Source organism: Canis aureus, chromosome 1 (genome assembly GCF_053574225.1).
Source record: "Canis aureus isolate CA01 chromosome 1, VMU_Caureus_v.1.0, whole genome shotgun sequence".
Taxonomy (NCBI): domain Eukaryota; kingdom Metazoa; phylum Chordata; class Mammalia; order Carnivora; family Canidae; genus Canis; species Canis aureus.
In genome coordinates, this window is record NC_135611.1 from 26316129 (window position 1) to 26387595 (window position 71467).

Genomic DNA, 71467 nt, shown 5'->3' on the forward strand with positions numbered 1-71467 from the left:
TGCTAATTTGCATCCCCACTCAAGTGCACAAGCAGAGACCATGACCTTCCTGAGACATAAGTCAAATTCTGGCATCCCCTGCTGAGAAGCTGGCTCCTCTCTACCTCCCAAACCTCCTGTTTACTAGATTTCAGCCACATGAGCATCGGTGTCATCTTTGACCATGTCAATCCCTTCTGCATACGCAAAGGAAGGCTTTCCCTCAGGATGACTGCCTCACTCTATCCTTTTAGGACTCAGTTCAAAAGTCTCACCTCCATAGAGAGGTCTTATCTATGTTAGGACCCCACACCTAATTACTGCAGCCACTTACTCTTGAGTATCACTGTGTTTTTCCCTTCACAGCAACTCTGTAAGATAATGGGAGATTCTGGTGTTCATTTATAGTTTGTCCATTCCACCAGAATATAAGTAGACATAAGGCAGACATTGTGTTATTTTTATCACAGCTAAGTTCCCAGTACCTCGCAGAGCATCAGAGAAGTCATTCAATAAAAGTTTTTGAATTAATACATAGATAAAACCATTTCTTTATTTTTTTAAAAAAAGTGTAAATGTGGCTACCACAGCATGAAAACACCCCAGAAGGTATGAGAATGACATGATAAGGATTCACTCATTTCAAGCAATGACATGAATTTCACACGAAGTCAGATGAACACCTTCCCTCAAATATAATGAGCATTCCTGTGGGCTCACTTGCTCTGGGAATAGTATACATCTATGAGGAGTATGTTTTTTATAAAAACAACAACAACAACAACAAAAAGATAGTAGAACTGAAATAGGGACATTCAAGGAAATGAATAATGTTATACTAATCATTGTTTATAAATCCAAGTCCTAATCCAAAGTATGTTACAAAAGGGAAGTCAAAACTAATGTTATTTTTATACCTCTCACACAAACAAAACTTCTAGAAGAGCTGAGAGCCTAGGAATTTTAAAGCTTTTGCACAAGAGGCAGGAATTTTATCTTTTGAACGAGAACAAAAATCTTAGGACACACAGAAAGCATGTCTTTTAAAAACTAATTTTCACAGTAATTATTCTATCCATTTTTAGTAATCTTTATATTACTTTTAAGCATATCAAATTAATTCATTTATTTCCCTGTTAATAAAGAAAAGGTACATTCACAGAATTAGTGCACTTAAAATAAAAAGTAAACAGAGAAAACAGGAGACCTACAGTCCATAACCTCTTTAAGGCCAAGTTTGATCACCTAAAAAAACAAACTTTTGCTGATTTTACAACTGTTCTCATTCTTCATGTTGCAAATATGGCTGGTTTAGCAGGCCAGCTTTTTAGGGCAGCCTAACACAGGATCATCCAAAAATATGCTGAGACTTTCAGGATGCTGTTATAGAGTCCATGGAATTTTGTGTGTAATGTTAAGAAAACCCTTTCAACTTTGACGTTCACCCCAGGAGCATCCGTCTCCCAATGGGTATCGACCCAGGATTCTTAAGGCTGGATTTCATCAGGTAAGAGGGCAGTCCGTTCCTCCTCTGTGCCCAGGATATTTTCAAGCTTAGATCTACATTGAAGGAAAAAAGCACAGAACCTCAATATTCCTCATCTTAAAAAAACAAAACAAAAACCCAGTACTACACTCTACCTTCCCCCTCAAATGTATCTACAAAGTAATGAGGCTTAGAATGCCCAGAAATCTCCTGACTGGAAGAATGGGTAGGAAATGGTTATTTCTTTTCCACTCCCATAGGCTGATTTTTAAAGGGTAAAAGGAATTGACCATACCTTCTTCTCTGTGAGTGCTCCCACAGATAAAACAAGCCCATTGTCACTCCCTTTAACACAAGTGAAGAAGACTAGTTAATGTCAATTCTCCAAGTCACATTTCTCCACAAATGTAAGGAAGATAAAAATAAAAGACTGACTACTCACGCTTGTCATAGCCCAAAGACCCTGTACAGCAGCTGCCCATTCAAAACCAATTTTCTCATACAGAAATCCACCCAGGGTTGGTCCTAAGAAAGCACTAACAATGAAAAGGAGGAAGAATATTAAATAGCATTAAAAAAATAATAATAACTACTTCCTAAAGTCTGCAACGATCCCTGAATCATGATCTTCATTAAACTGGAAGTGGACGTACTAAGGACAAAAGCCAATTCCTGGACAGAGCACTGGGTGGAGAAAAAAACTGTATCTGAAAATAAAGATGTCCAAAGTTTTTAAACAATTCTAAGGATGCCTGGGTGACTTCGTGGTTGAGCATCTGCCTTCGGCTCAGGGCAAGATCCCGGGTCCAGGGATCAAGTCCTGTATCGGGATCCCCACAGGGAGCCTGCTTCTCCCTCTTCCTGTGTCTCTGCCTCTCTGTGTGTCTCTCATGAATAAATAAAATAAAATCTCATAAAAAATAAACAATTCTAAAATTATAATAACTGTTTCTGAAAATTTTCACAAAAATTTTTAAAAGTGACACGCCCTCAAAAGAATCTTTATACTATTCTCTCTCTGCTTCTCCACATTCGTATTTAAAATAACTTAATTCAGTACATATATATTGAGATATACTATACAGTGCCAGCACACAGCTATCCCTCAGGTACAGCAAAGAGTAAAAAAAAGTAAATGAATGAAGAAGTGAATACATTTTTAAAACTTGAGACATGATCCTATTAAAAAGATTTAGAAAGAGAACTTTAAAAAGACAAAACAGGGACGCCTGGATGGCTCAGTGGTTGAGCGTCTGCCTTTGGCTCAGGTAGTAATCCTGGGGTCCTGGGATTGAGCCTCATATTGGGCTCCCTGAGGGGGGCCTGCTTCTTCCTCTGCCTGTGTCTCTGCCTCTCTCTCTGTGTCTCTCATGAATAAACAAATAAAATCTGTTAAAAAAATTTAAAAAGAAAGAGAAACATAGAAGACCATGTTGATGATGTTTTAAGACCACTGGTATAACCATCGACCTGGGAGCTGGAGGGTATGGGTTAGGACTCCAACTCTGCCCTAAATGAATTAGGTGCCTTTGGGCAACCCATTGGACTTCTCAGTATCAATTTCCTCATGGAAATGAAGATAGTATTTTCCATCTCGCAGGTATGAATCAAATGTCTACTCACCCAACTGACCACATTGCGCTGAAGAGACCTGACACAAGTCCCAAGGTACTTAATCCTTCTTCAAAACCATTTTCACTGCAGAGACACAAGAGTAGATCTGTTATGAAAGGGGAAACCTACATGAAAGCAAAGAGTATGTGACAGAGAAGTTAAAATAGATTGGAAACGATCTGAACAAAACCAACAGCCAGGACACTCCATTTCTAATATGAAAAGCTAATCTAACTCGAAGGAATTTTCATAGTTGTGTTTCCTTCATGGTTTTCTAAAAAAGATTTATTGCATATATAAAGCATGATATTAAGAGTCATGACCCATTTGCATGAAGTCTCATAAAAATATATAATTAATGAATAAATTCTTAAAATGAGATGAACATGCAAAGAGAATAAGGAGAAACTTCTGGAAAACACAGAGGCAGCTCCTTATGGCTCGGAGAATTGTTGCCTTGAGCCAGCAGAGCTAGCGCCATTCTTCCCGCTCCAGTTCACTTGGTGTTCTTCATTGTCATGCCTACTAAACAAAAGACTGGTGGCCACCTGACAAATGCCTGGTATGATACTGTGATTTATAATGAAAAATATATATTTGGTCTTCCTCCTATTTCTAGCCAGGAGCCCCCAACACCCTTGGAATTTCCTAAGTGATGAAAGCAATTTCAAGTGCCTGTGGTTATGTTTGTGAAGTGAGTTATAGGGGCTCCTTGCCAGAAGAGTCAACCATGTGATTAGAAGGTGAGAACCCATTCCTCCCTCTGAGGAGGAAACAGGGGCTGGAGGTTGAATCCATGGCCAATGGTCATTGACTGAATCAATCGTGAGTATGTAATGAAGTGTCTATAAAAACCCAAAAGGATGGAATAAGAAAGCTTCCAGGGTGGTGAATCAGAACCCTTTCACATACATGCCAGTATGCAGGAGCCCCAAACCCCACAAGGACAGAAGTTCCTTTGATCAGGACTTCACCCTTTGTCTCTTTTCATCTGGCTGTTGATTCATATGCTTTTATCTCTTTTGTAGTAAACCAGTAAATCTAATGAGTACACTGGTTTTGTGAGCTCAGTGAATCACACTAGCAAATTAATTGAATCTGAGGAGGTTGTCATGGGAACCTCTGATTTCCAGGCCACTCAGTCAGAAGCACATGTAATAACCTGGACTTGCAATTAACACCTGAGGCATAGGGCAGTCTAGGGGACAGAGCCCTTCACATGAGGGATCTGCTATTCTCTCCAGGTAGATAGTATCAGAACTGAGTTACATTGTAGGACATCTATTGGTTCTGGAGAGTTGCTTGGTGGTGTTGGAACCACCCTCATCCCCCAACACACTGGAAATGGTACAAGAATCATTTCGCCTGGTCATTGTATGCCCTCGTATGGACCTTCTCCATGAGAAGGAAACATTGCTCAGGCCTTTCCATTGTGCTTTGGCTTTTCAAAAGTAGACGTGTTCCTAGGCATAAGCCAAGCCAAGCCTCTATCCACAACTCATTTTACCCATCACTGGATTATTATTACCATATACTGTCATTGATATAGTACTACTGTATATACTATTTATATCACAATATTGTGTGATATAAAATCATGAAGATTTGGTCTTGTGAAAAAAAAATCCAGCATTCTACAAAACTGAGAAATTCAAGAAAGTGTGTGATGCCCCCTGCTATTCACAACACAGTTCCTCAAGCACAGAAGTAACTTACTATGCACAACTGAGGATCTCCGGGATAGTTGGAATTATACTCATCCCAGCAGAGATGCCGTTTAGGACTAATATTAGCACCAGCAGCCAGAGCTGACTGCAAAAGAGTTTTGGAGAAAGGAACAAAACAAAACAACATTAGCATGCTGACAAGATACAAGCTTCATATTAAGGCAGGCAGGCTGAATCCCAGGGCAGCTTGTTTCATAGAGCACATGACTGGTCTGCCTCATTTCCATCTGACCCCACTTCATTCAGTGACAGTGCCCTCGAGCTCCTTACAGTTTGGTGGTGGTATGGGGGGAGGAGTGGGAATCAATTCACCACAATATCTCAGTTCCTTTGGTCACACATATCACATGCCTAGAGTCAACATAAGAGGTTACCACCATACAACATCTTCCCAAAACTGGCTAAATATTAATGTTGCTCCTTCAATCACTTGGCTTTGAAATTCAATTGACTAAAAAAAAAAAAAAAAAAAAAAAAAAATGGCATAAAGGGAAGTGGCAGGAAACAAATTTTGCTCCATTTCCTGCACTGTGCCACATACTTAACATCCATTTCCCCACTGAACAGCAATATTCTGCCAACTAAAAACTATGATCACCTCCTTTTTTGTAGGGAAGACAATGCAGGCTGCTGGAAAGTAAATGATTTGCCCAAGTTCCCATATCTAGTAAGTGGCAAAGGCAGGATGCAAACCCAAATCTGAAGGATCCTGAAATCCTTGCTGTTTCCGTGTTACACTCCATCCCAGAACTACCTGAAAAGCTTTAAGCACCTTTTATTTTAGCAAATAAATTACATTTAACAAGCTCTAACAAGCAGTGACTACATGCTAAGAATGATATAGACAGAAAAGAGGGTCGCCCAGGTGGCTCAGCAGTTTAGCACCTGCTTTTGGCTCAGGGCATGATCCTGGAGTCCCGGAATAAAGCCTGCTTCTCCCTCTGCCTGTGTCTCTGCCTCTCTCTCTCTTTCTCTCTATGTGTGTCTCTCATGAATAAATAAAGTCTTAAAAAAAAAAAAAAGATTTGATCCCAGTCTCAAGGATAAAGAAGGAATAGAAAAAACAAAAACATATCATAAGAACTGTCAGCTAAAAGTAGCAACAAATGCTATTTTTAAAATAAAGTACAAACAATCGTGCAATTGAAACACAGAGGGAGAAGCATCATTCTTTTCATTTGATACAGATTTTAGACATTTCTATTTGCTTGTACCACTACCTCCTAGTAAGGTAAAATACTGCCAGTCTAACAGACAACTGTAGTCCTAAATCAAGGTAATTTACTGAAGTAATAAGGTTCAAAATACAGAGCCATGGCAGCATCACACCAAAAATTTCTTTAATACCTCTTAATGCTATTCAGCCAAAAATACAGAAGGAAAAACATTACCTTTTAATGTGCAAGACTGGTATAGGTCCTAAGAGCATGTAGCATCCTGCTGTGATTATGTTTCCCCAAACCAGAAACCATTTCCTTAGATGCTGGTAAAGAAAAGGACAGTCAAAAACAAACAAACAAACAAACAAACAAACAAACAAAAAAACCTCTTGGAGTAAAGCACCTCCATAAACAAAGCACATGCAAAAAAATCACTGAAGAACACAAGCCATGACATGAAAAAATCCAAATACACTGAAAAAAAACAAAACTTTACATTTAAGAGACAATAGGTACATGACAAATAAAAAAGCAAGGACAATATACCCCAAGATAGGGAGTTTCTAAGAACAAGGATTCCTTGGGAAGGGAATGTACTGTAGATTTTGCATATGATGAACAATTCCAAAAATAACAATTTAAAAAGCAGTCACAAGGAACCACCTGGTAGATGCAATACCTGAAACATTCACATTATTTAAAAAGTACCCAATAAAATTATTCCTTTTAAACTACTTAAATGCAGGCTGAAAATTCTAGGGGCAAGATATCTGTTCAGTGACAGAAGATTGTCTTAAATGGGAGTTTTTCTGTTCAAAAAGTCTAATCCAATAGTTTGTCAGCAACTTCAGCACAGACCCCTTTTTTCCCAGAAGAAGCAATTAAAAGTGAATTTTCTCAGAGCGATGGTAGGTTGGAAGACACTGGAACCTCTTTATTGACTCCAAAAATTGAATATACAATTTAAATGTTGTTGCCCTTTAAAAAAAAAAAAAAAGAGAACATAGAGGCGATGGTTGTGTTAATTAACTAGATGGAGAGCACCTTTTCACAATGTATTTAGATCTCAAATCACCATGGTGTAAGTTTTGAATACCTTATAATTTTATTTCTCAGTTATACGGTAATAAGCTGAAATTTTTTTAATTGAATATCAATTCTAATCAATGGACCTCTAGAGTTCCAGAGGTACAGTTCCAGAAAGCCATTGGTCCAAATATACAGGAGTGATTCTTAAGTGTAGATTCAGTGTACATACTGGCATTTTATCACTTAGTAGACCAAACAATGGCGAAGAAATGGCGTAGGATGATGCCAAACCCAGGAATACCAGTCCCACATAACCAGCTGGTAAGTTAAACTGTAAAAGAAATTTTGTGTTAGAGTTATGTGATTAAGTAATTTTTAAAATAAACATAAACCTTTTCTGGCCACTTCTTCAGTTCTTATTATCTACCATGAGCCCACACTTCCTAATTTTGATCTTACTTTTATAAATGGATTTCTTTTCCTATAAGGGGAAATAAAAACCTTACCAGAGGTCAAAAGTCCAAGATGTCTTGCTTTGTAACATTTTATTTTGAACGTACAACTTTGCTTCTATGAATCATAGCACTTTTTACGTGTATACCAGTGCTTCATCAACTTTAGGGCACATTAGAATTACCCGGAGAACCTGTTAAAAGAGGTTCTTATTTGAAGCAAAGTGCTAACATGCCTTGGTTCAAGGGATGGAAAAAAAAAAAAAAGAGAGGTTCTTAGACTTCAGGCCTAGAATTTCTGAGTCAAAAGGTATGGGATGGGGCCAGATAATTTGCATTTTTTATGTAGGCTCCATGCCCAGCATAGAGCCTAACATGGGGCTTAAGTCATGATCATGAGATCAAGACCTGAGCTGAGATCAAGAGTGGGACACACCTGACTGGCTGAGCCTCCCAGGTGCCCAAGGAATTTGCATTTCTAACAAGCAACCAGCTGATGCTGACTGTCCACAGACAGAAGTGCACTGGTATAGTATCCATTTCAAAGGAATGCTAATATCTAATTAAAGATGATATATACACGACAAAGGCTTTTCAAACAGTAAGCTACCACACAACTCTGATACTGTTACTACAGCCAGCATGATACAAACACATTTCTTTGCCTGAGTTGTTCCCACCTTCCATAATTTCCTTAACTAATTTTCTTAAGTAAGCCCATGAAATCTAGGGCCAGGCCCTAAACTCATAGTCTCCAGATTTATCTTTTTGGGTATTTCACATACACAAAACTGTCTCTAGTGACTTCAATGAGCTGTGTTTCTGGTAACTGTGCTTTTGGAATACCAGTACCTCACAGAAAGTCAGTATGGGCTGCAATGAGAGTTCTGCCTTTATAAACACATATTAATTCCTCAGTATAACTATCAGGTAATGTACTTTACCACATTATTAATCATCTTTTTTCAGAAATATCTAAGAGCAAATTTCTACAACATCCAACTTTTAAATTCAACATTTTCCAGCATTAAAAAAAAAAAAAAGATGGAGACAGACTCTTGACTCCTTTCTAATATCCCAGATTAATATATTCCATAGTCATTTAATTGTATGTAATAGCTGAAAAACTAAGTGGACTCAGAGGGGATCTGTTAGAGAGGAACATTAAATGAGCTACTGAGTCCCCCAACTGTCTCACTGGAATTTGAACAAGTAGAGGAAAGTATTCTTGTCCAGCAGCCAGGGTGATGCCCAAGCCAGACCTATGATCACTCCAGCAAGACTTTGAAAAGGAGACCAGTATTCAGGCCACTTAGTGAAAAGCTTCTTTTGTTTACCATGAATCAGACCCCCAGTCACAGTAATGTAGCAGAGGGAAGGTTACATGCTACCCAGGTATGCAGTTCTTATCATGTCTCCTTCTCAGCCACTCAAGAGCTCTTTCCACCAAGAAGGGCCCAAAAGCAAGCAATTATACCCACCTTCTACAGTGGAGAGCTCTTTGACAATCAGGCTACCTACCTTCTCCAGAACAAAGAGAGACAGTGTAGGATCAAGGAAGCCAAAACATGAGCTGAGTGAGTTGATGACAAAGGCTATGAGTGCAACCTTGGGTAAAGTGATGAGTTTCCAGAATGAGTGTTCGCCTGGATCAGAGTCTTTGGGTAAAAATTTAAAAAAAAATAAAAAATCAGAGTAATTAAAATTTTGACCTATTTTGAAAAGTAAAATTGCTAAGGCCATCTTTATCTGGTAATCAAAATAACCGCACCTCTGAGTTTGCCTCAAACTGCATATTATCTATATTTGCATATAAATTATTTAAACCTAGAAGCCACATTGAGTTTCCTTAAAAACAGTTTCTCAAATTCATAAAGAATCAACTGGAAGCAGAATGAGAGGAGAAGAGGGGGATCTTAGGTTATTAGGTTATACCTGAAAAGCAAGTGAGGCCTTCCCTAGATGGGATAGAGAATACATAAAGTTAGATTTGGTGCATGGGAAGAGCCAGAAGCTTTACTGAGGAACTATGCGTGTATGCTGTGAAGGGATCTGAATTCATCACAGAGCATCAGTTTTTTTTTCTGATAGCAAAGAAAACACCAGATTGAAAGGGGGTGCTACTGAATCATGCATAAATTATATTGGAATTCATGGCCAACGGAGCACAGACCTCGCTTCTAGCATTCCCCTTGCGGGAACCCAGCTTCTTCACTATTCCCAGCAACAGGAATGTCATGACTCCTTTCTTTTTCTCCTGCTAATCTGTCAAATTCTATTCACTCTGTAAGGTTTGGCACTGGCCCACAAATTTTACCTTCCTCTGTTTCCTACCACACTTCCAGTCTCTACCATACATTTTAGCATCTAAACTACATTTCGTTTTACATTGTTTACTATTGTCTGGTGATTTTCCCGATTTCCAGTTAAGTTATTGAGCAAAATCTTTGCTGGGTCAGGTGCCATGCAAAATGTGGGGCAAAGAAAGGCAAAGAAGACAAACTCAGCCCCTGTCCTCTCAGAGAAATTTCAGAAAGGATTGGAGAGAGCTAGGATGGAACTAGGAGGGAACCTTTTGTAGCCTATAAGAGGACTGTCTTAAAACAAACAAACAACAGGGAAAGCCATATAAAGAAGGCTTTCCTAAAGCAGTAATATCTACGTTGGTGCCCAAAGCATGAGCTTAAGATGAGCAAGTGAAGGAAGAAAGAATAAGCCAGGCAGATTATTCCAGGAATGGTACATTCCAAGACTCAGAAGTCAACAAAACTTTTCTGTGTTTGAAGAAATGAAGGGAGAGAAGCAAAGCTGGAGGATGGAGACTGGAGCAGGGGGCACCAGCAGAGTGGAGAGAGATCATAATGTAGGTGCATGTTTATGCAAGACTTTGTAAAATACACAGGGAAACCTGAGAAACTGCTAGGGATTCCAAACAAGGGGTAAGAATCAGAGCTGTGGTTTAAAGAGACCTCTCTGTGGCCTTGTGAAGAATGGAGACAAGGGGACCAGTCTGTAGAGGCAGGCCAGAGATGATATTGACCAGGTGTGGACAAGGAAGCTCTTCGAGGGCGAGGATCAGCACTTGAATATCCTCATTTCTCCAAAACACCTGCCATGGTTCATCACTTAATTCTTGGTGAATAATGATCCAGTATGGATCAAAACATAAAAAATCACAAAGAATGGTTCAAGTATTTTGAGTCAGGATAAATTTAGACTTGGTCAGGATACAACAGATAAAGTTAAACCACGATGGTAGTTTCTCACTCATCAGCCAAATATTGAACAGTGAACTAAATGTGAGCACAGTCCAGGATGCTCAACTACAGAAGGTGTGCAGTTAGACGCAGAAAGAGGACAAACACCACCATATGGCTTGGTGCAATAGCGCCAGAAGGGAGACTTCATTTGGTGTGGATTTTAAATAGCTTATTAAAGATGTTCATTAGTTACCTTTGAGATACAAATGATAGAAGATCAATTTTAATCAGTTATATATTTTTGCATATAAAAGGGGCTATGTATTTACGGTATACGATAAACTATTATGGCAGAAATGGTGACCTTCTCTAAATCCAAACTGGGAAAATTGAGAAATCACAACGGGAATATGTAAGAACATCCAAAGAAACAAATAATGAGTTTAACCAGAGGAAGAAGCCCAAGTAATGAAAACCTATGGTGATATCTACTTCAAGATACATATAACAGAATCACCTGGGGAGCTTTTCCAAGCTACTTGGGTTCTCTTTCTGCTCCCCACAATTCCGATCCACTCTTTTAGGGGGGCATGACCCCCCCTGGTTGACTACACTGCCACCTCTAACAGCTACTGTTAGAGGTGGGGAAGCAGGGAAGGAAGTGGAGTGCCCATTAGGTGTGAGGGGGCAGCGAAAACACCGATCCCTGCAGCACTACCGAATCAGCATTTAGTTGGGTGATGGAGAGGGTTCAGAAACACTTCCCAGAAAAGGCAATACAAAGTAAGTTTTGAAGGATGGGGAGGGGTCAGAGCAGATGGGATGGGGAGAGATTTCAGATCATGTGATTCTTCTACTGAAATCTCACAACAGCTCCTCATGGCTTTCAAGATAAAGCTCTCATTTCATGGATTTCGGGATTTTTAATAAGAGGATTGGTATGTCCATGACTGTGTTTTAGAAATATTTCTTTAGAGCAGGACAGAAGACTGGACTTGGTGAGCAAATACAAAGGATGAGAGAGCAGGAGGGACTAAAGTTGACTTTCAACCCCCCAAAGCTAGAGCCACATTGTCTATGAGTCTAGAAGGAGGCAAAGGAGTGGGATAGAACCTTGTAGGACACAAAATTTATCAATATCATCAAAATACAAGAAAAATTTAATTCTCTAGCTTCTATCCATAAGCTCTCCCCAAACACTAATTTTAACAAATATTCCTTAATAGGAACACCTAAATCTGTATGCACAGTCTTAACATTAACAATCTAGGAGATTTTTTTTAATACCAGTTTTCCATCTAAATAGAAGATCCTTCCACAGATGAACAGCAATTCTGCCAAACCATATTGTTCCTGAAAATATAGCTACCTGGGACTCTGTTAAGTTCAATGAAAATGCTAGGAGATTTTAATCGAGGAATAACAAAAATGAAGAGAAATAACTGCCAAGTACCCAGGCTGATGGCAGTCAAAGGGGGCTGCAAAACATACCACATTGTGGGGGGTTGGGTAGGGAGGAGATGAGGAGAGCAGACCAGGACTCCAGGAGTAACAGATGTTGGGGCCAGTCCAGCACCTAATCATAGAAATTCTACATATCTTGTCCTACCATTAGTTAGTAAGTCTTTTTCTCTAGAGTACAGGGTTGACATGACTCTTTTCCCCAATGCGTGAGACTCTGGCCTGGGGCCAGTTTCTTGATTATCAGTCCAGTGTTCATCTGTGAACCAAACAACCAAGATGCTCAGCTACAGAAACCACTGTCTTACATGTAGAAAGATGACAAGCACCACCCTGCGTTTCAGGGTGGTATTGCCTCTCTATATTCTCTAGCTCTCTCCTCTCTAGCCTTCACGTTAACTCTCTAGCTCCGTTCCCTTCATCACCTGATAAGGGTCAAATGCCAAAGATGTTACTAGGCAATCTCACTGTAATAAGAATAGCCCTGGCCTGGTAAATTTCATCCACAGAGAAGGAACTATCAATGAGCCACATGTACCTGATGAGGACACCATGCTCTGTGCCTTCCTGACTGTGCTGACTCTGGCATGTTCCTCACAGTGACCTTGGCAGCTATGTGCATGGAGCTGTTACAGGATAGGTTGACTCATAAGGGGCATGAAGGTTTGAAGCCAGGGTGACCCCTATCACTGCCCAATGTAGCTCTGTGTCCTCCCACCTGGGACGACCACTGGGAAGAAGGTCTGACCTCGCCCTTCTGCCTAACAGCCTTCTGAGAAGGTATTACCATGTGCAGCATTTGATAACTTGTCATTTTGAATAGTTAATTAAGTCCAAGAAGATCTGGTGAGCACCTCATATGGTGATGTTTTATGATGAGGAATTAAATATCTGCTTAGTTCTAAAGGTTAGAATTTGTGATATAAAGAAATTCATATAAACTGCCTATAGCAACATTTTTGAAAAGACAATAAGTTCCTTCAGGGTGTTCTACAAATCTATTATTGATTACATAAAGTAAAAGTACTTGTTAAATTGGCCTCCTACAAAGGCATAAAAATACTTAAATTTCAGATTCTTAAAGTGAGTAATAAATGCAGTCTTACCATAATTAGGTAAAATGTACATGTTGAGTGGTATCATCAGCAGAACTATGCATCCCAGAAAAATAAAAGGCACCTCATAGCCAAAGGATTGATACAAGAAGCCACCTAAAGGAGGCCCTAACACTAGTCCCAGTCCAGAAAAAATCTCAAGACTTCCCTAAAAATGGGGAGGGGGGGAAAGAAAATTGAGTCAATATAGTTTGTTTGAAAATTTTTAACAAATAAAGATTTAATGGACACTATCTGAAAAAAATTCTATCCACTTCACAATATACACACACAAACCCACACAAGCCCAAGATGAGCCAAAAACTTACATATACATATAGAAATACTAGAAAAATAAAATATGGCAGATTTTTTCTGGTTTGTTTTTTAATCCTTATGGTAGGAAGTTTTTCTAATTGTAACATAAAACTCAGATGACACAAAAGAAAAAATTCATAAATCTGGTTACATGAAAATATGAAAAACAATGGTTAAGTACATCAAAAAACAAATGAACAGGGAAGAAATACTAACAAAGGACTAATTTCCCCAAATATATCAAGAGAGCTAATACTAATCAGCGGGGGGAAAAATGAATAACTCAACAAGAAAATGAGCAAAATGCTATAAGCAGACTCTTGACACATAAAACAAAATACAAATAGCCCTTGGGCATGTATAAGAAAGCTCACTCTCACTTTCAAAAGAAGCAAACGGTTAAACTACAAGACACCAGTTCTTACCAATCACCTATTAAACACTCTGCTGCAAAGAAAATGAGGAAAGCAACACACTCGTACACTGCTGGTGAGTGAACAGAAGAGGTAACTTGTCAAATCTATTAATATTACAAATGCATATACTCTCTGACCCAGAATGCTATTCTAAGGATTGAATTTATGGGTACAGTTGTAAAGATGTGACATGGCATATGTGCAAGCTTATGTGTTGTAGCACACTGTTTGCATCAGCAAAAGATATAGACAATCTGACTACTTATCAACAATCTCAATAAACTATGGATGTATGTCACCTCCATACAGTGAAGTACCACATATCGCTGCTAAAGGAAAGTAAAGAGTAAGAAACTCTTCACATACAGGCACAGAATGATCTTCAGGATCACTGTTAGTATATCAGCAAAGTCTCAACATTGTAGAGAGTATGCTAGCACTAGTGTAAAGAAAACAAAGGAGGAAGGAATCATGGCCTGTGTATGTGTGTGTACATGTTCATACATACATGGAATCACTCCAGAAGGAACCTATAATCTCTGTGCCTTCTGGGAGAATGATTTTGGACTGCATGCCTGGACAAGTGTGTCTATGAAGGTGAGGACAAATAATATACAGGATACATTCATTATATTCTGTATTTCCTTTTGCAACTTCTGAATTTTGTACTGTATAAAATTCTTTTTTGTTAAAATTAAAATAAACAAAATAGTGCTACGAAAATATTTTACTATTAAAAAATTCTTATAAAATTGCACCATTTTAAATCAATCTAGTCTTCAGCAGACTGTGGCTTACAACTGTATATCCTCAGATTTTACAGAGGACACAAAAGTAGTCCATTGAAAACTTTCAATTTCATAAAGAATATAAGAATTCTACATTTAGGGATGCCTGGGTGGCTCAGTGGCTGAGTGTCTGCCTTTGGCTCGGGGTGTGATCCCAGGTCCTGGGATCCCTGAGTCCCGCATTGGGCTCCCAGTGGGAAGCCTGCTTCTCCCTCTGCCTGTGTCTCTGACTCTCTTTCTCTCTCTCTGTGTCTGTCTGTATGTCTCTCTCTCTGTGTCTCTCATGAATGAGTAAAACCTTTAAAAAAAAAAAAAAAGTCTACATTTAAGCACAGGGAAGCCATCCAGGTCAACTACCATGTTAGGTGTATCAGCTTTTGGCTGCAATTTTCATATAGAAACGTGGTACGGTAACAAGAATATTCCCTGTTAATCAGATAATTGATCAAATGGACTATTGCTGTCATCACAGGAATTTCTTGGGCAGCACTTTACAGAGCGTCCCACAGAACAGCAGTTCTTTAAGAGTCAAAAAGTGTTTCCATAGTCAAACTGAGTTGTGGAAAATTATATAAAATATCTTTACTACAGGATTTCTCAGAGCCTTAATACACTCATGTGAACTGGCATCTCTAAGCTGGAGGACAACAGATGTGTACTCCTAACATTTCACTCACAAAACCTTGTTTTACAGAGCATGTCAATGAACTAGTGTTCTTCTGAATCATTTTTGTAAAATGTGTTTCTGGGAAATGTAAGCATTACACCTGTCACAGTGGCCATTCCTGCATGCCCAATGGCTAAGGAACCCAAAATGAACCTAAGCAGCTAGCTGGCTATAGATACAGATATTTAACCAAAATTGGGAAGAAATAATTATCTAAACAGCAGTGTATTTAATGGCCAAAACTATAATATTGAGTAAATATGGGCATTCTTGGTACTAAGCTGATGAGGTCCTAAAGTCTAGAGGACAATGATTTATTCTGAGGGCTGCATTTGGTCTTACAGACAAGCCACAGACCCTTTAGGAATGCATGGGTCCAGAGGAGAGGCCAGAAGACAGCCTGCTTGGGTCAGAGGCAGTAGCCAAGAGCTGGGACAGAAATCTGGTATGTCACTAATCCTAGGTATTTAGCATCTAGCCAATCTATGAGAATGTGTGTCAGTATAATGTTATCAAGTGATTGGGGAAAAAGTAAGAGAGCATGCAAGGCCTTCAAGATCTCTATGATTCCTTCCATGAATCTGGAAAATGGAGGGGAAGGACTCTCGTGTAAATCAAGTGTTTGACCATTAGGGATAACTCTTCTAAAGCCAAGAAATGCTGGCAGCTTAGTTTCAGCCTGGGCTACAGAGAGACAACAAAATACTACTGGGGAGCTCATTTTGTTTTGTTCTTAATGGCAAAAAGAATACTTGAACCACATTTACCTGTCAAACTGCTCATTCAGGGGATTCTAAGCTTAGGAAGAGATCTAAAGAAGACTAATGATACTTTGGCGACAGCCTGCTGCTGTAAGTAGTAATTGGGTTAAAAAGGTAACCAAAACACAGAAAATAGAAAAAAGTAGATCTCGAAGAATGGATGTCAGCATTAACTTGGATAGGGTAAATATTTTAGCCTACACTAAGAGGAAAATAGGAAATGTGTATGAAATACATACCAACACCGTAGCCACACTATTTGGAAAAGCCTTTGCAAGAATGGAAAAGGAAGCAGTTATTGCTGCCGCAAAGCTGACTGCATCTGCCATTCTCACCAGAAAACACATAGCAATAAAAATTGGTCCTTCTGGAACTTTATCCAATACACTGAAAGAAAACAAGGCAATTTTCAAATGCATGGTGGGAAAAACAGTAGTATCTCACCCATAGTCCTTACAATAAATCTCTTTAGAAAAGGTTTTTTTTTTTAGTTGTTTTGTTATACTTTCAATAGAAGGGAATTATCTCTCTCTTTTTTTTTAGTAGCAATCTGAGTCATAATGACAGTTTAGTTGCCCTTTTGTGCTGACATAATGGGCCCTCTACACAGTAACACTAAATTGGCTTTTTGAAATATGTAGAATCACTCTGACAAGAATATATACAAAAGAAAGACTTCTTGGTCTCAGGTATGCCCCAGTGGTGGAACTCAAATCTTTAAAAAAAAAAAAAAAAAATGCAGAAAATAGATGATCCCTACTTCCCCTGCAAAAAAAAAAAAAAAAAAAAAGAGAGAGAAAGAGAAAGAGAGAGAGAGAGTGAGAGAGAGAGAGAGGGAGAAAGTCAGCAAAAAGAAAAAAAAAAAGTTTGATATGAAGACTTCCTGGGCTTACTTCATCATTATCCCACCATATTCTTTTCATTTCTCTATGTTCTCCCATGAAGTTGTGTTGGCTCTTCCATACTATTTGCCACTACGTGGCTGGTAAAGGATGCTAAACCTTAAGAACTTGTGAGCTATTTTGCCTCTGGCACTTATTTTCTCTTTTCCAGGAAATAGCAGTGGAGGGAACCACAACACAAGGGAGCACATGACTCAAGCCTGGCCAATCAGAGCATCCCCCACCTCCAGTGCCCTTGAGGCAGGGATGGGTCACCACCAAGATCAGGCCAGTGGCTCCATTCTTCGAATCTACTGGAAGCTAGGAAAAGTGAGGAGCTGCTGGGCAATTCTTCCTATGGATGCCGCTGGGGAATTCTTGCTACCACAAGGGGGCAGTTTGTCCAAGAACAAAGCACAAGAAGAGGAAAGCAAAACCAGGAACTTGAGAAAGATTTCTGATTACATTATTTTAACATCTGTATCCTGATGTGCTCCAGCTGATTCTTCAATGCACTGTGTGCTTGAGCCAAAACATATCCGTGACTCAAAAAAGTGAATTAGGTTTCTGTCACTCACACTGACAGAAGTCCTAATGAACAGATTCAGAAGCCACTTAACGTTAAGTCCTTAGAAGACTCCTTCCTTTATTTGTTCTATCCTCTAAGCACCCAATTTCCTTCACCCATAGCTACATGCCGAGCATGCAACAGACAATCAACAGTTCTGATGGATTTAAAAAATCCATTAACATTTTAAACTGAAGGTAAATTATAAAATCTGTTCAAGCTCCCAAACGTATTGGAACATGACTTACCCAAAGAGAATTGTAACTCCTCCTGAGACAAACATTCCTGCTACAAACATAAATTTTGCTCCAATCTGTACAAGCTGTAAGAAATGTCAGAAAAGAGGGATAGATTGATGACTGTTATGAGTCTACATCCACATAAACAAATCCACTGTATCAGAACATACAAGATTTGGGAAAGATATATACAATTAATATAAGATTATAATAATTCTTTAAAGGAATGACAACATACATCTCTTCAAACATGGAAGAAGTGAAAAATCAATCAACTTATTATGGTCAGAGAAAGACCAATCCCATACAATCTCACTCATATGTGGAATTTAAGAAACAAAACAAATGAGCAAAGGGGAAAAAAGAGACAGAGACACAAACCAAGAAACAGACTCCTAACTCTAGAGCACAAACTGATGGTCCCCAGAGGGAGGTGGGGGTGGGGAACACGGGTGAGATGGGGATGGGGATGATGGAGGGCACTTGTGAGGAGCACCGGGTGTGGTACAAAGTGTTGAATCACTGTATTGTGCCCCTGAAACTAACATTACACTAATGTTAACTAATTGGAATTCAAACAAAAACTTAAAAAAAAAAATCAATCAACCATAAGAATGGAACAATCAACAGTAGCATAATTCAAAAAATATAATGATAGCTATTTCTGTATCAATAGAAATTCTAGATTGATAAATTAGAATAACTAATTATGAACATATAAAAATTAAAATGTTCTTTAATACTTACATATTTTCCAAATACCAAAGATGCCAGCAAGTCAAACAAAGCATAACATCCAAAGATCATACCCGTAACTGTATTGCTGACTCCTTTCTTCTCAGCCTTTAAAGAAACAGGAAAGGAACAAAGTTTAAAAGACAAATTCTCATCCATGTGGAAAGATGGAGCTATTAGATCAGAGCATTGTTTTATGGTAACGTTTATCTACATAGCAATTTCACAGATTGTTATTTTATTTTTTTAAGAGTTTATTTATTATTTATTTGAGAGAGAGAGCACAAACAGAAGGGAGGAGCAAATTCCCACCTAGCAGGGAGCCCAGTGTGGGGCTCCATCCCAGGAACCTCAGCCAAAGCCAGACACTCAACCGGCCAAGCCACCCAGGCACCCCCAAATATTATCATTTTAAAACAAGCAGAATGGTGAAGGAAGGGAAGCTATAATAAAATCATTTCTGACATGAAAGCTATTCACTCACCACACCCATAAAAATTGTTAGCTTTATAATCTTGAGAAAAGAAAAACAGAACCGAAGGCAATGCATTTCACGATTTCAAAAATAAATTACAAGAGTGCCTGGTGGCATAGTCAGGTAACCATCTGTTGATTTCAGCTCAGGTCATATTCTCATGGTCATTAAATCAAGCCCCACACTGGGGCTCTGCACAGGACATAGAGTCTGCTTAAGATTCTCTCTCTCCCTTTGCCCTTTCCCCCACCCCTATTAGCATGCTCTAAATAAATAAATAAATAAATAAATAAATAAATAAATAAGAAGCTGAAGTAACTAAAACAGCATGGTACTGGCATAAAGATAAACCTATGGAACAAATTAGAGAGCCTAGAAATAAACCACACAGTCAATTGATGTTCCACAAACAATGAAGAAAGGATAGTCTCTTCAACAAATGGCATTGGGAAAACTAGATATCCACAAATAAAAGAATGAAATCAGACCCCTGTCTTAACCTACTCACAAAATTGACTCAAAAAGACTTAAATGTCAGACCTGAAACTATCAGACTCCTCAAAGGGGGATGCTTCTTGACATTGGTCATGGCAATGATTTCTTGGATTTGACACCAAAAGCTCAGTCAACCAAACCAAAAGTAGATAGATGAGATGAGAAGTCATCAACTGATAAACCAAAGAGAGAGGCCTGAACAGACCCCTCCCCCACAGTCCTCAGAAAGAACCAACCTTCCCAACACCTTGATCCCAGACTTCTAGTGTCCAGAACTGTTAGACAATGAATTTGTTGTTTAAGCCACCTGGCATGTGGTACTTTTGTTATTGCAGCACTAGCAAACTACAACAGGTACCTCAACGGGAAGATATCATCAAAGGAGTCAATGAAGACATGGAAAGAAGATGCACTGGTCAAGTCACATTATCCACGTTCTTTGCTTAATGGATCTAATAAGTATTTAATCCTGGAGTCTGGCATTATTTATATAATAGCTTTGCAACTAACATTTATTTGGACTCTCACTATGAGCCAGAATCTCTATTAAGTGCTATTTTACATGCTTTCTAAAAACAGTTAAATGAGGGATGTATTTTTAGCTGGCTACATTTTATAGATGAGGACACAGACTTGCAAAAGTTACACAGGAAACCATGATGGTTTCCAACCTGTGCAGGTTCCCACACTCACTATGGAGATAGGATGGTGACTTCAGATATCCTAGAATCACATTCCATGGCAGCAGCCAAATATCACTTTTGGAATGTGGATCCTGCTTCACATTAGAAAAGCAAGAATAGCTATTAAAAGCAATTTCTAGTTCACATGTTATCCTGTGACAAAGAAGGAGGGTGCCAGAAAAAGGATGAGTAGAAATAGGAATCCTGCACCAGAATTTAAAAAGAGCCCTATTTTTCCTTGGTCTCATTAGCTCTAGCTAATAGAAAGGATACATGCAGGAGGAAAGGTAAGTTTTACCAGCACATTTGGCAACCACAAGGCTTTATTTTAATAAAAAATAAAAAGGATCCTAGATACTCTTTGTATCTAGGTCTTTTAAAGTTAGAATGCTCTCTCCCTGCCTCTGTCTTCAGCCTTCCCTCCTGTAAGCAAAAAAAACTAAATCAAAACTTAAAAAGCACAGCATAGGGAATATAGTAAAAAATACTTCAATAACTGTAGGGTGACAGACGGTAACTATTTATTGTGGTGACCACTATATAATGAAGAGAATTGTATAATTGTTATGATGTAGACATAAAACTAATGTAACAATGTATGTCAAGTACATGTCAATTTTTTAAAAGATTGGAAAAATTATTAACAAAATAACAAAACACAAATCTACAGTCTTGTTCTTCTTTGTATTCCACTAAGGAGAAGCTAACGTTAGTTGCTAGCCAGGAAATACCCTGCTCACTGGTTGCTCCAGTTACTCCAGGTCCTCTCTGTCCTAATTACAGAGGCTCAACCTATCATTATATTTTCCAAAACCCAAAACTGATCAGGCTACTCAGTCTTGTTCAAATACCTCTGTTTTCTTTTCTTTAGCTTTTATGTATTTATTCATGAGACACAGACATAGGGGCAGAGACATAGGCAGAGGGAGAAGCAGGCTCTCCGTGGGGGGCGGGGGGACTCAGGGATCACGCCCTGAGCCCAAGGCAGCTCAACCACTGACCAACCCAGGCGTCCCTTGTTCAAATATCTCTGATAGCTTCTCGCTGACATCTTTGGCATAAATGGAAGGACCCTTGCATTCTAGCTTCCCCTGCCTCCTCAGATTTGCTCCTGTGGAACTTCTCTTCCATCCCAGGCCCAAGCCACATCAAGTTGTCTGCTTTCCTCACAGAGAACATGCTATTTACTTTGCCTCTGTTGTTCACCTCGAGAACACATTTCTCAAGACTCACCTTGGATTCATCCTGTGAAGTCTCTTTCAACACTAGCCTTTTTCTCCCTCCCTCACCACCCTCACACATGACAAAATTAACCATTCCTTTCTCTTAAGAGTCTCCTAACAATTTGAACAGCCTTTTGGTAAAGGGTGCCCAAATACTCTGCAACTTATTTTTTTTTTTTCATATTTTCTCACTCCCAGTGGATTGACAAGAGAGGTAAGTTTTCCAGATCTCTTTTTTTGTCCTAACTGCATCCAATGCCTGCATGCCCTGGAGGGGGAGGCCATTAACCCTTCCACTCCCATTCAGTAAATAGAACTAAATCAAACTAGTCACTGAACTTCATCAGGAACGTGATGAGATCCTCACTACTCTGCCTACATTCTGGATTAGCTACAGATACCAAATGCTATAAATGTGTGCAAAAAAACACTGAAAACTAAAGAGCACTGTAAGGGTATGGAGTCACATTGTTCCTCTAGCAAAGAAGCCATTTTCATCCTCCTTGGTAACACAAAAAATGAAGGGCTACACATTATTAAGGCAGTTAGAGGACCCAGAGGGATCAGTGCAATTAGACCTGAGGCTTTGGCAAAGAGTACAAGGTAAAACTCAACTCAGCCAAGCCAGGACCATTTCTTCCATGTTATATCCCACCCACATCCAGAGTTCATGTGGATTCTCTACAAGTTAATTCCCCCTTGAGTCTGTGTCATGACCTGCAAATCCACATAAAAGGCAATGATTGGAAGGAGCTAGCCAATATTAACCAGAATTCCTTCTTGGCACCAACCACTGCTACTAGATTCCATAAAAAATTCAAGCCGGAAAAAGGGATTTACTGGGACCATGCCTTCCTAATTCCAAAATACTACTAAGTTAAAAACTCCAGGAGACAAACTTCCCGTCTTAGCAAAGACCTTTTGCAATAATGCTAAAATCTCAGTTACTAGACCACCCCCTTTGTTTTGGTTGCAGAAACCAAAGATTTATCAAACTACATGGTGACAAAGCAGTCCTCAGAAGGTCAATTATATTTAGGTGAGTTATCTCCCAAGAGGATTTTCTTTCTGACTGGATTTTTTTTTTCCCTCTGGCATCAAGTATTACATCAGAAGTCTTTCTGCTGTGGATCCCTGGGTGGCTCAGCAGTTTGGTGCCTGCCTTTGGCCTTGAGGCATGATCCTGGAGTCCCGGGATCAAGTCCCGCATTGGGCTCCTTGCATGGAGCCTGCTTCTGCCTCTCTCTGTTTCTGTCTTTTTCTCTCTCTCTGTTTATCATGAATAAATAAATAAAATCTCTAAAAAAAACAAGTCTTTCTGCTTATCAAAGTTCTATGCATCATCTTTACTAAATGCAGATTTGTATATTTTACACACCATAAAATGAAATAATTCATAGGGCTTTTTAAAAAAAATTAAAGTTCATAAAAATGTCTCACCTCCTTGGGAAAAAAGGGTCCTAGGATAGAATAGCACATCATAGAACCCAGGTTAATGGAAGCTGCTGATACCAGTACAAAGAACTGTTCTCTGGAAAGCTGTCTGGGTGTCTCTCTTGTATTTCCCAGAGAGTCATCACCTTAAATGCAAACATGGTATAATTACAGGCATATAATTGGGACTTTTGATTGAAGTTTCCAAATGTCACTTCTGTGCACTCTGAAGATAATGTCTGCAGAACTAAAGGCTATTTTGAACATAGCACATTTGATCAAATGTAACACAGAGCTTGTACATCACTACTATTTTGAAAACATTTTCAGGGCAGAATTTATCAAACCATCTGATCTGTTTTGCCTTCTCTATTTCTTCCACCTTTAATAAATTCCTTCAAGAAGGATGAGGCAACAAGGAGATCTCTACAGTATAATTTCTCAAGTCACCAGCTTCATATGCTACATGAGCTTAAAATGTTCTAAGCATGTCATGTTAGCTGTTCATTAAGCATTCTAGGGTAGTATTGAAGTGAAGTGAAGTGTGAGGAAAAAACAAGCTAAAGCATTCAATTGGGGAATGAATACTTACAATGGTATGCTCCTGGAAAGACATGTCTCACTAATACATACATCGATACATATTTTACACTAATAACTAGCCTTTTGCACTGATTATTTTCATACTTACTTCCAGGGCTACGTGTTCATTTAATTTAAAGACAATAGGTCAGTTACTCAATTTCAAATATTCATTTTTAAACTCAACAGCTTGAGAAAAAAGAAATGTAGGCATGAAAACTTTACTTGGTTTGCTCTACTTTTCAGAGGTTGCCACTGCAGTCCAGGAAAAAAAAAAAAAAAAAAATCTGTGCAAGATGAGGAAGTCTCAAGAACCTTTATAAAACTTCTGGAGTAAAGGGGGGAGGGAACTAAGAGAAAGTTTAAGGGGGAACAGTAGGTGCTCCAAACGCAGTGCTTTACCTTTGTCTAATGACATCCGTATTTGAATGCATTCCCAACTTATAAAAGCTGCGCTACAGAGGAAAAAAGTCAGGAGAGACCTCGCCCCGGCCCTCCGAACTTCAACCCCTTCCGAGAGGGCAGAGGCTCAGAGCCGAAGCCCACCGCCAGGCCCCTGCCTCGTCGAATCTCTCTGAAACAAACCGAGCTAAAACGAATTCAATCGTTAGGGAGAGTCAGGACCCACGCCACTAAGGGGTGTCCCCCCGCACCGCCCTCGGTCACCTCTGGGGGGGCGTGGGCCCTCTGGACCCCCCGGCGCGTCCATGCGCGGCTCGGTGCACGGGCTCCGGCGCCGCAGCTCCTCCGGGTCCAGGCCCGCGGACCCCGCCTCGCAGGAGCCCTCCGCCGGGCGGCGCCCGCTCAGCCGGACCTCGGCACCGTGGACCCTCCGCGGGGCGGGGCGGGGGCGGGGCCGGGCGGGCCGGGGGCGGGGCCGGGGCGGGGCGGGGGCGGGGCCGCGCTGCTGCCGGTGGTTGTTTTGTTTTGTTTTTTTTTAAAGACGCAGGCTACTATCATAATCCACGCCCTTGGATAGGCTGTGCTTTTCATTCCGTATAGGGTGAGGTGGGGGAGGACTAGTCTACATTCTAAGTAGGTGAACCCCCTCGTTTAAAATGAATAAAATGTTTTTCCACTAAAGGTGAGAAAGGAAACTTACACAGACACAGAAAAGAGGCCGCCACCTTACTGTCATCATCACAACCTGCTGGCACACACACACAGAAGCTTCACTTAACCTCACCTTATTTACTATTTGGCAACAACTAATGTTTGAGGCCTGGGAAATTTTTGATTTGAGATCAACATAAAATTTAAAGAACTATTGAGTTACCACTTTGTTTCAGGCATTGTGAATTTAAAGATGAATAAGCCCCATCCAGCCTCCAGTAGCGTACCTCCGCCCCAATAAACAGACACCTGTTAATAATTTATTATAATGCAATGAGTTCTGTAATAGAAACGTATTGGAAGAACTCTTCACTTTGGCTGAGTCCAGGATGGCTTCTAGAGGAAAAGGTGTTACCTTGCGTCTTAAAGCTTATGCAAAAATTGCTTGGGCAGGTTAGAGCCATTCTAAACAGAAGGATTAGTTCTAGCGTTAGGTTCCTTCAAGTATCTTTTCAGAATCTTTATGATCTTACCTCCACCAGCTTCTCCAACTTTATTTACTTTACATTCCCTCTCCAATCTAATATCAAGCCATGAAGGAGAATTTTTTTTTTAATTATCTCTTTGATGATTACATTTCCTTTTTTGTTCTCGCTTTCTGGACTGCTCCTTATGCAGATATTGGGTCATCCAGAGTGAACCTCTTATTTATTCATCTTCTTCTCGTCTACTTTGCAACTCTTCCTATTCTTGCTCCATCTTATAGGAATTTCTCCCAACTTTATCTTCCAAGTCCTACAGCTGAATTTTTCATTTCTATTATCATTTATTCTCTCTACCCCTATTCCCATTCCCCCATCGGCAGTCATTCTTGCATGGTTTAGTGGTTTGTTTGTTTGTTTGTTTGTTTTTTAAGATTTTGTTTTGAAGTAATCTCTACACCCAGTGTAGAGGGCTCAGATTTACAGCCCTGTTATTAAGTCACACTCTCCACTGGCTGAGCCAGCCAGGTGCCCCAATCTCGCATATTTAAAACAAATCTTTTTTTTGTATGTATTTCCATAAGATGTATATTCTTGTTTTGCACCCATCTATTTTTCATGTATATAAAGTGTACCGTGGTGTACATTCATATTCCTAACTTTCTCTCCACTTCCATTTTCTACTTCCTATCTTCCATTTACATGTTCAGTGTTACAGCTGAAAATACTATTATATTAGTTTTCTGGCGTTGTTGTAACCAATTGCCACAAAGTTGGTGGCTTAAAACAACACAGCCTTGTAGGCCAGAAGTTCAACATCAATTTCACTGAGACAAAGTCCAAAAGGATCTCAAGATCTTTAACTTAATCATGTCTGCATGGACCTTTCTTTCAAATAAGATAACGAGTTCTAAAGATTAGGATGTGGACATATCTCTGGGAGCCATTCATTATTAGCCTACTGCAAATATCCATTCATAATTTTATATACTCATCATAGACATATGAACACATTTGGAACCCTTTTATTTATAAACTATAATGGAATATTTTGTTTAAATGCTACTTCCTCAGGGAAGTTTATTCTTGGAGGATCTTTTTATTGGATATAGGAATATGGGGAGAGAGTTGTTATCTTTCAGCTTCTTCGGGATATGATTCTACTGATTTTGATCTCTATAATTTCCATGAGAAATCAGTATAATTTTGCATGTTACATACCTTTTTATTTTCCTGGCTGCTTTTTGGAATTTTCTCTTTGAGTTTCAATGGTTGACTTGTATGTGTCTAGGTATGCATGTATTTTTTTTTCAAATTTGTATTTTAATTCTAGTTAGTTAACATATGGTGTAATATTGGTTGCAGGGGTAGAATTCAGTGATTCATCACTTATGTACAACACCCAGTGCCATCACCCACTTAGCCCATCCCCTGCCCACCTCCTCTTCATCGACCCTCAGTTTGTTCTCTAGAGTTAAGGGTCTTTTATGGTTTGCTTCCCTCTTTTTACCCCTTCCTTTGTGTTCATCTGTTTTGTTTCTTAAATTTCACATATAGTGAAATCATATTGTATTTGTCTTTCTCTGACTGATTTATTTCACTTAGATAATACACTCTAGCTCTACCCACATCATTGCAAATGGCAAGATTTCATTCTTTTTGATGGCTGAGTAATAATCCATTGTATCTATATATCATACCTTCTTTATCCATTCATTGATCAACAGATATTTCAGCTCTATGGTTTGGCTATTGCTGTTAATGCTGCTATAAACATTGGGGTGCATGTGCCCCTTCGAATCAGTATTGTTTGTATACTATGAGTAAATACCTTATAGTGCAATTGCTGGGATGTAGGGTAGTTTTATTTTTAACTTTTTGAGGAACCTCAAAAATTTTGCATTCCCATTAACAGTGTAAGAGGGTTCCCCATTTTTCATCTCCTCACCAACATCCGTTCTTTCCTGAGTTGTTAATTTTAGCCATCCTGATAGATGTGAGGTGGTATCTTATCGTGGTTTTGATGTGTATTTCCCTGATTTTGAGTGATGTTGAGCATTTTTCATGTTCTTGTTGGCCTTCTGGATGTGTTCTTTGGAAAAATGTCTGTTCATGTCTTCTGTCCATTTCTTAACCGGATTCTTTGTTTTTTGGAGTGTTGAGTTTGATAAGTTTTTTATAGATTTTGGATACTAACACTTTATCAGATATGTCATTTCCAAGTATCTTCTCCCATTCCATAGGTTGTCTTTTAGTTTTGTTAACTGTTTCCTTCACTGTGCAGAAGATTTCTATCTTGATGAAGTCCCAACAGTCCATTTTTGCTTTGATTTCCCTTGCCTTTGGAGACATAACTAGAAAGAAGTTGCTACAGACAAGGTCAAAGAGGTTACTGCCCGTGTTCTTCTCTAGGATTCTGATGGTTTCCTGTCTCACATTTAGGTGTTTCATCCATTTTGATTTTATTTTTGTGTATGGTGTAAGAAAAGTGATCCAGTTTCATTCTTTTGCATGTGGCTGTCTAGTTTTCCCAACATCATTTGCTGAAGAGACTGACTGTCTTTTTTCCATTGGATATTCTTTCCTACTTTGTCAAATACTAGTTGACCGTATAGTTGTGTGTCCATTTCTGGATTTTCTATTCTGTTCCACAGACCTATGTGTCTGTTTTGTGCCAGTGCCATATTGTTTTGATGACCACAGCTTTGTAATATAGCTTGAAGTCCAGAATTGTAAAGCTTCCAGCCTTGCTTTCTTTTTCAAGATTGCTTTAACTGTTCAGGGTCTTTTGTGGTTCTATACAAATTTTAAGAGTGTTTGTTTTAGCTGTGTGAAAAATGCTAGTGGTATTTTGATAGGGTTTGCATTAAATGTGTAGATTGCTTTGGGTAGTATGGACATTTTAACAATATTCATTCTTCCAATCCATGAGCATGGAATGCTTTTACATTTCTTTGTGTCCTCTTCAATTTCATAAATATTCTATAGTTTTCAGAGTACCTCTTTTGGTTAGGCTAATCCCTAGGTATCTTAGGGTTTTTGGTGCAGTTATAAATGGGATTGATTCTTTGACTTCTTTTCCTGCTGCCTTTTTTTTTTTTTTAATTTTATTTATTCATGAGAGACACAGAGAGAGAGCAGTAGAGACACAGGCAGAGGGAGAAAAGCAGGCTCCACGCATGGAGCCTGATGTGGGACTCGATCCCAGGTCTTCCGGATCAGGCCCTGGGCTGAAGGCGGCGCTAAACCGCTGAGCCACCCGGGCTGCCCTTTTCTTGCTGTTTATTTTTGGTGTATAGAAATGCAACAGATTTCCACATGTTGATTTTATATCCTGCAACTTGGCTGAGTTCTTGTATCAATTCTGGTAATTTTTTGGTGGAGTCTTTTGGCTTTTCTACATAGGTCAGCTGCAAATAGTGAAAGTTTGACATCTTTCTTTTGATTTGGGTAACCTTTTGTTGTCTGATTGCTGAGGCTAGGACTTCTAGTAGTCCTTTGTTGAACAACAGTGATGAAATGGACATCCCTGCCATGTTCCTGACCTTAGGGGAAAAGCTCTCAGTTTTTCCCCATTGAGAATATTAGCTATGGGTCTTTCATATATACCTTTTATAATGTTGCGGTATGTTCCATCTATCCCTACTTTGTTAAGTGTTTTTGTCAAGAATGGATGCTGTATTTTATCAAATGCTTTTTCTGCATCTGTTGAGAGGATCATGTTCTTATCCTTTCTTTGATCAACGTGGTGTATCACACTGATTGATTTGCAAATATTGAACCATCCCTGCAGCCCGGAATAAATCCTACTTGATCATGGTGAATCATTCTTTTAATGTACTGTTTGATTTGATTTGCTAGTATCTTCTTGAGGATTTTTTACATCCATATTCATCAAGGATGTTGGCTTAGCATTCTCTTTAGGGGGGTCTTTGCCTAGTTTCGGAAAAAAGCTGGCTTCATAGAATGAGTTTGGAAGTTTTCCTTTCCTTTCTATTTTTTTTTTTTTTTTTTGGGAACAGTTTAAGAAGAATAAGTATTAACTCATCTTTAAATGTCTGGTAGAATTCCTCTGGGAAGCCATCTGGCCCTGGAATTTTGTTTGTTGGAGATATTTGATTACTGATTCACTTTCTTTGCTGGTTATGGATCTGTTCAATTTTTCTATTTCTTCTTGTTTCAGTTTTGGCAGTTTTTAAGTTTCTAGGAATTTGTCTATTTCTTCCAGATTGCCCAGTTTGTTGGCGTATGATTTTTCATAATATACTCTTATATTTGTTTGTTTTTCTGTGGCATTGGTTGTGTGTGTGGGAGGGGGGGCGCTGTTACTGCTCTGGCTTTTAACCACCCTAGCCCTATTTAAAAAGGCACCTCCTAACTCTGGGAAACGAACTAGGGGTGGTGGAAGGGGAGGAGGGCGGGGAGTGGGGGTGACTTGGTGGCGGGCACTGAGGGGGGCACTTGACAGGATGAGCACTGGGTGTTATTCTGTATGTTGGCAAATTGAACACCAATAAAAAATAAATTTATTATTAAAAAAAAAGGCACCTGCAGAGCCTCCACTGTGTGTACTGTGCTGCTCCCTGAAATCCATCTGTCTTAATGGGAGGGGTGAAAAATGGGGTTGGCCCACTCTCTTCCTCAGAGACAGATGTTCACAATCACTGCTGTTCAGGAAACCCCCACAGAAAAGCAAACAATCTCCTCTCCTGTGTCCCAGGAGTCCATCAGATCCCTGCCTTCACCCTGTATCTACACTGTACCCCTGCCTGGTGGCACACAGTGCTCCTGTGTTTTATCTCAGGTGCATGGCTGGATTTCAAAACTCCAAATTTTAAGGACCCAGCATGGTGTGGACCCAGGCCAATCCTCTAGGGGATGGTCTCTCCTTGCTGTGGTTGGTACTGGTTTATCTGCAGAATAGCAGTTGCCAGACTGCTCCAGGACTTGGAGTTTCTGCTAAAGCATGGCAAAAAGCTGGCTTCCAGGTTGGCTATCGTCAGGCATCTCTTCCTGTATGCTATTAAATGGGGCAGTTCAGTGGAGCCCTCCCACTCTTTAGTTCTCTGAGAGGCAATGCTGCTTCTCCCAGACACACTCCAAGAAGGGGAGAGCTATCTCTCCCAGCATGACCCAGGGGATCCTCAGAGGATGCTGTCTACTCCCCGGTTTCTGTCCTCCTTCTCCTTCCCGGAGCACTGCTGTGGCCACCAGGCTTGACGCTGGTGATGATGTGGACTTCTAAAACTTCAGCCCTTCAGCTCCACTGCTTGTAAAAAGTTGCAATAATCAGCCCCTCTCACTTACCCATTGGTTTTCGGAAAGTGTTTTTCTTATGCAATCCCCTGAATGCTGCTTTATCTTTCTCTCTCTCTCCTCTGTGATCAGGGCTCTCGCTTCTCCAAGCGCCCATCATTCTTTTCTCCCCTAAATCACATCACTGCACCTCCTACCTTCCACAGTGTGGCCTCTTTTCTCTCTCTCTAGTTGGCAGTTTATTCTCTCAGTCCTCAAATGATTTCCTGGGTGTTCAGAATGATTTGATAATCATCTAGCTGTGTTCAAGGTTTGAAGCAAGCATAAAATCCTTCTCCACCATCTTAACTCCTCCTTCTCTCTTATTTATACTTCTTGGGGTTCACTGAACTTCTTGAATTTGTAAATGTATGTGATTCATCAAATTTTGGAAGCTTTTGGACATCATTTTTCAAATATTTTTCTATCTCATTCTTTTGTCTCCTTCTGGCAATCCAATTGCATGTATGTTAGAAATACGTATTTAATTATACATATGTTAGGTTTTTAAATTTTGTCCCGCAGGTCATTGCAGTTCTATTTAGCTTTTTCAATTCAATAGTTTTTCTCTCTGTTCGTCAGTTGGATAATTTTAGACCGATCTAGCTTAAAATTCACTGAATCCTTCTTTTGTCAACTTTAGTCTACTGCTAGCTCTTCCAATAAATTTCTCACATTTTATTTTTCAATTCTAAAATTTCTTTTGATCCTCTTTTATAGTTTATGCTTTTCCTATTTGCTCGTTCATTATGAGAATTATTATTATTTTAAAGATTTTATTTATTTATTCATGAGAGACAGAGAGAGAGAAGCAGAGACACAGGCAGAGGGAGAAGCAGACTCCCTGTGGAGAGCCTGATGTGGGTCTCCAGGATCAGGGCCTCGGCTAAAGGCAGTGCTAAACTGCTGAGCCCCCCGGGCTGCCCCGATAATTATTATTTTACATTCTTGAGTACATAAAATTCTAGTCTGCAATTTTAACATTTCTTAAAAGATTTTATTTATTCATGAAAGTCACAGAGAGAGACAGAGAGAGACACAAACAGAGGGAGAAGCAGGCTCCCTGTGGGGAGCTCAATGCAGGACTGGATCCCAGGACCCCAGGATCACACCCTGAGCTAAAGGCAGATGCTCAACCACTTAGCCACCCAGGCATGTTAAAATTAGTTTAACATTTTGATTATTTTGGACTCAGTTTCAATATTGCCTTTTCTCTTGTGTAAGAGTCATGTTTTTCTGTTTCTTTCTTTTTTTTTTTTTTTAAAGATTTATTTATTCAGAGAGAGCGAGAGAGAGGCAGAGACACAGGCAGAGGGAGAAGCAGGCTCCATGCAGGGAGCCCGACGTAGGACTCAATCCCAGGTCTCCAGGATCACACCCCGGGCTGCAGGCGGCGCTAAACAGCTGGGCCACCGCTGGGCCACCGGGGCTGCCCTTTCTGCTTCTTACTATATGTAGTAGTTTTGTATCATATCAAGGGCATCATGAGTAATACATTGCAGGGACTTTGGATTCTGTTGGTTTCTTTCAAACAACACTGATTTTTTTTTTAAATGTCAAGAGTTAAACTTTGTATCTGTTTCCCCCATAGGAAGTAGCTGAAATTTATGTGCATTTATTTAGCCTTGGCAAGGTTGCTAAGATTCTGCCCCATGAAAGTGTGGGTCAAAAGCCAGCCAGAGATTTAGGCAGAGTTAATATGTGGAATGGTGGTCTTCCTTTTTTGGAGTCTCTCTTTTCCGGGATTTTTCCCCTCCCCTCTATTTCCAGTAGCTGTGGTTGCTCTAAACTCTGCCCTCTAGTTTTCCAAGAAGTAAAACAAAATTATGACAATTAGTTACCCCATGTGGCACTGACTAGGGTCTGTCCTTATACTAGAAGCCACAAAAATGGGAGGTTAGCCACTGCCATTCTTTTTTTCAAGTGTTGATCATCATCCTCATTGTCTGCCACCCCCTCAAGTCCTGTATACTTTTGGTTACTGTTCAGTATCTTTAGGTAGTTGTTTGAAAAACTTTTTTCGGCTTACTTTTGTTATCTGCAAGGTAGTTAGTCTTACAGAAGTTCCTAGTAGTTGTATTTTATTTAACTAATAACCTATGCTGGGTTGGGTGAGAAATCTCCAGATAGTCAGTGAGTTTGAGAAGCACTGCCTTATAAAACTTTTCATGAGCTGCTATAACCAAGATCCCTAAAACTATCCTTTTTCTACCATTCCTCAAACCTGATTGTTCAGTAAACCCTCTAATTCTCTGAGCCGTTCAATACTTTATTAGCAGATGCATATTTTAAAATGTTGGTCATTCAGTTGTATGCAAAGAACTGTAAATGATACAGTATTACCCAGATTTTCTACAATGAATATGCCTTCTTGTCCTAATATAATATAAGAAAGCAACTACTGGGGATGCCTGGGTGGCTCAGTAGTTGAACATCTGCCTGATCCACTCAGGGCGTGATCCCTGAATGCCTGGATCAAATCCCACATCTGGCTTCTCACAGAGCCTGCTTCTCCCTCTGCCTGTGTCTCTGCCTCTCTCTCTCTCTGTGTCTCATGAATAAATATAATCTTTAACAACAACAACAAAAAAGCAACAACTGTCATTTACAAATAAGGAGATCATCTATAACTTGGATACACAAGAGGGAAGTTGGCATCAGTTATAACTCAGTGTCATGTGCTGAAGTCATATGATACCAGAAAATGGATACGGCGGACTGCCAAAGTGTTCAGCATTTACTATTATTAAAACTTTTGTTGCAAAATGATAGCATAGAATGTCCAAATAAAAAGAGTCTTTAAGAGCATCTCATTCAATTCCCCACTATATTTTGCAGATGAGGCACTTGAGGATCAGAGACTAGAAGTGTTTTGACCAAAGCTACACAATGAAAAATGATAAAGGAAAATCAGCATAAAGAATTCTTGAATCAATAATCTGCCCTTTAACTTCATTGCTGGGGTTAGAACTGGTTAGGTGACTGGGAGTTTTTTCTCTCTTTATTGCAGCTCTAGTTCTAAGGACGGGAGTGGTCCTGGCTTTATTCCAGTGGTTCTCTAATAAAAACTGCGGTTATCAAACACATTTTAGAGCATCAGGATCCATTTTTCAAAAGAAATGTTACACAGCAGCAGAACTAGTCTAGAGAAAGTAACATTGGAGTCTGGAGTCCTACAAATTCAGGTCCTCCTTATATCCCAAGTGAATGCATTTAACATGAATTTAGGATTTGTTCTATTAGCCACTACTCTTTTTCATTTATAAATTAGCTATGTTGCTGATTTATAATTAGTTTATCAATAAATTTTAAGTATTATCTCTAATTATCTTCCTCAGTATGTTTAGTTCCCACAAATTCTGAATCAGCCCCGTAGCAAGCAGCCACAGCACCCAAAAGGCTCTGGGCAGCATCTGGTAGCAATAAAAACAAGGACTTAGAAAACATTCTTAGTAAGACTTATGAAAAGGTAGATGAGCATCGCACAAAATCCTCAAAATATGTAAGCTGTTAACAACATAGGCTTCTTATTTAGCTTTTCAATCATCTAGCTCCATTCTCTCCTATAACCATTTCCCCCTTAATAAGCTAGGTTTTCCAATTAAAGTCCTTCCTTACATATGAACTTTACAAGCTATGACCCGCTGTCTTTATTAATTTATTCCATTCTTATTCATCTAGTTTCTTATATTCTTTTCCATTTTCTTCCCTCCCAACTTTTATTTCTCCTTTGATTCTTCCCTTGAAATAATAGAATTCTATCTTCTTTGGCCCAAACCTTTCTTCAGCTACAACTAATTTTCTACAGTATATTTAAAGCCACATACTACATAAGGCAAGACTAGACCTAGTGTCTATATGTCTATGTCTATATACCTATACGTTCCTGAGCTGCAGCAGGAATATTTCCTGAGTTTTATCTTATTTCTTAGCTCCCATTTTCATCCATTAGGCTTATCTTCTATCCCAAAAGGTAGGGACATTTTAAACATTTTCAAAGTAAATGTGTTTTTCTTTTAAATGTGGTTTTCTGGGATGCCCGAAACCTGCCACTAATTCCCAAGAGACGCTTATTTATCTAGCTCTAGTTCTGTAGTTATCTGTAGTTCTCAACATGGCTTTCTTTTAGGTATGCCATCTACTCAGTTGCTCCTTTAAACTTATTTCGATGTGTTCACTTAATACACAATAGTTTAGTGATTCCAATATGCAAGTCACTGTACTAAGTGCTGGGCAGTTTAGGGCAAGAGAAAGTAATATTTAAGAACCTTTCTATGTGTTTTCATATGAAGTTCTCTATAAGATAAATAACTATATTTACAGGCACAGTGGTAAACACTTTAAACAACCATCACATTTAATCCTCACAAAATATTATACTATTATCAAGATTTTGCTGGCTCAGAGTAGTAATTTGCCCAAGGCCACAAAGTGAGCTGAAATTTGAACTTCGCTCAGCTGCTCCCCACCACTGGAAGATAAAAAAATCTTTAATGAGGCCTAGCCCAGCTTCTCTTCCCAGCTCTGGTCTTCTTGCTATTCAACTCAAAGATCTTTTCTGTCATTTAATCTGTCCTGCATCTCTTCTGACATCTGTTCTAGGCTGAATTGTGTTCACCTGAAACACATATGTTTAAGTCCTAACCCCTAGCACCTTATATCAAGACCCTATTTGGAAATAGGGTTGTTCTAGATGTAATTAGTTAAGATGAGATCATACCAGAGTAGGGTGAGCCCTTAATTCAAGGTTAACTGGTATCCTTGGGGTCAGTTAAGCATTGGATTTTGGCTCAGATCATGATCTCCGAGTCCATGGGCTCCCTGCTCAGTGGGGAGTCTTTTCTCTCCTCCTCTGGTCACCCCACACACCTCTTGTGCTCTCTCTTACTCACTCTCTCAAATAAATAAATAAAATCTTTTAAAAAAAGATAATTAGTATCAGGATGCCTGGGTGGCTCAGGTTTGAGCATCTGCCTTTGTCCCAGGGCTTGATCCTGGAATCCGGGATCAAGTCCCACATCAGGCTCCTTGCATGGAGCCTGCTTCTCCCTCAGCTTATGTCTCTACCTCTCTCTCTCTCTGTGTGTCTCTCATGAATAAATAAATAAAATCTTTTATAAAAAGATAATTAGTATCCTTATAAAAAAAGAAAAATTTAGACACAGCTACTAAGGGAGAGAACATCACATGAAGACAGAATTATGCTGCCACAGCCAAGGAACACCATGATTTCTGGCAAACCTCCAGAACCTAGGAGAAGGGAATAAACAGATTCCCCCTCACAGCCTTAGAAGGAACTAACTCTGCAGACACCATGATTGCAGACCACTTGCCTTCACAACTATAAGACCATAACTTCTGTTGTTTAAGTCACCCAGGTTTTGATACTTTGTTATGGCAGTTGTAGCAAACTAATAAAACATCTACACTTAGGACAGGAACACAAATGTCTACGTTCTTTTTCTGCCTCACACTGCAATACTCCCTTTCTCCATGTATGCAACTTTTTAGCACAGTGAAGTAGAACCAGTTGCATTGTTCCCAACTTCAGATGTGAAGAGTTATTGAACTCTGTGATCATCCACATTTGGGCAACCATTCAAATGGAGAGGGGTTGGAACCATGAGATTTAAAGTCCACTGCGCTCAAACACCAGTTTTTGCATTTATTAGCTGTGTGACCTTGAACAACTCTCTAAGCTTATATCCTTACTTTGTTCAAGGGGGCTAATGCCACCACTACACATAGGGTCTCAAGGACAATCAAGGGAGAAAATATAATAATTTTAAAATAAAAATTATTATTTATTGTTCCTAAAACAAACTTTAGAATTTACCTTTCATGGGTATTTCAGATGCACATTTGCGTACTTTCTATAAGTATTATAATGTGCTGGTATAAGAGTGACTCTGGCCTTTAGTCTCTATGTAATATTGTCTTCCACTTTTGGCAATATCCAAAATTGAGAGGAGGTAACCTTAAACAACTGAACAAGGAGAATTTATATTAAAGAATCCTTGAATCACCTCAGTGTCCGTTACATTTATTCCTAGGATTAGAAACAGCTATATGCTAGAACTTCAAAAAAATATGTAGGTCTGGTTCTAAGGAAAGAAATTTACAAATGATAGAAAAGATACTTAGAAGGCGAAATATTAAGGTATAGGCCCATGATATCTGAGTCTACATAAAAGATTACCAGCTGCTAGAAGACAGATAAGAACAACGTAAGATGCACTTAATTGTTTTCCCTCTATATAGATACATTGCTTAGAAATGATTATTTTTTCCCCCTTATGTTTCTTGAGTATTTACCAAATTCTCTGCCTTCTATCTAAGATTTGTTTTGGGGGAAGGAGAGGGGAGGAAATCTAAGATGAAATCTAATGCTTAGCACATTAACTTTTATTAACTTCAGATAATTAGAAACTGCTGAAACCACCAAATTCTTTCTTGAAAATGCAAGTGTACTATGATAACTTCCAAAAAAGCCAAGGAGGGTATTAGAATGCCCTCTCCTTTTCTCTCATCCTTCCTTAGAACCCTTTCATTTGTTGTTTTCCCATTTCAAATGCTGCCACAGCCTCAAATCCATCTTTATCTTTCCACATCATCCCTATTCCTTAAGCCCCATGCCATTTTGTACCTTCCCTGTGGCCTTTAGGTATTCTAATCTTTGGTTCAAATCTTAACCCTCCCACAACAGTGAGAGTGGCAGAAATAAATCTCATTCTTGTAAACTCTGCAGCTTTTTTTTTTTTAAATAAATTTATTTTTTATTGGTGCTCAAGCTGTCAACTTATAGAATAACACCCAGTGCTCATCCCATCAAGTGCCCACCTCAGTGCCCATCACCCAGTCACCGCCCCCCCACCCTTCCACCACCCCTAGTTCGTTTCCCAGAGTTAGGAGTCTTTCATGTTCTGTCTCCCTTTCTGATATTTCCCACTTATTTTTCTCCTTTCCCCTTTATTCCCTTTCACTATTATTTATATTCCCCAAATGAGTGAGACCATATAATGTTTGTCCTTCTCCGATTGACTTACTTCACTCAGCATAATACCCTCCAGTTCCATCCACGTGGAAGCAAATGGTGGGTATTTGTCATTTCTAATGGCTGAGGAATATTCCATTGTGTACATAAACCACATCTTCTTTATCCATTCATCTTTCGATGTACACCGAGGCTCCTTCCAGTTTGGCTATCGTGGACATCCTGCAGCATTTTTTTAAAGCAAACGTTTAAAAGGTAATTGCATCAACAACTAAGCGAGCAGCCTTTTAGGATGAGTTATGAATAGACACTAGAAGCTCAACACTTTCAATATGAAAAATCTGTAAGCATTCAAAAAGATAAAAACGAACCATATAGATGTGTTAAAATTCCAGTTCATCTCTGCTGTCCTGGTTAATTCTGCCCCGCCCTCATGTTACCCAGTTTTTTTTCCCCCCCGCTCTCTCTTCTCACATTATCTGTTCACTACGTATCCATAGTGAACCGTCCGGGCGCCGATCAGATGCCTGAATGCTGATGGCTTGGAGACTTGCCAGGAGAGGAAGTTAAGAAAAAGAGACTGATGATACGCAGCCGTATTCCATATATTTGCATTTTGAAATGGAGGTAGTAGGGGTTTGGCTGACATGTGCAAAATTCAAAATGTTGCCTGCCCCTGGTTGAAGCCGGGTTCCAGGGCTCTGGGATGCCCCCTCTAGCTCCGCCCGTCCTGCAGGCCAAAATCAGGCGGGATTTCTCCAAGGCTCGGTTCTCACCACTACATTCCGGTCCTGGGTCGGGCACACCGTGGGCGTATTAAATGCACCTCCTGAATCCTGATTCGCGCGGGATTACGAATTTAGGGGACGATCTACCGTGAAAAAAAGAAAAAAAAAAAAAAAACTTCATTTAGAACCAACTACCTTTAGAAACCGTAACCAACCACCTGAGGTTCCGCTTTACTAAACACATCACCGGTGAAGCGGAATTTGCCTAGTGCTTCGTACCGAAAAGGTGCTGGCTTTTCGTTTCCCAACAAACCAGGATCGCCTCCAAAACGACCTTGAGAGTGACTGAAACGAGAAGGGAGGGCATGCGGCGCAGGAAGGCCCAGTTGGCAGGGGCGACAGAAAGTCACAGCGCAGCGCTGCTGACCTAGGTTGACACTGACTGCGGAGCTCGAGCGCCGCGGGAGCCAGGCAGGCGGCGCTGGAGCGCGCTGGGCCTCCTCGCGCTCCGTAGGACGAGCCCTCTGGGCCTCCGTAGGCCACGCCTCCGGCGGGGAGGCCGAGGCGAGGCTGCCCGCGTTGGTGCCTGTTCCGCGTGTCAACGACCGGCCGCGCAGAGTCGGAAGACTAGGAGGGCTCCGGCCTCAGAGCTGCCTCAACCCGGAAACAGAAACTCTCCGGCCTGGCACCACCAGAGCCACCTCCGTCAGGAAAGGCAGTGCACATGCGCGCAGGGGGCCCTGGGCAGCCCTTAAATACCGTCATGCGCGCGCGTGCGACCTCTTTCTCTGCCGCCGCCGAGTCGCGCGGAGGCGGAAGCTCCTGGTGAGTTGAACGAGGCGGGGGTAGTAGTCTTGCCCCTGCTGCTTCTGGCCAAGGTTGGGTTTCGGCTGATTTGTTTAGTCATCTGGTGTTTTTGTTTGTGTCTACGTTATAGTGCGGTCAAGATTCGGCTACACTCGTAATCCACCGCCATGGCCGAGGAAGGGTGAGGCCGGGGTGCCGGGGTTCCGGGGTGCCGGGGTCGTGGTGCGGGCTCAGGGTGGGCCGCAGCGCCCCGAGGCCACCTCGCAGAGGATTGCGCAGAATTTGCTGGTGGTTGTGACTTGGTTTGGTGCATTTCAGCATTGCTGCTGGAGGTGTAATGGACGTTAATACTGCTTTACAAGAGGTGCTGAAGACCGCCCTCATCCACGATGGCCTAGCACGTGGAATTCGCGAAGCTGCCAAAGCCTTAGACAAGTACGTGTATCAGTCTCAATACTGTGGGTTGTTGGAACCGGAGCAAAACTGCAGCCAAGGGAAGAAAGCGTGAAGTTCATGGTGTTAGCACAAGAGTTCTGAATGACATCGTCCTACAGGAAACCTAGGAAAAGGTATCAGAACTCAGATATGTATAGCCCCACAAAGTTCGTGGGTTCCTGTTTCCAGTGGGAGTAAGCATTTGATGTTTCTTAACCAAAGACTACAGCGTTTGAATGATGACTTAAATTGTCGGATACCCCTTCACTCTCTTGATGAGTGAAACATGAACAGTCTGACAAACCTGTAGGTTGTGGGACGAATCTCCCTTGAAAGGACAGCTAGGAGTCCTCATTTGGCAGTTTGCAAAAATTGAAGTATGAAGTTAGGGAATTGCAAGCTATTGTGGAAGTAGCCGGATTGTTGGGAGAATTCAGAAGGTAGTAGCTATAGAGGTGAACACATGAGAAATCATTGTAAATAGATCTGCTTAGTTTTGGGGCCAGTGACGTTGGCCAAAACAACTGCATGTATTAACGATTTGAGCTGAATTTTAGTGCACTTTAAGAAGTTCTTAAGTAATTTTAAGGCTGTTCAGCTCACTTTGGTGTAGACTGGCCACTTGAATCCACTGAAAAGAGCAGTTGGAAGCCCTTCGAGTCCTGGTGTGACTCCCCTGCAGTATTTGTACAGTGATGGTGCTGCACGGTATTGTGTTCCTGGGCCAGTAACCGGTAACAACTCTTAAGCGTGGTTAGTTTCATACAACAGCTTTTAAACGTGTAATTGGCTTGCAAGAAAGGATGACAAAAGTTTGTGAACTAACGGTACATAAACTTAGTATTGGGGAGTTACTGAAAGCTTGATCCTGTAGATGAACATAGGCTCTTTAACAGGTTCCGCAAGCTGAAGGAGTTGTATCTTCCAGTGGGTGTTGCTTGTTTTGCCACTGAAGTCCTTGCAAAGATACATACCTCCCTTATAAAGTGCCAAGAGAGTAGATTCAGACCTGAGATTGAGATTTCTCCTATTGGATTTTGCATTTCAGGCGCCAAGCCCATCTTTGTGTGCTTGCATCCAACTGTGATGAGCCTATGTATGTCAAGTTGGTGGAGGCCCTTTGTGCTGAACACCAAATCAACCTAATTAAGGTAAGTTACCCATTTAATTTGATTTATCTGAATTGTTAAGAGATACCTTAGTGTAATGAAAATTGAACCACTTAGAGTTGTCTGGATTAATGCTACTTTATCCTATCAGTAAATTTCGTAAAGAGCGTGTCCCTGCTTTCTGGTGTGGAACATGACATAAACATGGTATGTTGGACTGTGCTGAAGCTAGTTACGGAAATGTTATATTCCTGTGGAATTGCTAATTTTGGGTGTTGGTACAGAGTGAGCATATTCTAGGTGATATTGGTGCTGTACATGATGACAACTGGCTCCCTCTACTGAACTGCAGTGAGGAAACTGCCATGTCACCCTATCTGATTACAGCTACCTTTTGGGTCTGATTTATTGTCAGTATTCCTGTCTGGTAACTAATCCAGTGATTTTTTTTTTTTTTTTTTAATTCCACTCAATAGGTTGATGACAATAAGAAACTAGGGGAATGGGTAGGCCTCTGTAAAATTGACAGAGAGGGAAAACCCCGTAAAGTGGTTGGTTGCAGTTGTGTGGTGGTTAAGGTAAGTCAGTATTTCTCTCTGGGATGAATGTTGTGCTAGGAAGCTGTGTGTGTAGGGTTTTAATTGTTAAAAGTCAGGAAAGTCATAAATTTGTTATTTTCAATATTTAAAATCCCTTTTCTACCTTTCAGAAAAGGAAAATAGGCTGCAATTAAGCCAGCCAATGAATCTGCTTACCTGAATATGTTTCTGCAGAAATTTAAAAATTGCTGGCAATAGTAATGCCATGTTACGAGCCTTAAAGACACTGAAGTCCTTAAGGTCCCTGAAAATGGCTATAAGAAATTTTAGTGTTGTGAAACATTTTCCTAAGACACAAGCTAATTTTAACTTTGTAAAGCTTCACCATAACTAGTGCTAACAACTTGGTAGAGTTTCTAAATGTTTAAAAAATGGTTTTTGTTTATTTTTTTAGGACTATGGCAAAGAATCTCAGGCGAAAGATGTTATCGAGGAATACTTCAAATGCAAGAAATGAACAAATAAAAAACTTGGTTTTTGTTCCTCACCTGCCTTTGTTTATTTTGGGGGCATAAGGTCTCTGTTAGCAACGAACAAAAGATAATCCTTGTAGAATTAGCAAAGTAACTAACTGGAAACCTGCTACTTCTCCTGATTTCTAAAGGAAAGCCTACTCCAACCACTAAAGTGTGGGTAACTGAAAACAATGACTTACAGATAGCCTTGCAGTGATTGTGACTGCCAAGGTTTCCTAGATGTCATTGATCAAGACTAAGGCTAGGCAGCCTAGGACCTAGAGGAAATGGGCCGAGGCTGGTCAGTGTGGTTAACCTTGGCAGTCCTACAATTTGGCAGCAGGTTGAAAAAGTTGAAGTCAAACTGCAGATATGGGCAGGATTGGATTTAGGGTATGGGACATAGTAGAGGATGGCCAGAAGTGATTAATAACGGACATGCCTATTAGAAAAGGTCTGTCCATGGGGTTTGTTAACACTTGGTGTTAGATAAATGTTAATTAAGCACAGAGGCAGGATGTGCTTTGATACGCTCAAGTCTCAATCCCAGGGAAAGGTGATTACACACGTATTTCAGGCCTGGACCAAGTTACTGTGAGCATGAATTAGCCATGTAGGATGAATAGTGTTGTAATCTTTTTTTTTTTTTTTTTTTTTAGTGTAATCTTAAACCCTGCCAAATTGCTGCCTGGGGCACTTTGAATCTCTACCCTAGTTTCCCAGTATTGCTGTTTAGTTAAGGAGGGGGCACATGTGTGAACTGGAGCCAGATCTGGTTTTGAATGCTCACTTGTTGAATAAGCCCTTTTCTAAAGCCTGCCTTTGGAGAAGTAGCAGCCTCTACCATCCCTGAAAACTGCTGTTCTCTGCCTGGTAGATTTACTGTGGTGGAATGAATGGCCTCAAAAGCTGTATAGAGTTAAAGCCATAAATAATGTACCCAGGGGTTCATCTACCATTAAATGTCAACCTGAGATATCGAATTTCTAAGCAAAGAGCTTTCTGTTGCTCTTGAGTTCTGGTTTATGTCAACATCTGTGAAGCAAACCATTGAGTTATTCTATTATCTGGCACTGTTGGAAGATGTTGAGGGAATAGCAAGAACCTTTACCAACTTTGAGGCTTAATGGTTTGTGGGGAATTCTGAAGCTCGTGCTAGGGAGAATGGCCAAGTACAGCACTCTTCATTTTTTTCACTAGACTCCTTTTGGGGGGTAGTATGGAGAAAACCAACTGCTCAGTATTCTGTTGTCTCACTAAGGTAAGCAGTGCAGCCTTTTTTTTTTTTTTTTTTTTTAAGATTTTAGTTACTCATGAGACCTAGGCAGAGGAGAAGCAGGCTTTATGTAGGAAGTCCGATGTGAGATCCTGGGGTCCAGGATCACACCCTGAGCCAAAGGCAGACCCTCAGCCACTGAGCCACCCAGGCATCCCAACATTGTTTTTTGATCTTTGCATCTCCATTGTCCCCTGGGAGAAAACCCAGTCTCTTCAAGGAATACTCTTGTCCTTGATCCATCTTTCTCAAAATAGGTACTACCCTACTGTGGCTGTTACTCAAAATCCTGCTACTCTGGATGATAACCATGCTCTCGTTTGCTGTTGGCTTCTGTCTTCTAAATGTCCGTGTGACCAAAAAGACCTCATATGGTCAAATCCAGTTGCATCACAGTGTTTTCATCTTCCCTCTTGCTGGGATTTTCTATAACTTTGCCATCCATAAATGAGTGCATCCACACTTCCCCTTCAGTCTTTTGTTTCTCCCTTTGCACTGTGTTAGAACCAGAGTTGGGCTCTGGCCCATTTCTGTGCAGCCTTCCTGGGACATTCCTGTAGCTTGAGATTCCTTCTATTTCTAGATCAGTTCTCATTTTATTTTTGATCAATGGTAGACAAATGATACATTCTAGGGAGTGCCTTGTGAACACCCACTTGAACAAGTTTTGTATACATTAAAGTGAACGTAATCACCCTAAAATGTTTTAGTTAGAGGAGTTAACTAGCGTATCAGGCTCTCTACCAAGCGTTCATCTCTATTTTCTTCCAATTTTCAAGGCATTGGCATCTGGGGTCCTCTACTCCTGCTTCTACCTTGTATGGTCCTCAAGCTCTTTCTTTGCTGCAGTAGCTTTTCCGCTAACTGATGCTGTGAATCACTGCTCACTTCAGGTAACATCCACACAGCTTGGAGAGCAGGAGTTTGAGCTTTATGCTTGAAGTATAGTTTTCCCTATCTGGCAGTCTACTTCAAAACCCAGTTTAAATGTAACTTCATCTCTAATGATTGTGACCTGTCTACAGCTTTCATGGGATTCACAGTGGAGCTCCTCCATGCTGAAGTACCAAGGCAGAAGGAGCTGTCTTCGTTTTTTACTGGGAAAAATACTTCTGTGAAACCAGTTGGTCTCAGAATCTTGACCTCTCATGGACCTAAGCCAAGCACTTTATACTGTTAACTGGCTCCTATGGTCAGTCAGTGAGACCTGGACATTCCTGTTCACTTAGGCTATAAGAAACCTCCAAATCAAAATCCTCCCATTTTCTTTGTCCTTACCTCTGTTTTTATTTTTGCTTGGTCTTGGTTTTATTAAAAGTTCTATTACATGTATTTTTGGTAAGCCACTTTTAAGTGCTTTTAAAAAAGAACCAGGACATCCGCAAAGGACTTAACAGGGCTGTATTAAGTCAGTGTCTGTTAAAAACAGGAATTTGTTAGTAATTTTTAACTAGATTGTGGAAGCAGTGAAGCCATTATGCAGGCAGAAGTGCATAGAAGTCCTAGAACAGTGTGGGAGTATCAGTTTGATTGAAGACTAATCTAGCCCTTAAGATGGAGCTTGAATTTTTCTTTTTAGGTGAGTATACATATAGAATTAGGTTCTGTTCAAGGGATATGTTCAAGCATTTAATACTTTTTGCTGTACTCTTGAGACCTAGAGGAGGAAGATAAGGATATTTAGCTAAGGAGGGGAAATAAGGGGACAGCTTTCATGACTCCAGGCTGGTGATGGGGCAGGCCTAGAGGGGTGAGGCATTGTCTTCCCAGTCAGGGTCCTCACTTCAATCTACAAGCCAGAACAGAACTTGTAGGCAGTAAATTCCAGAAAGAGCAGTGGAGGCATCATGGCTCCACTGATGGTTAAGGAGAGAAGCCACTAGGCTCACCTTCCTGTAGAGAATCTATTGGTTAAAGTATGACTAATTTCTGGTGGCTGGCCAGGTGCTGGGGGGCAGAGGGATCATGGAGGTCAAAATTGAAGATTAATCTTTCAAAGGGTTGTCAAAGGGTTGTATTTGGGACTTGGGTTACATAGTCTTGCCTCAGAATGTTCACAAGGATTTGGACTGGTGCTTGCTCCCAAAGGGAAAAAGATTGTGAGTCCTTTTAAAACCTGGATTATGTTTCAAATAGCACAAGCACACCTAAATTCAAACTGCTTTATCACAAGAAAGGTGTTTCAGCCAGCTTTTTTTTTTTTTTTTTTAAGATTTTATTTACTTATGAGAGACAGGCAGAGTCTTAGAGGAGAAGCAGGCTCCCCATGGGGATCCCGGTGCAGGACTCCATCCCAGAACCCTGGGACCATGCCCTGAGCTGAAGGCAAGAAGCTTAACCACTGAGCCACCCAGGTGCCCCTCAGCCAGCTTTTTATCTGAAACCTGTATTACCTAACCACAGTCTGCTGATTGAAGTTGCATTACAATTTGGCCTTTGCTTGGAAAGACTTAGAAATGAGGAAGGTGATCTTGAGGATTCCTTATCTATACAAAAGGGACAATTTTCTCAGCTTTCTCCTGGTTTGCATGAAGCATCCCTTCAGTATGCCTTTGCTTTTGGTCTTTGACCATCATCACTGCATTCCGAATTTGCTGATTTCCACAGCAAATTGGCTTTGGAAAGAGAAAGTGCCAAAGAGGGGAGAGAGAAGTACTATTACAGGTAGGAAACCGATCTCTTTCAAGTCTCTTTATGAACTAAACTGGATGTGAAATATGTAGAGGTAGAGACACTAGTGATCATCCTGTAGTCCTGACAACCCAAGAGGTTGTATGTTAATTTCTCAGTTTTTTTTTTTTTTATTAAGATTTTATTTACTGGGCAGCATGAGTAGGTGGGGAGGGAGCAGCAGACCCCCTGCTGAGCAGGGAGCCTGATGCGGGGCTCTATCCCAGGATCTTAGGACCTGAGCCGAAGGCAGAGCTCAACTGACTGAGCCACCCAGGTGCCCCAACTTCTCAATTTTTGATGATAAAGGAAAAAAATTGTACAGCATCAGTTCAGAATGCCCTTAGGTAAGAGCACTCATTTATTGTCTAATAATAATAATGATTAAGTAAAATGTATAATTATATAATGGGATATCATGGTACCTAAAACATAGACAATATGAAGGACATTTGTTAATGTATTTTAAAAGAATATTCAAAATGTACAATATGACCACATTTTGTAAAAACAATAACATATATAAGGATATACAACGAGGTTTTAGTGGTTTCTGAAAAGGTGGATATTTTGGTTTACCTTTTGCTTTTTTTCCTTCAACATGTATTGCTTTTGTAATAAAACCTATTTAAGGAAATGAGATAATGGTATAGGGCTCTCTTGGGGTTAATATTAAGTACCACTAATATACAAGTTAAAGAGAATAATGCTTTGTGAACAAGTGCATTTATTTACTTGTCCAGTAAAATAGCAATTGGGTAAAACACAAGCTTTAAAAGGCTGAACTTAGACTTAGCCAGCAGAGGGCAGTAAGAAGCTGGTGCCTGGTGAGGGACCTGTCTGCAAACCAGTCAGACGAGTACTAAGGACAGTGCTCCTTTCCACAGCACTTACCCTAACATCGAACAGAGACAAAACTAGCGTGGCCCCTGCACAAGGATGACACCCAAATTCGTGAAGCAGCAGTAAATATAGCAGGCTCCCCGTAGGGAAAGCTGCTCCCGCTCTAATATTGTTGGGCTTTAGTTTACTACTTAGGCTGCATTCACTTTTTGCCTTGCTATTGCAGAATCTGCGATCCCTGGCCAGGGAGGTTGTTTTCCTTATGTCCCTGGAAGCTGTCAGTAGAGGTGACTGTGGTTATTTTTATATGCAACTAAGAAATTGAAACTCTGCAACACATTCCTGGAGGAAAGTTTTGAGTCCATAGTTGTATGCTTCTGTTAAACTCCTCTTCCACTACACTGAGATTTGTCTAGAGCCACCTGAAGGCCAGAAGGTTTCAGAGCAGGCCGATTGTGGAAAATGGGCAGAATTTGGAGAGTATCACGGCAATAGATATATTTTGGAGATTACAATTCACATGATAGCTCCATGGAAGCATTGACTTGGTTCTGTGCTGTGTCTCTGACCTTGAACAGTACTGGTGTGGTAGGCACTTGGATATTTTCTCTTGGATAAACAGATTTGACCTGCCTATCTGTCTAGTAGGTTAGTTAATTTGTGGGTTTTCTTTTCGGGCTTGAACTCCACAGCCTCTTTTGCTATTTCAATTTCTCATGTTCCTTTTATTCTGGCAACAACAGTGAATCTCTCAGGGTGGGCCTCTTTTAGACTAGAATGGTGCCAAGCTGTCTCAGCCTCCCTTCACTCCAGCTCCACTCTTGGGAGCAGGGCAGAGAAGTGTATTCTATCACAATATGGAGTACAGAGCTCTAAGAGTCTGAAAAAATCATTTAAAAAGCCACTTTGAGACCTGGGAACAGTAAAAAGTACTTGAATTCAGTGAAACTATTTTTACATTGCAATAATTTCTTTTTGAAGCCTGTTTATTAAGACACATGCCAACAGCACAGTATTGTACAAGTGATGTGAATTAAACCTTACACAAATGTAGTATTTGTCTTTTTATTTTTCCTTCTCTCAACTGCCCCCAACTAAAATTTACAAATGGATATAAAAATCCTGTTTGTACCTGGTTGGCTTATTAGAGAAATACTGCGTGAAAGGCCTGTGATATTTCACAGTGCTGCTACCAGATTAAAAGTAACAAAATGCACATAAATAAATATGAGATTCATAACAAAAATAAAATATTAACATACAAAAGGCTACAAATTAAAAGCACTGTTTTCACTTTTGGACTTGATGTTCAGATATACTTGGTGAGTTCCAGAGATCAGCAGGTGTTTTGCTAAGTGGGTGCATGTTGTGCCTTGCTGGGAGGTACTTGCCCACACATGGATTATAAAGTGATGCAGTTATGCCATTGTTTCAGGAGGGATTACATGTATAATTTTTAAGAAGAAATTAGAATCTTTTCTAACCCTGCCCACAAGTTGCATTTTGGAAGGCAGCTATGATCACTATACCGCCAACAATACACCACCAACTGCATTGTGATATCCAGTTCACAATTTTATATTCTAAATTTCTGACATATGAAGAATCTAGAAACTTTACTCTAAAACATGAAAATGATGACATGTATAACATGAGCCATGCTGAAGTGCAGAAGCAGAATTCAGAGCCCTATACAGAGAGGAATCAATGTATATTAAATCTTTCAGATTTTAAGTTACTGTGGTCAAGGCATAAAGATCATCCTTGTTATGACCTTGACTGTGGCCTACCATTGTCATAAGAGGCGGGCTCATTCAAAGCACTGCAGGGCGCCTGGCTGCCATCTGCAGTGCTGGGTAATAGAATGCAGGACGGAGGTAGGTGTGGCTGACATTCAGTGGCAACGTGATATTTGGGCAGCAGTAAAAATCAAACAGGTAAGAAATGAGTTGGTCTTCAAAGAGGCTTCTCAGTTTTAGTAAAACCACTTAGTGCTTTTCTCTTCTCAAAGCTTGAGAACAATGGGTAACAGTTCCTTTAATGAAGCAGAAATCTGCCTGAAAAATGCGTCTCAGGACTTTCTAGCATCATGACAATTTGAAATAAGTGTTCTGTTCATTTGTGGCAAATGAAGGTGACATTTTAAAAGCAAGCTGTATTTCTGGGGGTTGGGGGATAGAGAAGAAGAGGAAGGAGGGGGCGGAATGGGGAAAAAATAGAGATAGGAAATGAAAGAGGGAGGTGTAGGGGGCCAAGGGCAGACTGCCCCAAGATGGGAGATTTTAGCATGAGGATTACTTGAGTTAAAGACCACCAAACCTTAGTAGATTCAGGAGAAGCTCTTTACTTCCTCCACAGCCATCTGAAAAAATTTATTTTTTAAAAAAGATTTTATTCATTTTAGAGAGAGGGAGAAAGAGCATGAGCAGGGAGGGGCAGAGCAGGATGAAGTAGGAGACAGAGTCTGAAGCAGACTCCGCACTGAGCATGAGCCCTATAGGGAGCCCATCATGATCCTGAGATCGTGACCTGAGCCAAAACCAAGGGTCTGGTGGGCAACCGGCAACCCACTGAGCCAGCCAGGTGCCCCCATGAAGGATTGAGATGGAGGACCTGCTCCAGAGAGGGAGCCATCACCACAAATAACTACACTATAATGTGAACTGGCTATGGTGGACAGGGAGGAGTTCAGCAAGGCCTGTCTGATCAAGCTCCTCCCCAGTGTCTTCCCCAGTGGCCCAGCAAACATTCGTTTACCAAACATTTACTCTTTTCCATCTTTCTGTGAATTGCATTCCTTCCCTTTGAAGTCCCAGACCGCTACCCCCTTCTCCTTAGTTCAGAATGACATATAGACCCAATTTTGCTGGTCTTTGGAATTTTTATGTCTGTGTGGATTCCCTGTACATATGAAATGAAATTTTATTTTGTTAATCTGTCTTTGGTTAATTTGATTACAAGTCCAACTGAAAGGATCTTGAAGGGCAGAGGAAACTCTTCCTCCCAGACAGTGTGAATGAGGAGGTAGGTGGAAAGAAAGAGAAGGAGGAGGTGGGCATGGGTTGGGGAGAGAAGAAGACAGAGAAGGAGGGCTGGGGAGGGAGAGAAGAGTATGTTTATGTTATTATAAATTAGTAGGAAGCATTTATTAATTTATCCACAAATTATTTTCTTCAGTTAAAAAAAAGAGAATATCAACATTTGCCTTTGATTTTTGGAAGGTCAGTAATCACTTAACGTTATAAATCATGAGTTGAAAATACATATAAGTGAGTTGAATATCAGCTGACCAGTTCCACTTTTATTGCATTGGCTTGAAGTCCAGTAGTTGTTTTCCCTGGTGTTCACAGTCTCAACTGTAATTATGTTTTATTGAAATGAAAGTACTCAAATCATTGCCAGTCCTCAGACTTGTGCTTGTGTGCTAAAAATGTTTTCTCTGAGCAGCAAAATAAAAAAAATTATATCCTACCTATATAGGTTAACTGTATCTTCCTTGCAAAGCATTGAAATTTGGAGGTTGACAGTCAGTTTGGATGAAAGATGCCAACTCTTCTTATTTAAGGAAAAAGTACATTTAATAACATTTATATTGCTTTATCTAAATTGAAACATAAATAACCAAGCAAAATCCTCCCAACATACAAATAACATGTAACAAAAACAGGAGCACTTCGGTGGCTCAGGCCATTAAGCATCTGCCTTTGACTCAGGTCATGATCTCAGGGTCCTGGGATTGAGCTCCACACCCAGGCTCCCTGCTCAGTGGGGAACCTGCTTCTCCCTCTCTCTCTGCCCCAATCCCCCTCCCTTGGGCTCTCTCTCTCTCTCTCTCTCTCTCAAATTAAAAAAAAAAAAAAATAACATGGAACAGAAGCAAAACATCTGTGTAGGGTTGAGTGTGTGGGTATATAAACTGTTCCTTTTAGCCCTGTAATTCTGATTCTTTGATTATTGCCTGTTACCTTGATAATATGAGTTAAACAACTGTGCAAGGAGTTAACAGACCTTTTATTCTATCATTTTGTCATTGTAGGCAATTCCCAAATTGCTTCGTGTCTGATACGAGTCCTTTGAAGGGGGTCTACCAGCAAGGGACTCTAACATCATTCTGGGCTCTATTTAAGACTAATTTAGTGCAAAAAAAAAAAAAAAAAAGAGTATATTTCTATTATACCTATCAGGATCACTTCCTAGAGTTAGCTTATTGCTAAATGATATAAAATTTAGGGAAGTTTAGTAGTCTACACAATGACACAAGTGATCTTTTTAATACTGTCCTCTAAAGTAATCATAATGGCAATTGTGGTACATTATTTTCTGACTATCAATAGCTACCTTGCCTCTGTTACCATTTACTGGTTGTGTTACTTTTTTGAAGTGACTATGTGTGCTGAACAAAATGTGACCTTGCTACTTTCTCCTCATATTTCTGGAGAAGATGTTCTCTTGCCCGGAAAGAATTGGGTCTGGAGTTCAGGCCTGAAGTGATGAGATTTTTCCCACTGCAGACTCTACTTGCAGTTAGAATCTGAACTTTTAAGATAGAAGGACCTGAGAAATGGTCTTGTTTGATTCCCTCATTTTCCAACGGAAAAGATAGAGTCACAAATCCTAGGACATGCCCCAAGAAGCCTTTGGATATGTGTATAAACTGAGAGATTATCAGATTTGTCAGTTTGTTGAAGATTAAAATATTCTGTATTTAATATACATAGGATTGTTTGTCAATGTGTAAGTGAAAACTATCAGTGATGAGAACCACAAACATCCTCTAAATCCATAAACACTTCTTAGAGCCTGAAAAAACAGTTAATGATGGCAATTTAGTCGGCTCCTACAAGAGGAATGTATAGATGTGGAAGAGTGTTTATACAAAACAAATGTACGTGCATAGTCTTTCACAAGTCATCCTTTTGCAATGCTCAGCACGTTGAGTTTGTCCATGCACTGTTTTCCTGATCTGCACTTGTTCCATATTATCCAGGCCAACAACATGATATAGAGGAGCAATGTCTCTGGAGCCAGAGATCTACAACAGAGACCTTTGTGGGGCCCTCAGAACATAGGTGAACCAATAAGTTCAACGATGTGTCTTTTAAAAAAAGATAGAAGGGAAGGGGAGCTATTGGTCCAGAAAACAGTGATTTGAATAAAACCCATCTCAAAGTGAATAATGAGAATGTATTTTTACAAAAGGTTACAGCTAGTGTCTTCGCCTTGTCATTAAATAAAGAAATAAGCTTTAATTTTCAGAAGCAGTTATAAATAACTTTAAAGAAGGAGGACTGCCATCTATAATTGATTGGTAAGGAGAACTGGACTTTTCTTTTTAAAAATGGTCCTGGATTAGGTGTCCATTCTTCTAACATACTGTTGGCAGAATGTTGCTAATATTTGTAGAGAAGAGCCTACCTCTTAATGATCTCTTTAAGTTATGGTCCAGAGACTTAGATTCTTATCCTAGACCAGAATGCAGTTCCCACCCACACAAATCTGGGGAGACAAGTACACTAATACATCAGGTGTTAATGGTTTACATGGCAATAACAAGGGAAAGAAAAACTAATTTTTGAAGATATGGAACCCTCCAGGTATGTTTTCAGATTCTAAAGGTTAGTGATGAAAAGAAAATCTGCAAAGTTTATTTACCTACTTGTCTCTGTAGTTTGGTAAAACTCCAAAATAAAACTAATTTTTGTCAATGTTAACTTGTCTTCCACCTACTCTCATCTCTATGAGGGTTTCTGAATTTGGAATCATTGAAGAGAAATCAATTTCCTGAGAACACGTTAGTTAATATTAGAATTCAACATATATGATTGTTATTTTTAATGTTTTAAAATGCTTTATTCGTGTTTGCATTGAAAAAACAGATCAAGGGATCCCTGGGTGGCTCAGCAGTTTAGCGCCTGCCTTTGGCCAAGTATGTGATCCTGGAGTCCTGGGATCGAGTCCTGCATCCGGCTCCCTGCATGGAGCCTACTTTTCCCTCTGCCTGTGTCTCTGCCTCTCTCTCTCTCTGTGTCTCTCATGAATAAATAAATAAACTCTTAAAAAAATAGTAACAGGAATTACTATTTAAAAAAAAGCACATCAAAATTTAGGTCATATGGAAGCAATATTTAGAAAACTCAGAACTACTGATTTAATGTGTAGATAAAAACTCCCAAACTTCTCTACAGTAACTTATATCTAAAACATACCAAGTTTATTTATTTTTTTTTAATTTTTATTTATTTATGATAGTCACACAGAGAGAGAGAGAGAGAGAGGCAGAGACATAGGCAGAAGGAGAAGCAGGCTCCATGCACCGGGAGCCCGACGTGGGATTCGATCCCGGGTCTCCAGGATCGCGCCCTGGGCCAAAGGCAGGCGCCAAACCGCTGCGCCACCCAGGGATCCCCATACCAAGTTTAAAACAAGATTACTGTAGCATTACCACTTTGAATGAGAGTGGTCTTAATCTACTGGCTGAAGAAATGTATGAAAGAGCCAGCATTCTCTAGTTGGTTGGGTTTGTCCTTTGCAGGCCTTTGCGTTCCTTTGGAGGGTGGTTTCATTATATTCTACGCAGTGAACAGGAGATGGCAGCATGACTTCAGACGTTCGAGAAGAGGCGTCTAATCCCTTCTGAAAAGAGGAGGTTGGAAGATGGAGAGCAGTTCTAGCAGCAGGTGCTACAGTGTGTCTATCAAGCAAGATACATAGGAAACAAATGTGAAATAAAACTGTTTAATGCCCCTGAATGCTGCAGATTTTTACGCATATTTTCCAGTGTAATAGTCCCTTCCTTTGTAAAAATGAAATGGGTCAGATGTTGAGCTTTTTATGGGATTTAGAAAGCTGTACAAGCCTAGCAAAGAACTTGGCTCTACAGCTGTGAGATTTCTAATTTCTGCTTTTTTTTTCATATGGAGAAGTAATTTTCTAAGAACACTAAACATGTATCTTCCTTATTTCTTCTCAAGTTTCTAAACAGACTTTAATAATGATGGACAAGGAACCTGGATCTCAGGTCCATAAAAAGACATAAATGCACAGAACTGGAACTGCTACTCTGTTTTGCTACAAGGTTAATGCAGGAGAAAAGCCATTAGATTGGTAAACCCATGGGTCTCCAGGTCTCAAGACCTCAGCTTCTTTTCAGTATTCAGTTTGGTACCTTTCCTGGAGGAGGCAACTTCAAGGAATATAAACATGTAATGTGCAACCTGGATATATCTTACTGACATACTTAAAATGATACATATTTGTAAATATATTTACATACATTCTATATATAATTGAACTTGGAATTTCTCTCTTCAGGAATTTCTTTTAACCAGCTACTGGAAGAGTACCTGGAGAATCAAAATTTATTGGCTTTATGAACAAAGAAGAAAAAACAAAGGCCTCTAGAAAAGGTTTTGTGCTACCTACGGTAGGTCTTTTTACTCTGGTTAGGAAAGAAAAGATTCAAAGGATCATTGGAAATTGGAGAGTTGAATTCCAGCTTTAACCTTCATTTTAAAATTCTATACTTAGGGGTGCCTGGGTGGCTCACTTGGTTGACCACCTGACTTTTGATTTTGTCTCTGGTCATCATCTCAGGGTCATGAGATCAAGCCCGTGCCAGGTCCATGCTGAGCAGAGAGCCTGCTTGGGATTCTCTTTCTCCCTCTCCTTCTGCCCCTCCCCCTGCTCATGCTCTCTCTGGCTCCCTCTCCATACATACATACATACATACATAAAATTTTGTTTCTTAAGAGTCTTATTTAGGAGATATTTTCAAAAATGCTACCTTTTAAATATGGATTTCTATTGCTCATTTTCATTAACCTGTGAGCTTTAATCTCCTCATGTCTCCATAGGGTCTGCTTTAGGCAATGCTTGGTTGTTGTGGTTATTTAGTTTTGTTTGTTTTGTGTTTTGTTTTTAGAAAGCAACCCTTCCACAATGGCAAATTTTGATCTGTGTGTACTAAACAGAACATTTTATTAATATGCTAACTCTCTTTCCATTAAAATCCAAGGTTAACAAGTACATATATATAGCTTTTATGGGCTGACCAGAGACTCGAAGGTGAACTTGAAATTTAGTCTACCACTTGGCAGCTTATGTCACTGACAGGGTTACTATATCAGAAATAATGGCTTGAGTGTGAATTTGAATAAATGAAAACCATAGATGTTTAATCATAACTCAGGAAGAGGTTTATCCTAGCCTCAATTATGTAGTAGGAAGGAATATCTAACCTTAAAACCCAGGCCACCTTTTTCAATATGTTGAGCCTCCTCATTAAATAATTGTGAACAAAAATACTGCTAGTTTTCATCCTTTTGATGTACTAAGAATTTAGTTCTTAAGAACTTTAGGATGAGATTTGACAGAGGTTTTTGGTGTGTTTGTAGGACCAACCACTGGGCATCAGATTGGATAGTAGAAGTTGACATGGTGTTCATCATCAATTCATTTGAAAATGAGAACTCAGGGGAACACAATCACTTAAAGTGTGTGTGTGTGTGCGCGTGTACACTCATACTAGTTGTTTCAGCCCATATTGGCCTGCATGTGAATCCTAGCTTTGCCAGTGAGTCATTGTGAGACCCTAGAGAAATCATTTAGCTTATATAAACCCCAATTCTTTTTCTCTAAAATAGGAATACTAATAATGTCTTACAGATTTTAAAAATTAAGATTAGATGAGATAATATGTGTAAAGTGCTTAGCCGTGTTCAGAACATAAATGGTGGTGGGTTAGTATGATGATGATACAGAATTATCACAGAAAATTATATGCATATATACAATATAATTAGATTACTTTTTTCTTTGCAAAGCCCTTGGCTATATAAAGATAGTTTTAAAATCTGTTAAAAATTTGGATATCCCTTAAGGAATAGGTTTATAACTTTTAGTTACACACTGCTTGAGACAATTTATTTGTGTAACCTTCTCAGAAAAGTTTTATAAATAGTTTCGAAGGCCATGGACTTTATTAGGGTCCCAGTCCTAAGGGGTTCATAGAAGCTGGTCTAAAGATTATTTAGTAAGATTATAGAAAACTGTTCTACCTAATGGGAGTTTATGTCTTTCAGATTCCTGCTCTTGAATTCAGCTCTCAACTCTGGCTTTGTGCTTCCATAGATACCATGCATGTTAAGAGCATTGGTTGTAGCTATGTGGAGCCATTCCTCTGAACAGCATTTGTAAAGCAGGACATCCATTTTTGCATACTACTTAATGTACTGCATGTTCAATACAATGTGTTACTTTTTTTTTTTTTAAGATTTTATTTATTTATTTATTTATTTATTTATTTATTTATTTATTTATTTAAAAAGATTTTATTTATTCATGAGAGACACAGAGAGAGAGAGAGGCAGAGACACAGGCAGAGACAGAAGCAGGCTCCACGCAGGGAGCCCAATGTGGGACTCGATCCCAGGTCTCCAGGATCATGCCCTGGGCTGAAGGCGGTGCTAAACTGCTGAGCCGCCTGGGCTGTCCAGGTTTCATTTATTTATTCATGAGAGATTCAGAGAGTAAGGCAGTTCTTATGCTCGGAGGGGCCATAAAGAATGGAATGTATCACAGCTATAATTTTATAATTATTTCATCCTTGTCCTCATATCCTTCATCATGCTCACATAGCAAAACCCCACCCCTGCTTATTACAGTACTGTTAATTCAATACAGGTTAATACAAGTGAATCTGGTCCATTCCTACACTCATACAACTGAACACCATTGCAGAAAAGCATGCAACCAAACCAACTGGGTTCATCTTGCAGGCTGGAGGTTAGAAATTGTGGTGGCAAGTTGACATTCCTCTCTGATTATTTCTGTTTTCTTTCAATGAAATAAAAAAGCAAGGTCACCAACCAGAAGAATCAAGATGAGGGAGGAGGTGATGAAAATTTGAGGTAGAGGAGACATCCAGGAGAGAGAGTGAATAGGCAAAGTATATGATCCCACATACTTTAGCTACTGTCACCCTTTCTTAATTCTCACGTAGAGCAAAACTACCCAAAGGAGTATCTAACCTCCCTGTTTTCAGTTCTCCTTGCAGTCCATTTTGAAACCACTCCAATCAGTATCCACTCAAAATTTCCCTGAAACTTCTCTCCTCAGGATCAGCAGTGAATCACTTGTTAAATTTAATGTTCACTTCTCAGTCCTTTTCTTGACTTCTCGGTAGCATTTGAGAGTTGAGCACTCCCTCTCCTGTGAAACACTTCCTTTACTTGTCTTCAGGTTTTGGTTGCTTCCTTGACTCCTTCTTGGTCTACATTACAATTCTTCATTCTGTCTCTGACCGAAATGTTGGAGAACAGAGGTTTCATTCCCTGGGTCTCTTCTCTATCCACACTTACTATCTTGGTGGTCTCATCCATACTTTTGTGGAGGGCTTCAAATTTCTACCTTTTTAACAGAACTTTCCCCTGAACTCCAAATAGCCTACACCCGACTGCTCACCTGATATCTCTGCTTGGATGTCTGACAGGCTCCTCTAACCAAGCTTCTCATCTTTCCTCAAAAACTCATTCCACTCCTGATTCCTCCCCACTGTAGTAAATCACAACTCTACCCTCTTAATTGTTCAGGCCAAAAACTTGGGAGTCATCCTTGCCTTCTCTCTTTCTCTTTTTCTCTCTTTCTGGTTCACTTCTGTCAGCCAATCCTGATGTTTTTACCTTCAAGATATAGTCAATAAGAGGTGATCTCTTTCCACCTTCATTGTTTCGTTCTGATCCATGTCAATATTATGTCCCACCTGGACAGCTGCAGTGGCCTTCTCACCAGGGTTCCTGTTTTTACCCTTGACCCCAACAATCTATTCTCCCCAACAGCACCCAAGGGAGACTTTGACAACTTAAGTTATATAATTTCTTCTCTGCTTGAATTCCTTCACGGATTTTCATCTCATTCAGAGTAAAAGTCCTTAAAATGCATACAAGTCTTTACATTGTCTGACTTGGCTATCTCTATGATCTTTCTCCTTTTTTTTTTTTTTTTTTTTCTCATTTACTTCACTTTAGCCACACCAAGGAGAGGCACCAGCAGGGTGGGAAGCAGGTGAGGTTCAGGTGCTCAGACTGAAGCTCCATGTTGGTTCACCCCCATCCTACAAGACAATCAGGGTTGTCCCTACTCTCTCTAGGGGTAGTGACAGCTTTCTGTTCTTGCTAGTCCTGGGATCCTATATCATTCCTTGCTGTTCCTCCAAATGAGCTCACCTTTTAAATAATCTCTTTATTAAACTTGGCTCAAATAATCTGAGTATGCCACTTACTTCCCACTGGGACTTGGACTGATACAGGGACACAAGATATTCTAGCAATAATTTTAGGGAGCTAAAGAGGACTGAGGAGATTACCAACTGTCGTGTGGAATTTGTACATAGATGTAAAACATCTGAGGAGACTGAGGTTCAATGTAAAACACCCAGCAGAGAATACTGAGTTACATTTGCAAATAGAGGCTCAAGTAGCCTGATGTCAAGTGGTCCAAGTCCCTGCCAATCCCACAAAGGCAGGGAAATGAATTTGGATACATGTTCTTTCCTCAATATTAAGCTCCCACCAGCCAAAGGTTCAGAGAAAGGTGATGATAATAGTTTACCTTTTCTATTTCCTTGACATCTATACCCTCTAGCCTTAATGTCTCCTTCATTGTTACATTTATTTAGCATGTCCTGTCATTCTTGTGTGATATTGATTTGCCAAATAAGATGAACAAACAGGCCATCACCAGTTCACCAGTGTCAAAATAGCTCTGAAAGGAAAGACATCTGTGGAGGATAAGTGAGAGGGCACTTAGGTGGACAGAGGGACCCAAAATAAACAGAAGGAAAAAAATAAAATAAACCTGAGATGATGCAGAATTTTGGAAACAATTTATATACCAATGCTGCAGTGGTAGAGGGACTTCCGGGAGAAAATCTGATGTTCATCTGTCTCAGAGATAGTGGTGGCTGGGCTCTCAGGGGATCAATAAGCATAATTTTTCCTATGTGTGTGGACTGATCTGCAGTTGTATTTGTGCGTATGTACAGTGCTCATAAATTGAACATAAAGAACAGATTATTATTTTTTCTATTATGTAACTCAGTGCAGCACCCAACAGAGAGCTTTGTATTTTGAACATGCAATCATTAGTTAAATGACTAAGTAAATGTTAATCTACTGAAAAGTGAGAGCCCAAAACACCAGAATATTAATACATTAAAACTTTTCTTCTTATTTAACTGATTATTGTTTTTTTGAAAAGATTTTATTTATTTATTCATGAGAGACACAGAGAGAGAGAGAGGCAGAGACACAGGCAGAAGGAGAAGCAGGCTCCACATAGGGAGCCCGATGCGGGACTCCATCCCAGGACTACAGCATCATGCCCTGGGCCAAAGGCAGGCACCAAACCACTGAGCCACCCAGGGATCCCCCATAACTGTTTATTGTTTTGGTTGGATTTGATTATGTTAATCGGCTCTTGTCAATTAATAGCCAGCTATTAAACCTATCAAAGAAATAAATACACTGGGGAATCCCTGGGTAGCACAGCGGTTTAGCGCCTGCCTTTGGCCCAGGGCACCATCCTGGAGACCTGGGATCAAGTCCTACGTTGGGCTCCCGGTGCATGGAGCCTGCTTCTTCTCCCTCTGCCTGTGTCTCTGCCTCTCTCTCTCTCTCTGTGACTATCATATAAAAAAAAAAAAAAAAAAAAAAAGAAAAAAGAAATAAATACACTGAATATCTGTTTACTTGGCTAAAAGCTAATTGCTGTGATTTCTTTTTTTTTTTTAAGATTTTATTTATTCATGAGATCGGGCGCGTTCAGGGTGGTATGGCCGTAGACTATTTATTCATGAGAAACAGAGAGAGAGGCAGAGGGAGAAGCAGGCTCCATGCAGGGAGCCTGACGCGGAACTCGATCTCAGGACCCTGGGATCATGACCTCAGCTGAAAGCAGACACTCAACCGCTGAGCTACCCAGGTGTCTCTAATTGCTGTGATTTCAAACACCTTTTGGATCTCTCTCCCTAAAGGAGTAACAGAAGAATCTATTAATTTTTAAATCATTAACATATAGCCATTGTGATTTGTGTGTGTGTGAATATGAAAACTAAATGTTAATATTGTCAAGTTACCGCTCATTTTTTTTTTTTTAAGATTTATTTATGATAGACACACAGAGAGAGGGGCAGAGACATAGGCAGAGAGAGAAGCAGGCTCCATGCCAGGAGCCCGACGTGGGACTTGATCCTGGGACTGTAGGATGGCGCCCTGGGCTGAAGGCAGGCACCAAACCGCTGAGCCACCCGGGGTATCCCCTGCTCATTCATTTCTAATTAGAACCTGAGTTGCCTTGACCACTTTTAACCTGAGCAAAAGTATAATTAATCTGACAGAGCAGCAAAAACCCAAAGTGCCTCCTGGATGAATGAGTAAAAGATGTGTCCCCAAGTTGAGCATCACTACCATCATCTTTATGCATTTGTGAATGCATATTAAATAATTCAAGTTTTAAATGAAATTATTATAATTTTACCAATGCTCTATATTTGCCTTAATAGCTAATTTTGTGCCATCTGAGTCATTAGATAAGAGGAAAATGAGGAAATGTATTTCATATGTTAGATTTAAATACATTTAAATTTTGGTGCAACTTTAAGCTTGAGATGAAACTCTGGGCTCCTGTAGAATTTTTTTTACATACTGTATAATAAAAGTCTGTAATCTGATACCTCACACATCTCCATTAACCTCTAACATTGAATTTGTTCTATCCTGATTGTTTTTTCATTGATACAAGTGTTTGGTGAGGAATTAAGGAGCTTTCCTTCACAGATGTTTTGTTTGATTTACAACACGTGGGGCTGTGATATTCCTGGTTAGAATATTTTACTGTTGAAATCCTTAAAAAAAAAAAATTAGTTGAATTCCCAAAGGGTAATGTGCATCAGTTCTATGTTAAGCTCTTTGTTTGGACTTATTATTTCAGTCTCCAAAATGTGTTTTCACTAACATAATTGTCCTGTAAATACAAAAAGTATATGTACAGCTTAAACATTTGGGAAGGCTTCTACAAGTTGCTTTATGCTGGGCAGTTTACTTTTTCTATAAAGGCATTTCTATTCCATACTCTACTGTCCCACAGGTTTCTGAAATGTGAACATGGACTCTGTAGGAATTCTATTTTTGGACTTAAAAAACACCTGCATTGTATGGTAGACAGTTTTCACTATTGTCTAGATGAGTGCTTTCTCCTTTCTTCCTTCTTGAGTACACGGACATCAGTTTCACCAGTTTCCCTTTGAATTTTATGTACCCTCCTTTGATTTATAGGATGTAAAGCTTCCAAGAACCAGAGTTAGGTGTCATATTCATCCTGTCTGTCTGTCTGCCCTTCCTTCCTTCCTTCCTTCCTTTCTTTTTTTTTTTTTTTAAAGATTATTTATTTGAGAGAGAGAAAGGGAGAGAGTGAGCAGGGGGAGGGGCAGAGGAAGAGGGAAAGAGAATCTTAACAATCTTCCCACTGAGCATGAGCATTTGATCCCACCACCCTGAGCTCAAGATCTGAGCAGAAATCCAGTCAGATGCACAGCCGACTGAGCCACCAGGCATCCCCGTCCTGTATTTTTCATGCTGTTCCATTTTCTTTTTTTGACCTTCCTAATCACCTCTTTTCCTCCAGCACTCTGTAATTGTGAGCCATCAAAATATAGTGCCATCTTCAAGATGGCCCAAGCCCCACGTCACTAAGACATATGCTCCGTATCTGCTCTTCCCGTTATGGAAGCCAGTAGCCATGTGTGGCTGTGGAGCACTTGCACTGGGGCTAGTCCAAAACGAGATGCACTGTAAGTGGGAAAAACACTGGACTTCACTTAATAGAAATAAAAAAGATGTAAAGTATCTTATCAATATTGATTACGTGTTAGAATGGTAATATCTGGGGCTTATTGATTAAAATGTTTTAAGTGTTTAAATCTTTTAAGAGATTTGAAAGTATTATTAAGATTTTTTTCTTTTTTGTTTGAGGCTACTAGAAAATTCTTTTAAAAGTGGGACTATCAGAAAATGTGACTCACATTTGTGTCATGCATTATATATAGGTTAGACAGTACTGCTCAACATCAGTCTTTCTCAAATCTGGTTGCCAATCAGAAGCATCTAGGAAACTTTTAAAATCCCCACATTTTCTTGAGTATTATTCCAGACTTATGAAATCTGGATACTGGACGTGGGTCCTGGGAATTTGTACGGGAATTTGTACTCAGACAACTCTCCTGATAATTTTGAGGCTGCCAGTAGGTAGAGCAGCATTTGAGAACTTCTTTTTTTTTTTTTTTTTTTTTTTTTTAAGATTTCATTCATTTATTTAGAGAGACAGAGAGAGAGAGAGAGAGACACAGGCAGAGGGAGAAGCAGGCATCATACATGAGAGCCTGACATGGGACTCAATCCAGGGTCTCCAGGATCACGCCCTGGGCTGCAGGCGGCGCTAAACCGCTGCGCCACCGGGGCTGCCCGCACTTGAGAACTTTTATTCGATGTGGCCCCTTTTGATACCTCATGCCACACTTTTTGGTCCTAGGTCCAATGTACTACAGGAAGTGCTCTTTTATGTGACTGGCTATGGTTGTGGGTAAATCACAAAATATTTGTCCCTACTGCTTCCCTTAACCTATTTATTTAGAACCCTCCAGGAAGGGGCTTAATGAGCGAGGGTATTTGTATAATGCTATAGAAGCTCTTTTATCTGATTCAGATGGGACCAGCAGTGGCCATTTGCTTTTCTTTCTAGACTTTTTGGGTTTAATTAAAAGAGTAGTTTTAGCTTCACAACAGAATTGAGAGGATTTTCCCCATACATGCCTCCACACGTGCATAGCCTTCCTACTATCAGCATCTTCCTCTAGAATGAGACATTTGTTACAATCACATTTGACACATCATCATAATCTAGGTGCACAGTTTACTTTCAGATTTGCTTCTGGTATTGTACTGTTTACTGTAAAAATGCCATTTAAAGGGGAAGGGGAGGGCAGCCCCGGTGGCTCAGCAGTTTAGCACCACCTTCAGCCCAGGGCCTGATCCTGGAGACCTGGGATCGAGTCCCACGTTGGGCTCCCTGCATGGAGCCTGCTTCTCCCTCTGCCTGTGTCTCTGCCTCTCTCTGTATCTCTCATAAATAAATAAATAAATAAATAAATAAATAAATAAAATCTTTAAAAAAAATAAAGGGGAAGGGGAATGATATATTCATATGTCAAACATTTTATGTGAACTGGAAAAATATATACATAAACTCCAATATTAATCTTTTGATGTAGGGCCAGCATGTTTTCTTGATATACCGGTCTGCGGATTAGAGTTGTCTAGTATCTTTTTTCCATAAGCAAGATCTAAAATGCTTCCTTTACCATTTTCACCTCCATATCTTCCATATCTTTAAAATGTAGAATGATCTTTTTTTAAAGAATGATCTTAAATATACTTACAAGGCAATCCATGTGCAGTGTTGCTTAGCTTATTGTGATTTTGTCTCAAATTCTGTAGTGTTATCACTTAATTTGTCAGAAATCATTTTTCCATCATTCTGAAGCATTTAACTTAGTTTCCACAGAGATAACTATGGTGTGTTTTTGCTCTTACGTTTCATACTATTTATTAAATACAAAACACTGATAACAATTACAACTGTTACAATCAGGTTCGGGAATAAACCAATTTGACTACTGTTTTTTTTTTTTTTTTGGAGCAGACACCAATTTGACTACTGTTAAGCATAATACTCAACTGGCTGGAGTAGGGCTTCTCAGGCGTCATCTGCTGTTGACAACATTTAAAATGCCATGGGCATCAGTATGTATGTTTAACAGAAGGAATGGATAGTATGGTGAATTAATCTGGCAAATCAGTTAATTGAAGGTCATTAAGAGAAGCTCTACTATAAAACATAACAGTAGTAATAGTAACTGATATTTATTGAACATTTACTATGTGCCAGACGTAGAAACTTTATGCATAATACCTCTCATTTGACCCACAAACATCCTTTGAGACATGATTTATAACTAGCTTCATTTTATGTGTGAGGAAATTGAAGTGTCCAGAGGTTAAATCACTTAAGGCCACACAATTTTAAGTTTGGAAATAAAATTCAAACCCAAGTCAGTCTGATGGAAGTGTCTGGGACCAACTTTTAGTTTCAAAAGCCTAACCTTGATGAGAGGGTTCATGCTGTCCTTTGCTGGAGACCTCACTTGGCCTGACATTGATCTATGGGACTGGGTCTTGACACTCTGCAAAGCAAGCAATTACCATAACAAATAACTTGCATGTGTGTCCTAGATTAGAGGACAACTCTATAAACCTTCTTAGAATAGGAGGAAGCATCATGTAATTAATGTATCTAATGTCTTAAACCAATGAATAAGTTGAGTGTTTTGAAGCAAACTTTGCTAAAAATATTATTTGAGCTAGGGCCCAGGTTTCAAGGAGGTAAATAAATTTTTATCCTCATTTCTGGACACTCTATTATGGGATCCCGAAACCAGGTATTTATCATGCTGTCTCCTCTGGGGCGCTTTTCTTGGTGTGATGAATGTGGCTTCCTGGAAAGGCTGTTTTACACCAGCCTTGAGGCAGAGACCTTTTAGCTCAAAGAAAAATAAATTGGCTTCAGAAAAGAAAAAAAAAATCATTGTCAACCTTTTAATCCTTCATTTTCCATCTTCTCTTTCCTGACTATGGTACCATGAATAGTTCAGTCTTCAGGGATTCATTGTTCACTTCTAAAAGAGCAGCAAGTGACCCAGATGTGTACTTTGAGTGCCTTTTATATGTTTTGTCACACCCATATTTGTATGTGATAATTAATCAACCAAGGATCAAGTACCTAAAATACTGCCCCAGGCTATCTCTGACCCCACCATAATCTTCCTCCCTCAGGAAAGAGAGTGAGCTGCTTTGCCAACGTGTCATTTGGTAATATAATGTTTTTCCAAGAAGTTTTCTAGTGAGCTACAGCGATTTACACCTATTTTCTTGTCTTTGCGAATGAATAATGACATTTATTTGCTTTGAACTGTAATTATGTCCAAAAAAGTCATTCTATTTATTTAGTGGTTCTAGATTTTCTAAGGCTTTACTTTCAAGCCTGCCACATTTGAACCACTTTTTTTCTAATGATTATTTTGATCTGAATGTAAAAAAGAAAAAAAAAAATCAAGCTGTGTAGTTTCCCTTTTGCCATGGTAAGAATAGTCAAAATTATTCTGTGAAAATTTCAGTTCATAAAAACTTGCTGCCAGGGAAGTGAGCAACTCTGTTAAAGCCTGTGACTCAATGAGATACAGATTGGCTGTGCTGTGTCACTTGTAATTAAAGATGTCTGGCTGCCAGAAAAGAAGTAGTGGCCATGAGTAGGTCCAAAGAGAATGAAATTTCTCTTACTTGAGACCTTTCTCTGGGTGTCTGTGAAACAATACTAAACGTGAGTTTTGTTTCACTTCAAAAAAGTTAGCTTTAAAAAAAAAATTAGCTTTATGGTGAAATCAGCTTCTTGATGAGAAGAGATTCTCTCCATGGTTTTTGCCAGAAGGTCTGCATTTTAGGATTGGAAATCAAATTGAATATCAAGAGTGGATGGGATCCTTGGACATGCCTTTATAGATGGACAAACTCAAATAAGTTGCAGAGGGCACTAGATAGATAGATAATGGCTCACACGTGCCTTTTAAAATAAATGCTATTTGTGTTGTAGACAAATGGTTCTCAAACTGTGCTCCTCAGAGCAGCAGCAGCAGCAGCATCACCTCCATCTAAGGGAGGCAAATTCTCAATCCCTACCCCCATCTTCTTAAATTGTAATCTCTGCGGATGTGGTCTGGCAATCTAGATTTAAACAATCTCTCCAGGTGATTCTGTACATTGATATTTGAGAACCACTACTGTACACAATTATTTTAGCTGGAAGGAAATTTTGCCATCATCTCTCCAAACTTACCGCTTAAAATACAAAGATTTGAGGCTCAGAGAAGTTCCATGATTTGCTTGGGTGTTAGTTTGTTCCAGGTTGCAAGGAATAAAGTCAAATAATGACCATTTAGTTTATGGAAAATTATTATAGGGGTTTGTAGGGTGCAACAGTGATATTAGTATGTGGACACAGCCATATCTCTTTCACTCTTTGTTATTTCTAATACTTCTGACAGATGACCTTGTCTTCTCTCCTACCTCACGGCTTCTGCTTGCTTACACTTTTCATTGCTTCCTTGCTTTTACTTAATGCCTTTTCTCTCCATTAGCAGTTTTGTTTTGTCATGTTTTTCAGTCTCTGCACCAATCCACAGTATCCCACTCTGTGTCTTATTCTGTAAAGTCCCTATGAAAGAGGATCTGGTATAAAATATGGAGTTCTGCTGCTAGGCAGGACTCTAACATCAGACCATCTCATTCACTCATTCACTCAACAGCCATGTGTTGGTTCTTTGGGTCTTTTATTATTCTAGGCTGTAGAGACATGAGTGAAGAAGATAACACAATATTTATATATCTGTGGCTCTTAAATTCTACTTGGGAGGATGGAGAGAAAATAGATGAGGAATAATATTTACAGGACCACAATCTCTTATCTGTGCTTCTGAAATTCAAAATGCTTTTTGAACTGAAAGGTATTTCTAACTCAGTTGGCAGCAAAACCTGACTTGACTTGAACTTAACTGGCAGCAAAACCTGACCTGGAGAAAGGTGAAGCTATTTGTAGTCTTTGTTTATGGCTCTTCCTGTGAATCTCCATGCACGGCATTGAAGAAATATTAATGTTTGATTATGGGGAGCTGATCCTAATGGGAAGATGACATAAAGTCTTTATAAAAATGTTTTTAAGAGTTGAATTCTGAAACACAACTAGTCCTAAGGGTTTTGGTTAGGATTGCAGGCTTGTAATAAGGATTGACCAATCCAGTGCTATGAGAAAAAGTTACTCAAGGTAAGAGGATAGAGAAAATGGAAAATGCTATACAGATTCTAAACACTAATGATTGCTATGATTCTTCTTAGCATGCTTTCAACTCTGCAAAAAGTCACTAACACGTAGGGATGAGGAAATGTAATCACCAGGAGAAGATAAAAGGACTATTGCAAATAAATCATTCAAAAAACGTAATTTATAAACTTCTAATCAATTCTCACCAAGTAATTCCTTAAATATATTAAGTATTAAGTAAATTATGAAATCTTAACATTATGGCCTGATGTGGGGGGACATTAATGCTCTTAAAGCATGTAGAGTCTAAGGAAATGGATTTAAATCATGCCCTTCTATAATAAGGACATAAATATATGTTTAGAAAATAATGACTAAATGGATTAATTAATGACATGGCAAAGAGGGAATGAAGAGCAAGGGAATCTGAATTATTTCCTCTGTATGTATCTGTTGTGTGTGGTTCAACCTAAGCAAATTTATGGCCTCTTTATACAAGCATGAATTGCATATGGAACTTTTCTATGCCATGTTAGTGATACCATCAGTCTTGTCAACTTCAAATTCTGTCCTGCTATTGATATTTATTTATTTTTCTCATGCTGCCTGTAATACAGTCTTCACCTGGTAGGAAATACTATTGCTAGCCTGCTATCAACATATTTGAAAAATATAAGTGGTATCTGACTCTATTGTCTGACTCTTTGCCTTATTATTTTATCTTATGTGTATAATTTGTAACAATATTTAGTATGCACTGAACTGTCTCATAAACCCAGAATAAACTTAATGAACATCAAAGACTGGATATGTACCTTGACATATGCTAGATTTACATTTTTAAGTGATTTATGGCTTTTTGATCTCCAAAGTTTTTAAATAAGAAGTTATGTTTGGCAAAGAAACATACATTGTGATCTACAAAACCAGTATTGGATGAAGAATTAAGAGTCATCCCATCATTCCTGTTGGCACACAATCACATGGTCTCTGCATGCTTGTGGTTATACTCAGCCACCTCCATGTCTTTACAGCTTCATTTTTGCTGTATGTGGAGTAAAATATTAGCAAGTGCTGATTATGTTTTGTGAAATTATAGAGACTTGTCTCCTCTCCCAATCTTTGACATATACTGTCAAAGTCTTCTTGCATCTTTTCTTTCCCACATTGTTACAACAGTTAGTTTTGGCAAATTTCATCATTAGTTCATGGTTTCTAGACAAAATTGTCTCCAGAAGACAGAGTCCTATTTTGTATTGTCCATTTATAAATGTAACACCCAGATTTGGTTACGGTAATCTGACCGATATAGAATATGACGACAATAGAGTCTCCTAAATCTGGAACCATACTGTTACTTTGCAATTCAATCATATCTTTCTTCTTATTTATTTATTTTACTCAGAGCTGTTATCACTTTTCTAGTGTCTCTGACACTTTGTTTGGGCAACTCTGGATCTTAGATCTTCATAGACTGTCCTTGGTCATTGTTGGTTATATAAGTGATACTCAGAAACAGCCTATGTACTATTATATTGATAGGTCGAGGTGAAGACTACACATGGGAATAGTTCAAGATTACTAGAAAATCTCTGATTACATTAATTGGAGATTTAAAAGCAGAGTTTTCATTTAGTTTTAAATTTTGAGATATAATCCAATCGTGTGTGAGTGTTTTTTTTAAAGATTTTATTTATTCATGAGAGACACACAGAGATAGAGGCAGAGACACAGGCAGAGGGAGAAGCAGACTCCACGCAGGGGACTTGATCCTGGACCCCAGGATCACACCCCACAAAAGGCAGGCTCTAAACCACTGAGCCACCCCGGCGTCCTGGGGTAAGTCAATTGTTAATCTTACTGTTAATGATAGTCTCATTAACTTTGTGCCTTACATTTACTAATTTCAGAAAATGTCAGTGGGGATTCATGTTCAAGATATGAGCTCTGAAGTAACAAGTAGTGTTGGTGTGTATAAAGTTTGTGGAGAAAAAAACTCAAAAACACTTCATCTTAGTATTTGGATTCTAGAAATTGACCATAAGGATGTTAGAGTTTTTTTGTTGTTGTTTAACTTTTGTGGTTAAAAGAATGAATTACAGTCTTGATTACAGATCTTCATTGCAGACCTTCAGCTTGTGAGGTTAGGGGAGTGATTTATAATGTTGACTATAGGTCAGATTGTCTTTGAGAAAGCTGTGCTTTCAACACCACGGGGTTAAAAGAGAAAACCTAAAGGAAAATTACTATATTAAAAACAACCCTCCTCCCCACTCCTACTCCCAGCCTCCACTCTCCCCAATATCCTGGTTTATAAACCAACATAAAATTGATGCTGGTGACTGATTGTCTTTGCCTCCATGTGTCGACTTCCTTACTGTTTTACTTTTCCCCAGCTTCCCCGTCTGTGCTCATTACTTTCACTCACTCTAGTTCTATCAGGATTATTAAACTGGTTGAGTCCTGCTTTGTGGTCTCTTTGAAAGGAAACTCATAGCTACAGCCAAAGACAATGGAGGAAATTTCACTTTCCTGGTTTTAGCATCATATTGCTAAGGGAATTACACTGTGTCATGAAATATTGGTTGGTTACCAGATTTCCAAGACCTCACTCATGGATGTAACCCTTATAAAATATAAATAAAGGCAGAAATCCAAGAAAGCCATACTAAACTTCCCAAAGGGAATTACATTTTCAAGACAGTAAACTTTTAAATGTGTTATGTATGATCCTTTTAAATGTTATAACTGATTTCCTGATTATAGAGAGTGGACAACAAATACAAGCAAAAAATATAGAATAGAAAATAATAGTTTTGAAAAACTGCCACTTAAGTATCCACACTGGATACTTAACATGCATATTGCATTTTTTAAAAATGAATTAGCTGAGCACTAATTTTAGATTTTAAGTGGTCTTACATTTCGTCTTCTATTCCAACCTCTTCCCTCATTCTAGTTTTCATATTGACAAAAACTGTCTTAATTGCCCCTCTATCTAACATGGGTAATTTAGAAACTAGAAATTCTGATTCATTTGTTACCTTAATAGAACTAAGTTACTAACATAAATGTGTGATAATATTTTCCAATTTTAGCGTATTTGCTGCCGAAGTGAGCACATGTAATAATATTTTCCATAAAGATTATTCTCTTAGGAAAAAAAAATATTGACAATGACAAAGTGCCCAGGCTTTATTCTTATAGTGAGTAGTATAATCGGAATGTCTTTGGGGATTCAGTTCATTAATATATGTAAAATATTTCATTGGAGGAGTGTAATTATTGACAAACTGTAAGTCTTCAAATGTGCCCCCTGCACAGATAAAGTTCCACTGAACTTCCCTAATGACTTGTAAACGAGAAAGGCAAAAGTTGCATGGCTTATCAATGTCAACTACACTCTAGCTGGTTGACACTTAAGTCACGGAGGCACTCCTTGAATGTATGTGTTTTTCATTATAATAATTTGCCTTTTAAAAGGCATATTCATATTAAATGTATATGTGAAATAGAATTGTCTTCTGAAAAGGGATAAGCAAATACTGCAGTGTAGGCCAGGGAAAATGTTGACATAGACTCCAGTTGATACAGGACTTACAGGAATGGCCAATCACCAGAAAGCCAAAGTGACATTTGGGATTATCGTTGGCTGTTCTGCCAACCAGTTTTTGGTTTCTTCCAGCTTATTGGGTAACAGTGAAAGTTTTTGATTTAGAGCAGAGGTTGAAAATCTGTGGTAATTCAAACATGGACTACATTTCAGCTAATCTTTACTCTCCCTATGAGCAACTAACTGATTAAAAACAGCGAATAGGATTATAATGGAAATGTGCGTTTTAGAATCAGGAAAAAAATATTGTAGCAATCTAAGTGACCCTCTCCAGATAGTCGCTGTGCTACTTACAAGTCTCCCCTTAGTTTTTTCATTCATAGGAACTCTACACTTTCTTAGTTCTGAAAGCAATACAACCTATTCTTAAAAACAAATGCCAAACAACAAAACAAACTTCTGTAATTTTGATATTTGCTTATGCCAGTTTAATTCACTAGTTTTAATATTCCTAATATTCCGAATCTCTATTCTTTTTTAAATTAAAAAATTTTAAATTTTATTTTAATTTCTATAAAGTTAACATGCAGTTTTATATTAGTTTCAAGTATACAATCTAGTGATTCAGCAATTCTATGCATTACTCAGTGCTCGTCAGGGTAAGTGTACTCTTAATCCCCTTCACCTGTTTCACCCATTCCCCACCCCCCACCTCCCCTTTGGCAACCACCAGTTTGTTCTCTATAGTTAAGGGTCCGTTTTTTGGGTTGTCTCTAGATCTCTATTCAGATGAACTATATTCCTTCCCATCACTGCCTTAGACCTCAGTTCTCGGTGGCACAGGTGCCAAATCTCGGTGCAAGCAAATGGTGGGGGTGGAGGTGCTGATACAGGCCAGCTGGAAGCTAACAGGTCACAGTGAAGTGAGGAAAGTGAATTCTCTAACTTTTATTTCTGCAAACCTCTCCTGTCCCTAGTTGTTTCTCCACCCACGGAGGGTGCCAATATGAGACTAAGCCCAAATGGGAACCAGATAGTATTATCTGGTCCAGTCTAGCTGTGGAAAATCTCAGAGGCCAAGGATGGAAGTGTCCAGGATTAAGGTGAGATGTAGTCAGAGTATGAGAGGCAGAGCTGGATCCTTCAAGCATTTCTTTTGGAAACTGAAGGAAAAAGAGACAAGAGCCTAATCCTAAAGATTTGCAACTTGGATACCAATGTGGGAATCATGGGCCTTTTGGATGGAAAGGGAAAGAATGTGGTTTCCCTGGGTAGTTGGAAGAACATACGATAACTTTTAAATTTTACCAAAACTTCTGATTCTGGTCCATGGTTAGTACCTCTCCTTGCACATCTCACTGCAATCCCAAAAGTCTACCAGAGTATGACTCTGTGCACTGATTTCTGGGCTTCGTCCTTGAGATGATGATGACTTTTATTAAAAGAATCACAGTAAATAAATATTGTCATATTTTCCCCAACTATATGAATACATTTTAAGGTAGCCAGAGGCCACCAAGAGAATGGTTTTAGATTCATTACCAGTGTGGGAATTACACCCACAAAGTCTTACAGTCCTTGAGTAACACAGGACTGAGAGCTGTGGGCTGAGTGCTGGTGTTCCAACTGCAAGTCAATGCAGAGTATATCCAATATGAAAATGGAATTGGTTCAAATGATGAGTGTATGGAAGTTCAGAAAAGAGGAAGAACTACACAGAC

The 71467-nt window shown here is 39.5% G+C and overlaps 2 protein-coding genes, 1 long non-coding RNA gene and 4 other non-coding genes across 10 annotated transcripts; 5 read left to right on the forward strand and 2 right to left on the reverse strand.

Moving 5' to 3' along the window:
• Positions 1 to 498: 498 nt before the first annotated feature.
• Positions 499 to 24290, reverse strand: SLC18B1 (solute carrier family 18 member B1). Of its 4 annotated transcripts, XM_077893533.1 has the most exons (15): positions 24134 to 24262; positions 23870 to 24056; positions 22892 to 23031; positions 18588 to 18683; positions 17850 to 17923; positions 16392 to 16539; positions 13215 to 13371; positions 8969 to 9105; positions 7225 to 7326; positions 6198 to 6289; positions 4796 to 4891; positions 3089 to 3163; positions 1908 to 2001; positions 1761 to 1810; positions 499 to 1539 (listed from the first exon to the last, which is right to left on the reverse strand). In XM_077893533.1, exons 2-15 carry the CDS (start codon positions 23883 to 23885, stop codon positions 1467 to 1469), a joined length of 1350 nt encoding a protein of 449 aa, XP_077749659.1. In that variant the 5' UTR covers positions 23886 to 24056; positions 24134 to 24262; the 3' UTR covers positions 499 to 1466. The 4 variants fall into 4 exon arrangements, with proteins under 4 accessions (XP_077749659.1, XP_077749651.1, XP_077749680.1 ...); XM_077893525.1 differs by lacking the exon at positions 23870 to 24056 and having other exon boundaries at positions 24134 to 24290; XM_077893554.1 differs by lacking the exon at positions 22892 to 23031 and having other exon boundaries at positions 24134 to 24259.
• A 13326-nt stretch (positions 24291 to 37616) lies between these two features.
• Positions 37617 to 38774, reverse strand: LOC144311280 (uncharacterized). The gene is made up of 2 exons (XR_013376834.1): positions 38299 to 38774; positions 37617 to 38162 (listed from the first exon to the last, which is right to left on the reverse strand). It is a non-coding gene; the product is annotated as an uncharacterized LOC144311280 (long non-coding RNA).
• RPS12 (ribosomal protein S12) lies at positions 38737 to 41456 on the forward strand. The gene is made up of 6 exons (XM_077893564.1): positions 38737 to 38844; positions 38957 to 39007; positions 39145 to 39261; positions 40310 to 40412; positions 40847 to 40948; positions 41364 to 41456. The coding sequence occupies exons 2-6, from the start codon at positions 38994 to 38996 to the stop codon at positions 41424 to 41426; spliced, it is 399 nt and encodes a 132-aa protein (XP_077749690.1). The 5' UTR covers positions 38737 to 38844; positions 38957 to 38993; the 3' UTR covers positions 41427 to 41456.
• On the forward strand, positions 39492 to 39565 carry LOC144289479 (small nucleolar RNA SNORD101). The gene has a single exon (XR_013357353.1). It is a non-coding gene; the product is annotated as a small nucleolar RNA SNORD101 (small nucleolar RNA).
• LOC144289547 (small nucleolar RNA SNORD100) lies at positions 40682 to 40758 on the forward strand. Its single transcript, XR_013357397.1, has one exon. It is a non-coding gene; the product is annotated as a small nucleolar RNA SNORD100 (small nucleolar RNA).
• LOC144289515 (small nucleolar RNA SNORA33) lies at positions 41102 to 41231 on the forward strand. Its single transcript, XR_013357382.1, has one exon. It is a non-coding gene; the product is annotated as a small nucleolar RNA SNORA33 (small nucleolar RNA).
• A 4785-nt stretch (positions 41457 to 46241) lies between the features above and the next one.
• Positions 46242 to 46344, forward strand: LOC144289415 (U6 spliceosomal RNA). The gene has a single exon (XR_013357298.1). It is a non-coding gene; the product is annotated as a U6 spliceosomal RNA (small nuclear RNA).
• Positions 46345 to 71467: the final 25123 nt, after the last annotated feature.

Bases quoted from the DNA above. Each gene is read 5' to 3' on its own strand.
- SLC18B1 (XM_077893525.1), bottom strand. From the start codon at position 24,176: ATGGACGCGCCGGGGGGTCCAGAGGGCCCACGCCCCCCCAGAG. The intron at 2,002-3,088 runs GTGAGTAGACAT...TTTCATTGTTAG, and splicing joins AGCGCAATGTGGTCAGTTGG to TGCTTTCTTAGGACCAACCC. The intron at 1,811-1,907 runs GTGAGTAGTCAG...CTTGTGTTAAAG, and splicing joins GTCTTTGGGCTATGACAAGC to GGAGTGACAATGGGCTTGTT.
- RPS12 (XM_077893564.1), top strand. The intron at 40,413-40,846 runs GTAAGTTACCCA...TCCACTCAATAG, and splicing joins ACCAAATCAACCTAATTAAG to GTTGATGACAATAAGAAACT. The intron at 40,949-41,363 runs GTAAGTCAGTAT...TTATTTTTTTAG, and splicing joins GCAGTTGTGTGGTGGTTAAG to GACTATGGCAAAGAATCTCA.